At 42.5% G+C, this 58002-nt stretch overlaps 4 protein-coding genes across 5 annotated transcripts in view; all 4 read left to right on the plus strand.

Annotated features, from left to right (window-relative positions):
• Positions 1–12893, plus strand: part of arid3a (AT-rich interactive domain 3A) — a 47390-nt gene extending 34497 nt beyond the window's left edge. Inside the window, exons 6-11 of the mRNA XM_079505520.1 lie at positions 3195–3378; positions 3908–4161; positions 6075–6196; positions 7254–7422; positions 10536–10628; positions 11795–12893. Coding sequence (XP_079361646.1) covers positions 3195–3378; positions 3908–4161; positions 6075–6196; positions 7254–7422; positions 10536–10628; positions 11795–11931 — 959 coding nt within the window. The 3' untranslated portion in view covers positions 11932–12893. The remainder of the gene's footprint in view (positions 1–3194; positions 3379–3907; positions 4162–6074; positions 6197–7253; positions 7423–10535; positions 10629–11794) is intronic.
• Positions 12894–22734: 9841 nt separating this feature from the next.
• On the plus strand, positions 22735–34961 carry ctdspl3 (CTD (carboxy-terminal domain, RNA polymerase II, polypeptide A) small phosphatase like 3). Its single transcript, XM_079505075.1, has 11 exons — positions 22735–23134; positions 26747–26870; positions 28112–28255; positions 28814–28952; positions 29356–29467; positions 30228–30314; positions 30886–30948; positions 31411–31490; positions 32343–32469; positions 33421–33516; positions 34439–34961. The coding sequence occupies exons 1-11, from the start codon at positions 22979–22981 to the stop codon at positions 34502–34504; spliced, it is 1194 nt and encodes a 397-aa protein (XP_079361201.1). The 5' UTR covers positions 22735–22978; the 3' UTR covers positions 34505–34961.
• A 2475-nt stretch (positions 34962–37436) lies between these two features.
• On the plus strand, positions 37437–48009 carry LOC306926418 (uncharacterized protein). 2 transcript variants are annotated; one of them, XM_079505693.1, is made up of 5 exons: positions 37437–37560; positions 40314–40650; positions 42628–43230; positions 46341–46566; positions 47298–48009. In XM_079505693.1, the coding sequence occupies exons 2-5, from the start codon at positions 40344–40346 to the stop codon at positions 47533–47535; spliced, it is 1374 nt and encodes a 457-aa protein (XP_079361819.1). In that variant the 5' UTR covers positions 37437–37560; positions 40314–40343; the 3' UTR covers positions 47536–48009. The 2 variants fall into 2 exon arrangements, with proteins under 2 accessions (XP_079361819.1, XP_079361818.1); XM_079505692.1 differs by having other exon boundaries at positions 37437–37556.
• A 3149-nt stretch (positions 48010–51158) lies between these two features.
• Positions 51159–57644, plus strand: ndufs7 (NADH:ubiquinone oxidoreductase core subunit S7). The gene is made up of 8 exons (XM_079505143.1): positions 51159–51245; positions 53061–53097; positions 53230–53304; positions 53670–53790; positions 55376–55555; positions 55759–55805; positions 56557–56645; positions 57337–57644. The coding sequence occupies exons 1-8, from the start codon at positions 51230–51232 to the stop codon at positions 57432–57434; spliced, it is 663 nt and encodes a 220-aa protein (XP_079361269.1). The 5' UTR covers positions 51159–51229; the 3' UTR covers positions 57435–57644.
• Positions 57645–58002: the final 358 nt, after the last annotated feature.

Genomic DNA, 58002 nt, shown 5'->3' on the forward strand with positions numbered 1-58002 from the left:
TGATGGTAAATGAAAAAATAGAATGAACAAAAAAAAGAAAGACAAAGCAATGGATGGGCGGGTCTACTGGAATCATTCTCAGAATATGACAGCCCCCTCTGCAGGCCTGTTAGAGAACATTACTTAGACATGTTTTAACTTCTACAATAGGATAGTTAGTACATTGAGCCAAAGTGATACACAGTACAGTAGGAGAATACATGATGGATTGATTTTTCTTTATTGAAGTGTGTCATGCTTCCCAAGGATGCCCAGGCCATATGGACTTACAGGACACCTTTACATTTCATTTGACCGACAATTCACAAACAATGATGAAACCAATAACCAACTTGAACACTCAATACTGTAATTAATGGCAGATTACATCAATACAACCAAACTTAAAATACAACATTATCCCCGATTATAATATGACCCCATTTATTTTTATATATTTTTTTTTGTTGTGGCTTTCGCCTTTTTTTTTAAATATATATTTTATGGTGGGACAGACAGTAGGCTGACAGGAAATGGGGAGAGAGATGGGGGGAAGACATGCAGTAAAGGCTATTGGGATCGGGAGTCGAACCCGCGGCACACTGCCAGACTGGATTACCAGCCATTGTGCCTGGACCACTGAGCCATGGCCCAGGCCTATGAACCCATTTTTTATGATATTTCCATTGGGAAAAAACATAATCTTATATTAAGGCCAATAGGGTACTTCATAATTAAACAACCAACTTCTGGCCATCATCTTCCCAGACTAGCTCAGGTTCTTGTTTTTGCATTACATCAAATAAAGGAACTCTCAAATCGGCAATAATCAGTACAATAAAACTTACATTGCAATATATTAAAAACATGCAATTATGAGGAAAAACATTATCTATATAGCTGGCATTGGGGTTTCCTCTCGGATATAATGTATACCAGGGGTTTTCAACAGGTGGTCCGTGGACCACTGGTGGTGGTCCGTGAAGGTATCATTTCATCATTTCATTTCATTTCATTGCATGTGGTAGCAAATTGAAGACTTTGTATTATCTTCCACAGAACAGTGCACTAAACTTGTGGGCACTGTTCCGTGTTCCGTGGAAGTGTGTCAATGTTGTCACTTACTGGGAATTCTGAGGTTTAGAAATTCCACAGAAAAGGGAGTTAGAATGTCAGTGTACCAGCTTCCCTGATTGAGTCATCATTAATGGGAAATGTGCCCATATAATCATGTCATCAGTACTGCATATCAGTTCACCTGAGTTTAAAGGAATGTTGGATAAAGTAAGAGAATAGAATAAGGAATAAGGGTAACCATGGGATAGGATACTGTATATTACGGTTAAATAATGCTTGGGCTTAATATACTTTGTTGTTGCACGTAGTATTGTGCAGTGAATGAAATCAAGCCCTTAACAGTCATGATTTAATCTTTTTATTAGCTATTAATTCAAATATTTTCTTACATTTGAAATACTGTGTTATTTAAACATATTTTAATACATTTAACAAAGGCATTTTATTTATATTTAAAACATTTCCCCATGGCCCACTTGCAGGCCAATTATGCCATGGACCACTAGTAGTACGTAGACCATCGGTTGAGAAACATGTACTGTATAAGTGTTTACGAAAGCACTAATCTTAGCCCATATCCCATCCCAACACAACAGTGGTCCCCAGGTTGAGTCAGGGTGGAGGTCCCTGGTTCACAATCAGTTGAAAACCCCTGATGTACACAAATACACAAGACTGGGGTATTTATATAGATGTTAGCTGACTCACACTTATTGGCAAGTGTCTTAAATACCTGCCTTGTTTACACTGACAATAAAACTGTCTCAATTCAATTCAAAGGAGCTTTATTGGCATGAGAAAACACAAGTTTACATTGCCATAATCTGAGTTCCCAGAAGTTGTATTTTTCGCCACTAGGGCGGCCAAAGCAGTTGAAAATGGGGAAAGTATATACAGTTGGGGGGGGGGGTGTATACAGCACAAACAGAGCCAGCTATGTGTAAACAGAGCTATGTCACATATATATACATGCTGTCATTATACAGGGTATAAAGCTTTTTGAAACAAATAGCACCAATCTTTTGCAGTCACTTTGGGAAAAATAGCAGCATTTTCTATCAAAACAATTTCTGTTCTCAAACCGTTCAACAGACACATGTTCAATCCATCAAAACAGACATGGCATAACTTTCCTTCAGCAGAGCAAGTCTTTAATTAACTCTTTAATTTACTAAGGGCACATGGACCTGTAGCCCGACACATCCTTCAGTCAGCATCATACAATTCCGTTATGACAACCTGATGGTTTATCTGTCACCGCGGTTTCCACGATCTTCTGTTACCAACACACACACACACACACACACACACACACACACACACACACACACACACACACACCTCCAAGGATTTATGCTTTAATATTTGCTGAACCTTGGAGTCGAGTCGAGTTGACCGAATGTAATATTCCGATCACCAGAGGGAACATCATCCCTCACAGACACACAGATGTCTAACCACTTCTTCGGGTCCAATAACGCAATTATGTACATTGCTTCTCGGACGATATGATGCAGGCTTCACTATTACAGTTTCAGATGTTGATATTTCAAAGGGTGTCATGACGACTGAGTATAGGAGACATGACTGCATCCTTATCATCAGATTATAGTGTAGATACAGTAGGTGACTTGGTACTGACCTTATTCATAAATCTATATGTTCCTTGATGTTATCTAATCTTATCTGCCGGCACACTGCTAAAAATCGACTTTGGAGTCTCGTGTGTGATCAAATCATTTCTCTACCCTGCACATGGCACATGTTACTGCCAGCCATTACATTTTTAAAAGCAATTACATTTTTAAAATGTATAAAAGATTTTTAGAAAATAGCAGATCTACAAGCTCATGTGTCGCATCGCAATACGTGAGCTTGTAGATCTGCTAATTGCTAAAAAAATCTTTTATACATTTTAAAAATGTAAAAAAGACATTCTGCACTTTCTACTTGATACTACATTGATACTTTTACTTAAGCAAAGAATGTGAGGGTTTTTTTCCACCACCATGTGTCTACCGTTCTACAAATCTCCCAGTAATGAGTAATGACACATTCAAAATGGCTTTATTTCTGCCCCTTCTTTGCCAACCTTTTGACCTGTGTTGTTGTGTATGTGACCCCCTCCCATCACACAGGGACCCCAGTGAACCGCATCCCCATCATGGCCAAGCAGGTGCTGGATCTGTACATGTTGTACCAGCTGGTGACCGAGAAGGGAGGCCTGGTGGAGGTCATCAACAAGAAGCTGTGGCGAGAGATCACCAAGGGTCTGAACCTGCCCACCTCCATCACCAGCGCAGCCTTCACGCTCCGAACACAGTCAGTGCACACGTCACGCACGCACACGCACGCATACACACACACACACACACACACACACACACACACACACACACACACACACACACACACAACACACGCACGCACGCACGCACGCACGCACGCACGCACGCACGCACGCACGCACGCACGCACGCACGCACGCACGCACGCACGCACGCACGCACGCACGCACGCACGCACGCACGCACACACACACACACACACACACACACACACACACACACACACACACATACAGTACAGCACCACTCACTGCTGACGGGTCTGATATATACCCCGTCGATGATCTGTGTGTGTACACGCATACACACACACACACACACACACACACACACACACACACACACACACACACACACACACACACACACACACACACACACACACACACAGACACACACTGTGTAAGACAGAAATGGTGCAATCTCACGATGAGTATTATTGGGGACCGAGTGTTTGATACACAAACCAACCAACCGACTGAACTCGCGTCTCTCCCTCACAGATACATGAAGTACCTCTACCCGTACGAATGTGACAAGCGGGCGCTCAGCAACCCCAACGAGCTGCAGGCGGCCATCGACAGCAACAGGCGCGAGGGCCGGCGGCAGAGCTTCGGCAGCTCCCTGTTCACCTACTCGCCCAACGGCACGCCCACCATGCTCTCCTCGCCCAAGCTCCCCGGCATGCCCACGTTGCATCACGGCATGCCGGGCACCAACGGAGCCTCGCTCACCCCCCTCCACAAAATCAAAAAAGGTGAATTGTGGTGGTGTAAGTGCTACTTTTTTCATGTTAAAATGGCCCATTAAGACCTGAGGCCGATTCTACGAATGCCTTTCTAAATGGGTAGTTATCATCATCACACCTTCAAGATTGTTCTAAAACATTTAAGAAATAGCAGATGCACAAGCTAGCAGCGTGGCATGAAATGCCACGTTGTGAGCTTGTATATCCGCTATTGTTTTTATAGCCAACGCAAAAATCTAAAATGACAGATGCTTTCCCAGTTTGAATGTGTTTTAAATGGCTCTACATCCCCATAGTAATCACTAGTGTTTGTTCAGTAACAGGGCTCAACCTTGTCTCTCTAGCTCTTTAGTAAACAGACAATACATTTTCAGGTCAGGATGCCAATTGTATCCAATCAGGAAAGAGAACTCATACAGGTTAAGCAAGTGCAATTGGAAGTGATGAAACAAAGAAATCCTGGATCCTCTTGTGTGGCAGTGGTTCTCAAAGTGGGGTCCAGGGACACCCAGGGTTCCAAATGGACCCTTACAGGTCTGTAACTCTGAGAGTTATGGCGGTACTGGAAATTAAAACGTTTGAGAACCACTGCTCTTGGGTAAGAGTTTAGCCCAGTCTAAACAGAGAGACAGAGGCACCACGGACTTCTCCGTGTGAAAAAGTTGTTTGTTTGATTGGTCCGAATTGGCTACATGTCAATATTGTCAAGGTTTATAGACGGTTGCACAACACATGCAGACAGTTATACAACAATTACAGACGGTTACACAACCTTGACGGTTAGCGCTGAAGTTTTTCCACATTGATATCAGGTGTCTACACACGTCTGGGGGAGTATGGAAAATGATTTCGGCTATTTTTATTTATGTATTTTCTCAAAGTATTATGCGGGTGGGAACTCCATAACAAAGTCTGGAAGAATTTGGAAAACGTTGTTGTTGACTCCCAAATGTTTTGGCGGCCGTAGACGGTTGTGTGAAGAATAATGTTCAGCTATAGACCCGTATGGCCTAGCCCAGTGGTGCGCAAACTGTGGGTTGGGACCCCCAACCCACAGTTCGTAGGCGTTCCCTGGTCCTTCGTCCAGGTTCAGGGCAGTTCATGGGAGCGTCGCCATTAGGAAATTCAGAGCACTGCACAATGGCACAACGTTTATAAAAGTAGTGGGTCATTTATAAAAGTAGTGGGTCGTATTCAGAATGCAGAAGTGCTCATTCTATCTCAATGGGATAGTTCCAATGTTACTATAGCCCATAGCACCCCGCTTTGCGGCAACATCAAAGCGTGTCGCGACTCTTGCTTGGAACGATGCGAAGTTGGAAATGAATGCTCCACCCAGTTATTATGTCTGTCTCCCTTTTATTCCCATATATGGAGTTCTTTGTCAGGCATGCCCAAATATGGAGTCGCAGATGTCAGAACAGTCCAGAGCCTGGCCAGAGGCAAATTTGAAGTCAGTGGGGCGAACGGTTTCCGAGTTATGTGGATTACTGACGTACAGAGACGTGATGCATTTATAGATAGATAGATAGATAGATAGATAGATAGATAGATAGATAGATAGGTAGATAGGTAGATAGGTAGATAGATAGATGAAAATGGCAATGTTAGTTGATGAGTATCTACTCTGACTGTGATGTCAAAACCAGAGTCCTCTGAAATCGGAGCATGATTCCCAGAGCCTATTTCGTCTGGGGGAAAAAAGACGATCTACAAGCTCACAACGTGTCGCAATAAAGCGGCTAGTTTTTGGCTAAGAGATTTGAGGTAGAAGAGTAAGAAAAAGGAGCAGACTGAAAGTATACAGCCCTTGGGAATCCGGGTCAACAAAGCATATAGGCGGGTTAATTAAGGGCTTTAACTGAAGTGAAGCTGTTTTAACCTGTGGGCTCTTCTCTGTTCTGTGTGTGCCGTTCCACCAGAAGAGGACGGTGGTCATCACATCCTGCCAATGGGAATGGGGCGCCTGCCGGTCGGTGCCATGACGAGTCACTCTGTCGCTGCAGTACAGGCCGTCGCTGCACAGGCAGCCATGGCTGCACAGGTAACCTTTCTTTAGTTTATGTTTTTATTTTAAACATTATTTATTCCAATTTATTCCAGTGAGCTATAGTCCCCAGCTAAACCTTTATAGTATAATATTGACACTTAATAGTAACTCTGAGAGTGTACAACCATTTGGTTCCATTTGTTCTCACGCAATACAATGCATACAAAACTGGGGGGGCCTTGAAATTAACCCATTTAGGCTTGACGTCAAAATTAAAAAAATGTCTTCTAAATCCTGACAGGAATACCTCATGTTTCTGTATCAGTGGTGCTCAATATTTCATGTCAAGAACCCCAAAAAATGTATGTATTTGGCCGCCGACCTCCATCTCAAAATATGTTGTTCCAGGGACCCCCCGTACCAGAAGCAAAGATTTGAGTTTAAAACGTTCGCTCTGAAAGAATATATATTCAAAGACTTGCGCCACATTTTCACGATTTTTCAAAAATAGCAGACCTACAAGCTCGTAGCGCGGCACTCGGTGCCGCGCTATGAGCTTGTAGATCTGCTATTTTTAAATAGCTAAAGCATAACATAATGCTTAAAACACCCAAAATGGGTTAAAGGGCTTGAGAACCACTGATCTATTAAGTACTGAACATTAGTTATATTGTGTGCTGGCTGCAATGTAATATTTATGGACCAGACTATGGATCAGTGTTTGATGTTTGAAATGTCTCTGTATTGACACATTTTCTCTCAACATTCTCAACAAGGTTGTACGTCTATTCACTGAAATCAGACATATTTTCCTTCATACGGTTGAAAGAAAGAGCCCGTTCAATGTCAAAATATTGATTTTGTTCTTATAGCGTTCATTAAATATATATTGGATCTGCTCTCATCCATCCCCAATGACTGTGAAGCCTGAGGCTGACACTGCAATATGACTTCACTTAACACCTTAGTTGGTAACCTACAGCACTGTTTCCCAAACAACCCACAGGTTGCGGACACATTTTAAAACATTTTCAAAGAAACATTCCCAAAAAAGCGAAACTTTTCATGAATTAAAAACAAATTCAATTGTTTTTTCCTGACGTGGGTGCAGGTGGCAGCTCTGGAGCAGCTCCGAGATAAGCTGGAGTCTGGGGAGCCGCCGGAGAAGAGGATGGCTCTGCCTGCAGAGGAGCACCAGCGGTTACTGCAGAGAGCTCTACAGCACAACCTGCTGGCCATGACCGCTCAGATGCCCATGAACATACGCATCAGCAACCAAGGTAGTCACACGCACACACACACACGAACACATACACGCACGCACACACACAGGTATGCACGCACGCAGGAGAGGTGGAGGTGTTCATTAACTGTTAGCCTCTCTCTCATAGCCTCCTTCATTCAGCGTTCAACTAACTCAGCTCCTTCATTCTCATTTGCTAACAACCTTACACATACTCTCACGATCTAACTGGTTCACTTACAGTACAGTAGGTGGTCTATGTAAGCGGTTCACTGTTCAGCTTGGTCATCAGTCACACCGCCAAACCCAATGCAATGTCATTGCATTGGCTAATGGTTAACACCTAGAACGCCCGGGGGTATTTGTAACCATTAAATCAGGACGCTCAGTGATTAGTTTCTTCAGGGATCATTTCAAGGTGCACAAGGCGCCATCTTGGATGTAGTTGAAGTAACTAGATGTAGCCAAAACACCGCCGAGGGGAGCGACAACAACGGGAAGTATGATTACTTCTAAGTTCTAACACAACGGGACCGCGATGGGCCGTCGAAAACCTAATCTTTGGTTAGAATTGGACGGAATGATTTAGATCAAGAGTTATTCACATTTGAAGATTTTTTTCCTCTCATCCACTAAAATGGAGGGGGGACCACTTTGGATGACGTCCCAACCGGAAATGACATCGAATGTTGCCCAATCGACGCTCCCAGCCTGTGGTGTGTGCTCGGTTATGATACCTTTAATGTTCCGTCCTGTGATTAATCTCCGTCCTGGGGACGAGCGGGATTATTTGATAGGACGGAGACCTCCGTTTATGCCGCTCGTAGTGTTAATGCTGAGTTATACTGTCTCACTCTCCACTAAAACCCATTTAACCCATTTAGGCCTGACCTCAAAATTAAAAAACAATCTTCTAAATTTTCCAGTTTTCTGAAACAGGCGCTCATAGCCACCGAGTGCTCATAGCCACCGAGTGGCGCGCTACAGGCGCGCCACTCGGTGGCGCGCTATGAGCATGTAGATCTGCTATTTTTCAATAGCTAAATTATAACATAATGTTTTAAAACACCAAAAGGGGTTCCCGCCAAAAATGGGTTAAGAACATTAATTTTGTCAACATTTGTCAAGATTTTTCAAGAGTAGCTGATCTGTTTCAAGAGGCTTTTTGTCCGCCGCTGACATGCTGTTCACCTTGTAAGCTTGCTGTACAGAGACTGCTGCACTGCACACGGCTAGGCCATTGAAGTTAGCTGCACTACAGAGTATGATGTCATTGCTGAGTTCAAGGCTTGCGGTATAAAAACCCCCCTGATATAAATGTAAGTCATGAACTACTGTACAATGAAGCAGCCCTACAAAACCACCAACTACCGCTTAGCTCTACTAGAGAAATAAATGTACTATAAATACAGGCTGGATGCGTGAGTGTGAATATGTAAAGCTTTAAAAGATGCTGGGTCTCCTTCAGCTGCTGATGCTGACAAGAGGAAGTGTCACTATCCGTGTGGTCAGGACATCCTGTGTCGCACTGCCATCTCACGCAACACCAACAGATGTTGAATTGAATTACGCCAGCCTTTACCTGAGACACATCTCACTCACTCTTCCTCATACGTTGGCACGTGAGGAACTTAAGTCACTCAAGTAATAAAAAAAAAGAAATCGTACCGCACGTAGGAGGATTCAGGGAAATAACATATAGGTTTCTGTACAATCTTTGCCGGTGGCTTTGGCAGGTGTAGGGTTGTTGTTTTTGGGTTGTAGAGTGTTGAGCTGCAGTGTTTTAGACAGACAGACAGACAGACAGACAGACAGACAGACAGACAGACAGACAGACAGACAGACAGACAGACAGACAGACAGACAGACAGACAGACAGACAGACAGACAGACAGACAGACAGACAGACAGACAGACAGACAGACCTTAATTGATACCATGTGGGAAATTTTGTTTGTCTTATCATTATTACTGCAGTTATGAAACGGGTAGTACCAGACCCAGAGGGGATACAGTAGGGCGGTCCACAGATGATTAGCTTAATGTACAACATTGTTTTCTCACTCAACAGTAAACAAACCAACTTACAGTACAAGTGTATAGTATACAGGGTACCTGCACATTTATGACCATCTGCACTTGGATTGCCCAGATTTGTGTTTTTTATGAGATATAAACAGATTTGTCTTATGATCTGTTAAGGAGTGACTCCTCAGTCCTCACAGTAGATGTGCAGGGTGATTTAAAGATGTTTTTGTTATTGTTGGTTTATGTAACAGATGACATTTTAGGTTGACATTAAGATGTGTGGTAAACTCGTGGAGCTTCTACAGAAGTGTGCAGCCTAAGGTGGAACAAGTGTATATATATTTTTTAAAGAAGTGATCATGTTGTTAACACATTGCGACGATAACTGGAAGATTGTTTATTTTAAGGCAGGGCGATACTGCCGTGTGATGGAGCATAAATGAAGCATTTCCACATTCAAGGTTTCTGGTTCAATTGATGCATGGCCCCGCCACCAAAGTGCTCTTGAGCAAGACACAAAACCCCAGACTCCATGATGAAATACATACTGTACTTTATTCAGCCTGAGGGGAAATTAAGATGTTCTCATATAGAGACATCAATACAAAAAACGTAATAATAATTCAAAAACAACCCATCTAAAATAGACATCTAAGCATAGTCGACCGCACCACCGCCGCCATTGGAATGCATTGGGCCTCAATTTCCCAGAATCCTCTGCATGATTTTCCGATGACGTCATCAAAACGCGTCACCTATCACACTCTGTCCGATGGAAACCATGCAAGTCTTAAAACGTATTAAAAACGCAAATTAAACAATGAAAACGTAACTCGTTATTGGGAGGGAAGCTCTTCTACAATCAATTAACTCGTGTAACTCATGAATGGGAGGGAAAGTGTTAACAGTCTGTTGCTAAAGGACCTTTTCTGTGTGTGTGTGTGTGTGTGTGTGTGTGTGTGTGTGTGTGTGTGTGTGTGTGTGTGTGTGTGTGTGTGTGTGTGTGTGTGTGTGTGTGTGTGTGTGTGTGTGTGTGTGTGTGTGTGTGTGTGTGTGTGTGTGTGTGTGTGTGTGTGTGTGTGTGTGTGTGTGTGTGTGTGCGTGCGTGTGTGCGTGTCCTAGGAGACAGCAGACAGGACTCTGCGCTCAACCTGACCACCAACGGCATGAGCAGCATCAGCATGTCAGTGGAGCTGAATGGAGTGGTGTACACCGGTCAGTATATGTAACCTCCGCCCCAACATCACCTGACCCCATCCACCTCACTGGCTCCTCTCACTCCCTTACTTCAGATTCTAAAAATGTCTTCTACATCCTGACAGTTTTCTGAAAAAGCTGTTTCTATGTCAGTCGTTCTTCGATTTTTCAAAAATAGCAGACCTACAAGCTCGTAGCGCGCCACTCGGTAGCGCGCCATGAGCTTGTAGATCTAATGCTAACACCAAAAGGGGTTCCCGCCCAAAATGGGTTAATACTAATCTACACTTGACCTTGATTGCAATCAGGATTTATGTATATTTATTTATTCATGTATTTACGTGCTTAGACAGGCTTAGACTTCAATGTTCTCTGACAGGTCATTTGTTGCACAGCACAGTCAGTACATGTGGAGACAATTTAAAATCACATCAAGTCAACAAAATCAATAACGGGTAATCAAAAATGTATCTGTAGCAGCAAACATACATATCATCACAGACCAGGCAAACATTTAAGTTGCATGTCTACTGTTTACCAACAATTGTAAACAAAACAAACACAAACAAAACTTAATAGCACATATGGTACCCGTGTGTCCATGTAATGTATACCACATCCTTTGCCCCAAATGTCCCCACCTGTGTCTTGTTTAATTCTAATGATGCATTTCTTATTGCATTGGTTCATAAACGTTTTCATTTCGAGGACACCCATAACTCTCGTGTCGTGTAAAGGTCCCTACATACCGGGCGCGATTGTCGGATTTTTAGCGGCGTTTCTCCATCGGTTTTCCGAAAAACGCGTCCAGTGTGCAACCACCTTAAGGGTCCATTTGGAACACCCTCCATGAACCCTGAGAAGCCGGTCATTGTTGAGAAATAATACGCGATATCAGAGAGGTCTTTATCACACGCTTAGCTTCTTAATAAAGAAATTAATAAATGGACCCAAAAGTAACAACAAAAGGAAACATTTCATTGCTCACGGTAATGAAAGCATTCATGTTTACCATGTGGCACAAGCAGTCTTTGATTAGCCCGTTATTGAACTCACCAGGCATTATTCAAAAATAACACACCGCTGAATTCAGTGATTGACCAATCGGAACCAAGCATTGGACCAAGCCGTGTGATAATGGAAAGTTACCGAACTAACTTGAATTGTGTTGTGTCATTTAACAGGTGTCCTTTTTGCTCAGGCAGCACGGTCAGCCTCCTCAGGGGCCTCCGGTATCGGCAAGGGCCCCGGCCCTCGCAGCATGGGCCCCCAGCAACAGCAGCCCCCTCACACACCTACCTCAACCCACCCATCGTCTTAACAACTCCCACCCACCTTACACCCCTTTTTTATCACCACGCTAACTAAAGCCAAAAACCAACCTCATTTTCTACATGGTATATGCCAAAACACACACACACACACACACACACACACACACACACACACACACACACACACACACACACACACACTGTACAGACACACACACACACTGTACAGACACACACAAAGCTGAAAGACGTCAGACCACTTGAAGTACACTATCTCAGGTTTTTCTTCTCAGAAAGCTCCCCTCTTTTGTTCTTTAGCCAAAAGGAAAAATATTATATCGAATGGAGAGTCAGTATGTGAAAAATGAGATATATGCACAACCTGTGAATAATTTATTTCTACATAAATGTACAGAATATCCGAAGAACAAAAGAATTTAATAATAACAAGGAAGGGTAATGCACTGTTTACACACACACACACACACGCGCACACACACACACACACACACACACGCGCGCACACACACACACACACACACACACACACACACACACACACACACACACACACACACACACACACACACACACACACACACAGACAGCTACTGACTGACAGCCACGCTTCTCCTTCAGAGGACAGCTGTTTTGTTTTTATTATCAAAACTATCATTATTATCATTATTGTTATTCTCACTATTGTTGTTATTATCGTTATTGTAATCATTAACAATCCTCTCACTGCAAAAAATATATGAATTTATATATTTAGGATTTCTTTGGAAAAAAACGAAACAAAAAAAAACAAAAAGATGAAAATTATGAATATCCTTCTATTTTTAATCAGAGAAGCTTTAAAGGAATATTATGTTATTTTCTTCAGGGCATATATAACAAAACTACCGTTGTGACCTCAGCATGTTCCATAAAGACATTGTTCGTTTGCATGGTTCAGTAGCAGCACTCACTCTGAACCCAAAGACAGCGTGTCATGTATTCACATCCCCTTCTCTCCACATGGTTACATGGTGTGGTGTACAGTATGGTGTACAGTATGGTGTACAGTATGCTGTGTATCGTCTCTGTCGGGTGGAAACCTCACATGTCCAAAACTGTTTTAACCCATTTAGGCCTGACGTCGAAATTTAAAAAAAAAAGTTTTCTAAATCATGACAATTTTCGGAAAGATTTGAGGCACATTTTAACGATTTTTCAAAAATAGCAGACCTGCAAGTTCATAGCGCGCCACTCGGTGGCGCGCTATGAGCTTGTAGATCTGCTATTTTTCAATAGCTAAATTACAACATAATGTTTAAAACACCAAAAGGGGTTCCCGCCCAAAATGGGTTAATGGTCGGGATTCAAACTCAAAAGCATCAAAAGTAGCAGATCCACGAGCTGTCGCGGTTTCGAGCTGGTGGATCTGCTGCTTTTGATGCTTGTGTGTGACGCTGCAGGTGATCAGGCAGGGTGTTCATTTACCACAGCAACAAAACTAAACACAAAAAGTTAGATTATGGGAGATGAGAGGTTTTCTGCCCGCCAACGGCGATATATATATTAGGGTTGCAACTATGGATTATCTTCTTATCTTCCCAACACAGGGATACCAGATTGAAAGTGGTTAACTGTTGCACTTGCAGCTGTATTGGACAGCACATTGGACAGCACATTTATGCTACTCAATTACTTAAAGGAGCATTCAGTGATTTGGAAAACCCCCCGGTAACAAGATGTGTACATGCACACACTACAGTGGGGGGAAGTGCAACAGGCCAACAGCATGTGCACCAAGGCCCGCCGCCGCTCGATCATGGTTGGAGGAAGGCTCCTCTCATCCTGATTGGATGAAGGCTTTGCCACCCAAAGCCCAAACCGAAACTAGGGTTATTTGACCCCAGGGGCTCACTGGGGACAGGGAGGAAGTCCTTATATGGTCAGCACACTTTATAGTAGGGAGGATCATCCAAAAAAGAAGGGGAAAAAAGTGATATTTGAATTAAGTGAAATCACTGAATATACCTTTAAGTAATCAATGGTTTTTATTTTATTATAATCGATTCAATCAATGAATTAGATTAACTGTTGCACCCCTATATATATATATATATATATATATATATATATGTACTGTATATATATTTATATACACGTGACGTATGTATCCCACACTAGACTTCTGGAACACTCTAACTAGAGTAGTGCCTTTTCCAAAAGTGACTCTTTTCGCGAAAGATAAATCTTTCATTTTTCTCTCTGGCATTTCTATTTTATTTTATTTTTGTTTATTGTTTGGTCAGATTCTAGTGATGTGATTCTATTGTGTCATGACCTCTCTGTAGTGCTCTGCTGCTCTCGACATGCCTGTATGTGTAGCTCTTCAGGGATAAGAGCAGGAAGAATTTATTTAATGGAGCAGGAGCTCAATCGAAAAACAAAAAGCTATAATCTCCTATTGAAGTGGTTTTCAAACCTTTTAATTTCTAGGACTCCTATCTATATCTCTGAGAGTGTACTCTCAGAGTTACAGACCTGTAAAGGTCCATTTGGAATATTGGAGTCCAATATGTAAAGGAGTCCTGTGTCCCCCCCAAAAAAAGTAATAATCCTTAAAAAAGAGAAAGAGAGAGAGAGAGAGAGAGAGAGAGAGAGAGAGAGAAAAGAAGAAGGTAAAGAAAAAAATAAACCGTGAACAATCCCATCAGTTGGTTGTGCTTTTGGTCGAGAGACAATCAGGGCCGGGAGAGAAAGTAATCCGGGCTTCACAACAAACTAATGTTGATGACGTATGAACTAATGTACATGATCCATGTTCTCTGTGCTCCACGGTAAACCACGTACATTTATTATTATTTTCGTTTTCTCTGTCCGAGGAAAATGAGACGGCGTTTTGTGTTTGCATGACATCAGTGCTTCTTTCTGATCCAAGTGCTTCTTAATCAGAGCTGTGACGAGGACAGGGTCTCGTTAAGGACTGCTCTGGTCTGTCTGTCACTCAAGGATTTTACACAGAATGTCTTGTGGTTCTTTGGCTGTTTTTATTTAGATGTCGTTAAGTCAGGGGTTTTTGATATTGTACAGTCACGGCCGGGTAATCCATACCTGCGGCCTAGTTCTTAAGCCTGATTTATACTTTGTTGTATGCCAAAAATAGCCAATCGACAAGCTCATGCACAAGGTCGTAGGTCGGCTATTTTCAGTGTGCGATACGGTTGTATGACGGAGTGTAAATGAAGCGTCTCGCACTCAGTACAGCTAGGTTATTTTGTCCTTTTATTAAATGTCAGTTGTGCTGTAGACACTTTGTAATCCGATGTCGTCTACTTGTTTATCTCGGTTTTGGTCTAGAATAGATCAATTAATCAGCTTTTCAAACTATAACCGTTGTTACCTCTCTTGACTTTTGCCTGTTATAGATTGTTACAAGAAGAAAAGCCTTTTTCTCACTCTGTGTCTCCTACACAAAGCAACTCTCTTCCTACAGAAGCTAGGAAGTAATCATGCGTTGCAGTAGGTTTATGTTCTCTATGGTGTCAAGACTAGACTATCTCTCCACAATACATATTCTACATGTACGGGGACTGACCCCGACAAGGGGCAGCTGATGTGGATATTCACCTGTGGTGGCCACCCACTGATGTACATGCGGGTACATAGGCACGACGTGTGGCATGCTTGGCCGCTCCAGTTGACCTCGATCAGAAACGTATCTCCGAGCGGCTCTTGGCCGGAGAGGAGTGAGATAGTCTCTCCTTTCAGAGAACCTGGCTTACAATATAACCTTTCTATTATTCTGAGGCCTTAACGTTGCATGTTGTGGTAGGAAAGTGCACCATTTCTCCATTTAGCGTGCTTTTACTATTTTTAGCTGAGCGTAATGGCCATCATTCTGTAACACAGCCAATCATCACTTGGAGGCCTTGCTCTATCAGAACACCCAGTTCAGCGGGTGATGTATGCAGGAGGTGCTGCAGATAGAAGCCATCCTTTCCTGGACATGGCTCCACTCACCTTATGATCTGCTTCTCACTCACGCCAGTACAGTACCATTAACCTCTGCATGGTCACCATCCTCTAGACTTGGTATTGACTTGTGTATTATGTCCCAGAGAAATTATGCCATTTGAAATGACAGTCGAGAGACAGTCTCAGCCTCTTAAACCCTATATATTTTATTTTGTAGTAGCTATTATCGCCTATTATCACATGGCAGGAATAGGGAGGGACGCTATGGGTTCATGTGGTTAGGAGATATGGTCCAACCATGTGGTTGGACGTCTAACAGAAATCAATCAAATCACAGACAGGGGCGTCCTTCAATAAGGATGTCAGCTATGCAATTACAGCAGTCTTGTGCAGGGACCGACTCCTATAATTCAGTTTGTTTGGAGCAGTGATAAATTCCCCTCTCAGATTCTCTGGGCTATATACACTACTACCGTACAATGTGTGTGACGGCGTGGAGTCAGGCAGAAAGCAGTTAGACAAACCCCATGAATAAAACAGCTTGTGCCTTTGGGCTACGTCTCCTCTGCCCTGGGGATGTGACGTGAATGTCGTATTCTGATGTAAATGACAGTATCTATATTGAGCACTGTAATCTATTTACATTTGGGGCAGAAACCCCCCCGGACCCCCCCCCCCAACCCCCATTTCCGTTGTTCTTTCTCTCCATGCAATCGGAGGATACTGTTGTAGAGGATGCAGAAAGGTGGAGTGTTTTTTCTCTTTCTGTTTTTTTATTATTATTTTTAGATGTTTGATGGCACATAAACCTCTAGAGATGAATACTCCCCCTTTCTTCTTCCTCCCTTCCTCGCTTGCAAATCGTCGCTGTCAGGCAGAAGTGTTGTATCTCCAGATTTCATCTTTTTGATATTTTTCATAAATGAAGGCCCTATTTTATAATGTGTCGCGCTAATATATAGTGAGGAAAAAAGCAGATCTCCAAGCTCACAACGCGCCGTGTTAACAACATGTTGTGAGCTTGGAGATGCTTATTTCTTTTGCCTTTATTTTATAGGTGTGCGGAGAAAGCCGGGCACTCGCTGTCGAGCATTATAGCACATGTGGCTCTGCTAATATATAAATATTGAACCGATGAAAAGTATTAACAGGAGCTTTGTGACAAAATAAGAACTACATTGGATCCAACGAAACACAGATTATTTTTCCCCCATTTCCTTAAAAGTAACGGTTTTGTCCACCCGACAATGACGATATGTCCTAGTCCAGTCCAGGGAAATGGCCGACAATCAAACACAGAAATGCTGTGTGCGTGTGTGGTGTGTGAGAGAGAGAGATGTGTAGATGTATAGATAGGATTATGTGGGTGGGAGGTGAGGGTAGGTGGGTGGGTGGGGGTAGGAAAGAGAGAACTCAATCACCGCTGATCTAAAAAGGGTCAGTGCTGCTCTTCTAGATGACCCCACGCGTGACCTTAGAGTCCCCAGGGCAACATTCAAAAACCTGCTCTTTTGATGGGATCCATGTTTATTACATATCCATCGACACACAACGGCTCTCCTGAGATATTTGCTTTTGAGCAGTAAGGTACTGAATTGAACGCTCGGCTCCCACTATCTCTGTCTCTTTCTCTCTCCCACTATCTCTCTCTCTCTTTCTCTCTCCCACTATCTCTCTCTCTTTCTCTCCCACTCTCTCTCTCTCTCTCTCTTTCTTTCTTTCTTTCTTTCTTTCTTTCTTTCTTTCAGTCTCTCTGACTTTCTCTCTCTCTCTCTCTCTCTCTCTCTGCATTTTGAAGAAACAGTGGCGTGTACGTGAGTAGAGGTTTCAAGACAGTGGTTCTCAAACGTTTTAATTTCAATGACCCTCAGTTTGGTATGAATTAGTCCATGGACCCCCATAACTCAGAGAGTGTATAAATGGAACCAAATGTCCATTTGTAAACTCTGTTGGGTTACAGACCTATAAGGCTCCATTTGATTCCTAGCTACTTCCTAGCTATCAACGATTTAGTTGAGGACCGCCTGGAACCCCCTCACAAGGACCCCTGGGAGTCCCTGGACCCCACTTTGAGAACCACTGGTTTAAGATGTGTCGTGTGCATCAGAATCCTCAGGGAAGGTCGGGTAATGTTGTTGTTTTTCTACTTAAAATGGAAGTGACAATCAGGGGATGAATTACAACAACATTGTGTACCTCCAAAACCGTGCAGATCCCTTTGACTGGAATATGTCCCAATTTCTACCTCACAGATTGAAATATTTGGGCAAAATATATTGTCAACCCTTAGTACAGAGCACCATATACGAAGTAATACACAAGAAAGTAAAAATAATGTGGCTTGTTCATTGGTAGTGTGCTCTGGGCACAAGCAGATATGAGACAAAAACAGATTGTGAAGACTGCTGACAATCGGATATCAGCCGAAATGTGATTATAATAGAACCCTGTAATTGATTATTTTTTTGTTTTTTTGTTTTTTTTCCTTTTTGGTGGTAACCTCCCAACAACTGAAACAAGAGAAGTAGAGCTCCCAAACCGTGTTCATAGCTCCCCCTGGTGGAATGTTTTGTTACACCTCACAATCATAGAATTCAGTTGATTTTTTTTTTCCTATACCCATTTATGAAGTCCTTTTACAATCCCAATGCTTTGGGATCATATACAATCTCTACATATGTAATCTCAGACATATATGCAATATTTGACTTGTCCTGTCGTTCAACTCATGAAACTTGCCACTGTTTTGTCACGGTGTTGTACTTGCCATGTGAACACAACAAGGAAATACGATGATGGAAATTTAACGAGATGCCTTCTGCTGTGACAATTGTTTTAATTAACCTGTATGAAGATTTATTAAATATTATATTTCTGAAAATAGCTTTTTTTAGGGCTATGGAATTATATTGTGTTTATATTATTATTATTATTATTATTATAAACATTATGTTTATTTTTTATTTTAGTTTTTTGTTATTTCTTTTAAGGACATGCTGTACCACTTTTTGGACAATTGCTGTAGCAAGCCCGGGCACACAGAGACGACATTTATAACATCTATCCATTTAATATGATAATAATTATAATATTAATGATGATGTCTAACAACAACAATAATAATAATAATGTGATCCTTATTTTGGGGAAGCACTTGATGGACATGCCGTGTTTTGGGGGTGTGGTTTCAGGTGTTTTCCGTGTAACTTGGAAAATTCAGAGTTTAAATAAAGTCTTTTGTCTTCTACGACTTCTCAGGAAAATCGACTTCTACCTCCAGTTTGACGGATTTATCCCAGATAGGGCTAAAGTTACAGTTTTACCGCGTGTACGAGAGGTTGCACACTGTCTGCCTTTGTGTGTTACTGGTTTATTTTATCATGTAGCACTTCTGCAGCTTCAATCGGTTGGGTTATTACACTGTAGCACCAATCACAGCAATGAAAAACAATTCACCGTACTACTACTACTACTACTGCTACTGCTATCTCTGGATATTCAGGCACAAAAGTCTTCTATTTTTCAGTCTGTTCAGTAAATATGTGCTTTATTCCTGTTTTTTGAATGATGTTTTTATTTCAATGGATGGGATGTTTCCCAGGCACCATGGAAACAAGTGAAGTAGAGATGAGATGTGTTCTCTTCAGTGATCAATTTCTATCAAAAAGGGGCAACAGCCAGACACCAGGTTGGCATCAGGCTTATTATAATGTGACATCTATTGTTCTACTACATTAAAGGTTTCTTTTCTTTTAATTTGGATGGGATGAAGAGCTATTCTGGCCTATTTACTCTTATGTGTTTGTGTGAATACATTTATTTTGAATCTTAACTGAATAAAATATCACCTTTCGTAAATGTCAACTGAAATATGTGTGAGATTGTTTTTCTTAATGTTTTCCAATGTCATGCCACAGTGTATCAAGACACTCTTTTTTTAAAGTATCAATAATACCCTATTAGTAGAAATAGTGTTACAAGTACAAGTTCGGTATTAAATATTTACTTAAGTAGGCCAAAAGTACAAAAAGTATTGTTATTCAAATTGACTCAGTGGTTTTGTAATAATAATCAAAATCTACAAAGTAACAGTAACTAAAGTTTTCAAATAATTGTAGTGGAGTAAAACAATATTTGCTCTGAGATGTAGTGGAAAAAGTAATATTTTTGAAAATCGAAAAGTACTCCAGTAAAGTAAAAATCACACCCGTGTGAAGTGAGGGGCACTCTTATCATCATACATCATCATACACATCATACATCATCTCATTCCGGCCAATCACAATTTGCATCCTCACTCCTCACCTTCGTCATCAATGTTTGTGTTTACACACACCAAAATCTGGACATATAGGAGACCTCAAAATGGAACACTAGTAAGTAGTAACACTACTTGAGTAAATGTATTTAATACTTTCCACCACTGACTTGTGTCTATGTAGGTAGTGCGCCTCTTTCCTCTCCCAGCTGTGCCTTGGCTCCCACAGTGTCTACCAGTGTGCCTGGCTGAGGGTACACAGTGCCCTGCCAGCCTCATCCTTCTCTCCCCGACTGTGTCTGTGACACACGGGAGGCCTCCATAGAGTAAACGTTTTTGGCTCAGGTCACCCTTGTAAATAACTTGTTCATCCACGGCGCCCCTGAGAGATACATTGTTGCTTATAGCACCTTATTTATGTCATGTTAAATATGTAAATCTGTCCTCCTAGATGTATGTCACAAGGAACACTTAGTACTTTTTTTACTTTTGTGCATGTGTTTAACCATTTGAACCCCAGCATTCCTATTCTGGGGGGGGGGGGGGGGCATTCACCAAAAAATAGCAGATGTACAAGCTCACAACGTGACGCATTATGATAAGCTTGTAGATCAGCTATTTTTGGTGAAGACACTTGGTTAGGCCTACTGTAGACTCCAAGTATTTAGAGGCACCCCTGGACTTGCATCACGGCGCCCTAGGGTGTCACCGCCATAGAGGTCCACATGTCTGACGTGGTATTCCCATGTGGCAAATGATAAAAGTGCCATTTATTTTCGTAGCCTTCTTGTGTTGTAGATTGTTTGTAGACTCCATCCAGGGCCTTTTTTTCCTGCTGCGAGCACCCATGTCTCTGCCCATTACATACAGCAGCACAGACTCCACTATAACCTCTTGAGGTCATCTCCCATGTCAGATTTCCACTCTCGCATGCATCCCACAATTTTTATTAAAACTACTGATACTGTTTTGGGACACGTTTGGACCTAAATGAAATGCAGGCCAAATTATTTCTTTCATTTTTAGTTCCCTGCACAACATGGCTAACTTGGCTGGAATGACATTTGTGATGATTTGATTGGTTGAGCATGGAATGTGATGTATGATGATGTATGATGATAAGAGCACCCCTCACTTCACACAGGTGTGATTTTTATTATTATTAGGGGTCAAGCCCAAAGGGCGTAGAGTAGACCCCTTTTGCTCTTATGGCGCTCCATTCATTGTCAATGGCATTTAATGTCTGTGTTAGGAGAAAATAGCCAATTTGCTCATCTACATATTGCCTATTTAGAAACACGGTTTAAATGCTTAATCGTATCCATAAAAGTAGGCCTAAATGACAAGTCAAAAAACATATTTTTGCCAAAATAATAATTCTAGACATGAGAGAAGTGGGGGGATGGCTCTCACCGCGTGCCCCCTCTACACCCCTGGTTATAGTGTAGATTTATTTTCCTAACACAAACATGAAATGCTATTGACAAATTGACAATGAATGGAGAATTTACGTCATATGTGTCTGAGCAAAACGTCATTTTACGCCATGATGATGTACGATGATAAGAGCGCCCCTCACTTCACACAGGTGTGATTTTTATGTATTACTTAATTTATTTCAGTCATCAATGTTTATATAGCTTGTGTGTATATTGTGACAACCAGGTATAGTCTTGTGACCACTGGAGAGACGGGTGACAGCCGGAATGTAGACGGCACCCCGGCCGGGAGCAGTATGGGTTAGCGCCCCAGCCTGCATCCTCCGTGAGGAGGAAGCCCAAAAACCTTCGGTGAGGCCTTTAGGAGGGCCATTCGAGCCGCAAGTGGAGCCTGCAGTACTAAAGTTGGCCAGTGGTGGAGCCTGCAGAACCATTGCAGCTCAAGAATCCACCACTCCTGAATGAAGTGTCTGGTGCTGGGAGTCTGGTGCAACGCACATGTCCTAGCTGTACTCCTGGTGAGAGCAGGAGTGGACCTGGTGAGACGTAGGAGGGGCCCGGACAGGAGTCAAACCCACAGAGACTAGTCCCTCCACATGCCAGAATAGTACCTCTCAGTCCCGGCATAGTAGTTCACGCCCTGGTCTTTCCCTAGTGGGTCTGATCGAGGGTAGCTACTGGGACGTAAGTCGGGACTTGATCACCCCGGCTGGGTCACCCGAGTGAGGGGTATGATGTTCGCGAGACCCGAAACCACGATGACCTTGGGATACATCACTGGGGATACGTCCCAGTAGCATCCATGCAATGTATTTTCGTTCCGTATAGCTTTTTACGTTTTGGGCTTGACCCCGTCTTATAGATGCTTGCAGCTATATTTAGTAGTAGTAGTAGTAGTAGTAGTAGTAGTATAGCTGGCCTATTTCAAAAATACCGAAAATCAGCTATTCACTATTCACTATTTGGGTTTAGGGGACATTTCCTGAAGCCTAAACATTTTTAGAATTTGTTTTTTATTTTTAGTCACAACAGTATCCATAAACACAAATACGGTACTCAAAAAAGTACAGACAGACAGGTTGGCCTACTTATATCATGTAAAACGTTATTTATTTACTGCCCAGTGCTGCCCACCCGCTGGTGGTGGTCACTTCGCAGCACTGCAGCATCACTGACACACTTTCCGCTGCCACGTGAGTGACTGGTCACGTTGAGCCAGAGACTCACCCCACCTCCCCGGCAAGATTCAAAACCCATTCACACGCATTTAGCCCTGCCTCTGGGAGGAGACAGTCACACCACACACGGCCATTGTTTGTTGTATTAATCTACCTAGTACCTACTGGAAAATACTGGCGACTCGAGGACACACAGTCAGACGGATCAACACTTTTCCATCGTTTTTGCTAGCATATTGTTTTGTGAAAGATGAAGCTGAGGCGCCGCAAACAGCTCAACCTGAACCTGACCGTGTTGTCGCGGCGGCAGCTCCCCGAGTCCAACCCCCGCTCCCCCAGAACCCCGAGGAAAGCCCGGACCACGGCAACCATGGCCGAGTCACCGCTACTACCCGTTCATACCAAGGTAAAAGACAACAACACACATCCTGGTGTTGGATTCACGTGTGTTTTCAGACATTTAACCTATTAAAACAGCCAATATTTAGCCTACTTGTCTTTAGTAAAAACTTGGACCTTTCACGCTTTGCCAAAAACACCTGCCTTGTTGTATCAAGACTATCGTAGACCTATGTATTGAAATTTAATCGATTTTGACATTATTAAAAAAATACATAGTCTTGATCCAAGGCTACCAAAGAAAAGAGCAGATCTACAAACTCACAACGTCTCGCAGCCGGAGGCGTTGTGAGCTTGTAGATCCTCTATTTTCACATAGGCTATTTTCCGGCTAAACTAAAGTTCTCCTCAGAATAGGGACGCTTGGTTAATTTAAAACCATAAATAAAATCCTATCTGTAGTATCTCTGAGGACACCTGTCCTAATCTGTTAGTAGTGTTGTTGTTTAAATCCTCGGGAGTTCTGTAATCTGTATCGATTAAACAACGTTTGTGTTTGTTGTGTGTGTTCCTTCGTGTTAGCATGTCGTGCTAATGTTACCATGGCAAAGCTACATGCGCGTGCGCACTAGTAGTCTCTGGACAGTTATTTTGAGTTTTCGGTTTGTTTGTTTTAGTCTTGCAGTTGATGTCGCCTTTTTAAGTGAGAAACGTGTAATAATAATCTATGCATTCCCTGTTCGGGCCATTCTAAAAGAGCACATTTAATTTACATTACAGCTTGTAGCAGGCTCACAATGCATGCATAGCCCGTCTCCGGACCCCCCGGGTTGAGCTCCTTTGGACCCCCAAACGAGCTCAACCCGGGGGTCCGGAGACGGGCTAAATGCATGCATTGATCAGAAAGAGTTGTGAGATCTGCTCTTTTCGAGAGAAATGTATGACATTGACGCCAGATTGAAAGTAGTGACTTTTTTTAATCTTCTCATTTGTTTATCCTGTACATTAGTTTACTCTCCTGATTGGGTATCCTGGCCTGAAAAATGTAAAAAATAGTAACACTATTGGAACACAGCTATTTTAACACTTAATTTCACAGACAAAAACTGTCACTTTTTAAACTGTTGTGATTGACACTTTGATCAAGTTGATGTCCTGTCAGCCTGTCAGTCAGGCTTTTAGTCTATGGTAAATGGTAATGAGGTCTTTGTGTGTGCCTATTCACGTCTTTCTATGTTTGATTTGATTGTATGTAGGCTACATGGTTTCTGCAAATTCTTAAAAGGTATTACATTATTTTATGTGAAAATAGGGCTTTAAAAAGTTTTTATTTTATTTTTTGTTATTGATGGTCTTAACAATAACATCTTAAACCTACTCACTAACTACTCGTTCAAACCCATTAACGACAGCGATGTTATTTTTTGTGAAAGGAGAATTTTTACACCAAATCGCCTCAATGAAAATAACAAGCTTTGTGAGCTTGTACATACGCCCCCCTCCCCCAAGTTGTTCAGTTTCATTCTGAGAGTGAGTGGCATCTGAAAACGTGTCGAGTGTGAGTGTGCGTGCTGTGCAGCCGTGCACTGCAGCATCATCATCATGGATGCAGATTTAACTCCCAGTTAAACCAGACAAGGTCTTAGTTTAGCCTATAAGTCAAAGTGGGTCATGACCCACCGCCCATCCTCCCACCAGCACGTGTCTGATCGCCCTCCCCTGCTGTGTGTTAAGCTCTACTGCGCTCCACGTGCTCTGTGCATAGGCTCAGCACAACCTATTCCTTTACTACGCTCCACGTGCTCTGTGCATAGGCTCAGCACAACCTATTCCTTTCTCTGTTTCGTAGTTTTTCTCCTTTTTGTGATAAGTTTAGCTTTTTGGGTGTTTTGAACTGGGCTCACTTGTTCAAGACTATTATTGTAGTTTGTTTATACATCCTGACTGTGTACATGTTTTTTGTTTAATGATACTGGATAATGAGAGTACAATCCTTGGGTTTCAGCGATACCAGAACCAGAATAATTGATTGAATACTTTATTACCGGTAGTCAGAAATGTAAACCACACATGGTACAGTCAGGCATGGGGACTTGTTTCCATTATGGTCCTATGTATTCATCAATGCATCACATGTCAATCAATGTACACAATAATACATGTCATCAACAAATACAAAAAACTATCTACTACAAAGGAGGGAAAAATGGCAGCAGTGAATGGAACCTCGATCCTTTGTGTAGATAGATGTTACCAGATTTTTCAACGCCAGAGTTTCCAAAGCCAATCCATCTATGGTTGTAAAGTAAACTTATAGTACGTGTCCACTGTCCACCATGGATTTGTATTTTGTTTGACATGTGACTTTTTTTATGCCCCATGCCTGCTGGAGCAAGTGTCTGTCTTTTTGCAACAGCAATAGGGCAGTTTTAGACCTGGTCTGTCCAATCTATGTATTTATATTTGACAGAGCTATGTTTCATGCATCAGTCATTGGAATTTGGAAATGGTTTTATTGCCAGGTATGTGTGCACGACTGCACGTTTGAGGAATTTGTCTGTCAGATTGGTGCATTACAATGAATAACACAATTATTACACAACTATTGACTCAAAACATAAAGATAAGCAATTATATAAAGCTAAGCATCAATAGCTAGAAACTATTTACGGTAATGCTGCTATATATATACACACAGTAGTGTTCACTATAGCAACATTGATAGCAATCCAATGTACGTCTCTCCACTATACAATACGCTATATATATACTGTATACAGTATGCCTATGCGCTGTGGTATTATAAATAGAGTATACAATGTCCATAGCATGTGGTGTGGGTGTGGCATCTGATGATCTCTGTGTGCATTTCTAGCTCGTGTGGACATTTATTTTGGCCTCACAGACAGAAGACAATAATTGAGAGCCTGCTCAGGGACTACAGATGAAAATGAACTTCTGGCTAACTGGCCCATTTACATGGATTTGAAAAAAATGACGTGTTGATTAATGTGCATTGTCCCAGTTAAAAGGCACCGTAAGACACTGTCAATTTCGTCAACCGTGTAGATTCAACAGTCACAGAGATTTAAAAAAAATGCATCAGATCGGTCTGTAGCCTAATATGGATATCAAACTACGGGCCTATGAAATATTTATGTCATATGACATACGTTTTAGGTTTTCTTTACCCATAAATCAATGCCCGGCCATACTATATACGTCTTATACAGTCTCACACAAAAGTAGCAAAAATAGCTGATCTACAAGCTTATATTGGCTATTTTTGCTATTATTTAAAATATTGAACCAATGAAAAGTAACAAGAGCTTGTGTGACTAAATATCAAATCCAATCCACTTCATTTATAGAGCAGTGTTGAACCAAACTTACCAAAGTGCTGTACACTCATAAAAATAGTAAAATACTAGAGCAAAGAGCAAAAATAATACACATTCAATGATTCAGCAGGACAGTGAGGACACCATATAGACAAAAAAATAATTTAGAATGCCATCGTTGTACATATCCAAAGTTCCAAACACAGGTTAATCAATTTCCTGAAAAGTATCAGATTTGGACATGCAAGGGTTCCAGCCGACAGCAGAGTGTCACACTATTCTGCACATAATGTATATGGACGTTTTATTGACCAGTGTTTTCCCTCCCCTACATGCAGGATGAAGTGGAGCCGGACTCCGCCCACTCAGATGATGAAGATTTTGTTCCCATGGCAACCAGGCGGCCTATGGTCAGAGGTCGAGGGAGGAGGCGAGTCGTTGCCGCTGCCGACAGTGAGACGGGTACAGACAGACCACCACAGTACACCTCCCATTGGCTTGTTTTCATTTACTTGTTTTCTTGTGTTTTGGCCTCATGCCTAGCATTAATTTAGTTCATGGCTAGGGATGGAGCTTGTTAATTTTTATTGATAACGAGCACCTTATCGATCAGGCTTATCGAGCCGGGTTCTTGTCGAGCCCACTATTGAGCAGTGTAGTCAGTGGGCCTAGGACCTGTACTAGGGCCTTCAAATACAGTGTAGTCAGTGGGCCTAGGACCTGTACTAGGGCCTTCAAATACAGTGTAGTCAGTGGGCCTAGGACCTGTACTAGGGCCTTCAAATACAGTACTTTTCTAACAGACTGAAGGCAATTGACCTTTTTACTAATAAAATAATATTAAAGAAACTGTTTACTGGTTGATATGTGTACCGTCACATTAAAAGTGTTGGTTGGCAGATATCAATACACTTTTAGACAGACATGTTTTGCCAGCATGGATGATTACATTCATTTTCTGATCGCCTCTTGTCTTGATTGTTTAAACATGACGTCATGGGCCGCTATGCTCGATAACAGGCTTGATAAGCCCAAAGCTTATTGATAACGGGTACTCGATATGCTTGTTATCGGATTTTTTCGGGAATCGAAATTGCTTCTCGATTATCTGGTTATTAGTTCTAAATATCAGTTTTGACATAGTTTCGGTTAATTGCCCACTTGCCCAGTCCTGCGACAGGGAGCCCTTTCTCAGCCACAGGAGTGGACTTGGTATTGTTTGGGTGTCAGGGTGTCATCGTGACAAATGGAGACCTGACTCAGTGGAGACACCTAGCATAGTGGGAAATACCAAAGAAGTGGTTTCAGCACTTAGCGAGGTGTGTGTGATTAGCCGATTACCCAGATTTATATTTAGTTTGCCGACCCTGTACAACTTATATATCAATCAACTGTACAAGATGATGTAATCAAAAAACGTAAAGCTAGAAAGTGTGAGTGATATCTTTTTGTAAGTGTATATAGCTCTATATTAATTCCCATAGTAATCATTGCTATAGTGTTTGATCAGTAACAGGGCCCAGTGTCTTCCCATAATAAAATGTTTCTCTAGTTCTCAGTGGTTGTTGTTCCAAAGCATGGTAGCCTTTCTATATATAATGTATATCATAATTAAATAATTAATACTAAATAATAATAATAAAAAAAGTAGTATGGAACATAGTTATACAATGTAGTGTGTGTGTATGGGGGGGGTGTTTCAGACACACCCTTCAAGACACCGTTGCGGTCAGCCATGCGACGGCGGCGGGCGCTGGCAGAGATCGACCCGGGCTCTCCCGGCTGCAACGTCACGTCCAGAAGCATCTACACTCCCATCGTGCGCTTCCTGTCCCCCACCAAGGAGAGTGAGTACAACACACTGCTTGTCACTGGGATGGGATGTGATGTGATGGCTGTGTACATGGATTTTTGGATAATCCTCCCTACTATAGAGTGTAGAGGCCTCAGAGGGGCCTTCCTCCAATCATGATCGAGTGGGGGCGGGCCTTGGTGCACGTGCTCTTGGCCTGTTGTGTGTCCCCCCCACTGTAGAGCGTGTGCATGTGCACATCTTGTTACCGGGGTAGACCGGGGGGTTTTCCAAAACACCCAAATCACTGAATGCTCCTTTAAGATTAGAGCATTTGAATTGGATGCAGAAGCATCTTCCATAAAATCCTAGGCTAGTGGTCTGGAATATTTCATAAAAGCAAACGTTAAAGCCTCAATCTGTGATTTCTTCAGCTGGATGGCAGTATGTCAAACAGCAGCAACAATATTACTAAAACATCCTCATTTTATATATTGTGTTTAGGAACTAGTGTGGGGGGCTCCTTTCATACGGTTTCCCAAATGGCACACTAGGAAGATTTTTCAGGAGATTTTATTTAGCTTTAATCCATGTTTACCATGTGTGTGTTCAGATCAGTGCAGCCCGTGCAGGGTTCCCGGGTCTGGAGATGTGCTGATGAGTCCCACTCCGGAGCAGTGTGTGTTCGGCTACGGCTCCGGCTCCATGGGCCTGCTGTCGGGCGACGAGGACAACGATGAGGTGTTCAACCCGTAAGTGTCACCCGACCCTACGGAGTAGCTCAGTCGATAGAGTTCTCGTCTGTGTGGACCACAAGGTCATGGGCTAGATCCCGGGCACCATATGAGTAGCACGGCTTGGATGTGGCAGGTTGTGCAATCTGATATCGACGATAAGGCCCTCCGACCTACTTACTTACTTACTACGGAGAGTCAGAGGCATCTTTTTTTTTAAATTTCCCTCTCAAACAACTTGGCATAATTGATCAACAAAGTTGACGGTGTCATTCTTCCTAATGTCATTCTTCCTGACCTGCATTCTGTTGTGAACTTTAAAGGGATACTTCACTTGCATGAGGGGCTGTGATTTTTCCATTAATATTAGTTTATTTGAGACTTAAGTGAAATATAACAGTTTTTGTTTGTTTTGTTTCAGATGTACTTTCGTCAAGAACATTCCTTCCCGTTCTCAGCAGTCCACACCGGTTCCACGAGACATTCCACCCAAGACCAGGAGCATGCCAGACGCCACCATGGTCCTAGACCTGGTCAGTTTACTACTAGGCCGTCGGCACGCCCATAAAACGGATCTTCAACCATTTAAAACCCTAGTAGTGTCCCTATTCTCGGGCAAACATTTGGTTAAAATTGCCAAGCTACAATCTATTATAGCTTGTAGATTGTTGCAACACAACCCATTAACAGCTTGTAGATCGGCTATTTTTGGCAACGAGATTTGGTGGAGGCTAGTTTAGAGCCCTGAAGGTCACCGGTCAACTAATGGAGAACCGAAGTCTGACATCTGGCGCATCTTTCTCCCCCCCATTCTGAATTCCCATAGATGGGTTTAATATCACGGCATATACGGACTCTGTAGACTATCAAATATGAGTGACTGACTCATGTAAATGATACAGACTCACCTCCCTGGCAATAGTGCTGGGACAATGAATATATTTTCGGACCATAAATTCTTATATGAGATGATTCTAAGATGACCCAATGTTATTTTTCCATAGAGAAAAATGTCCGTGACTCAGGGGTTGAGTGAGTCATGTCAGGACTTATAGTATAGGCCCTATACTAATAGCTTAACTACTTAAACCCTATACTATAGGGTTTAAATTACTATATAGATTTAAATTAGGAATAAAACAGAATTTGTATGTACCACCCTGATGCCACATATTGTTTGGGAAACGGAGCAGTAATGTGGGTGGAGGGGTCCTTTCAGTATTTTAGAAATCACTGATTTATTGGGATTTGTGAGATTATTATTATTTTAACTCATACTGTGTGTCTTTGTAGGATGAAACGCTGATGTTCAGCTCTCTGAGTGTCATCCCAGACGCAGAGTACTCGTTTCAAACACCCTTCCAGGACCATCAGTACAAGGTTTGTCTTTACATGTCTCACAACATAGCGGGTGGTAAGGTGGCGCGATATATCGAAACTTGACCTTCATCAAGGTATCCTCATGCGCCATATACGTAGCATGAGAGGCAGCTTTTATCGCGGTAAATGGCATAATATGTATAGTTGACGATTGAGCAAACCCGTCGGATTGGAGAAGGATACATCCAAGTTGAGCGCAGCTGCTTCTCCCCGTCCCTCTCAGGCCAGACTCACGTGCAGCATGCGTCCGCCCCATACACACCTGTGTTTCCTGTTGATATCAAGTAGCCTACTTCCCAGTAGCTCCTCATGATACTACTTCACACAAAAACCAAAAGGACAATTTTATTTACCAGCCTGAATGGCAACAGGCCTGATATTATTATTATTGTGTTTAGGCTATGTGAAATAACGTTCAGAGGCATTATATTTCCAGCTTCATTTCGTTCAGTGATTCTCAACCGTTTTCATTTTAAGGACCCCCCACCCCCTCAGTTTCATATGCATTAGGCCACAGATCTACACCGTACAATTCCTCAGGGTTTCTTTAACTCTGTCTTTAACTCCACAGGTCTACATGACTTTACGACCAGGAGTTCAGGAGTTTCTGCAGTCCATGTCCAAAGTCTACGAGGTGCGTTTGATTCATCTTCTTTGGTGGAGTGTGGAGTGCAGTTTGTTTTCAATTAGCTGTTGTGTAGTAGTAGTAGTAGTAGTAATAGTGAAATGTAACTCGTATGATGTATTCCATGTTGTTGGCCTACGTTCAATTCAACGCATGTACACAAACGATGAAGTTCTGTACTTAAAATACACAGACCTCTTCGTCCTCTGTTACACACACACACACACACCCTCTCACTGTGACTGCATACTATGTGGTCACCTTTCCTTGAAGTTTATATTCTGCTTCAGGTGGCCTTTTTTATTTTTCATCACTTCCCCATCTCTCTGTTGGAGCGAGGTGTTTAGAGAAGCCCCATGTTTGTTTTGGTTGTCTTTTTACGTGTGTATGTTTGTGTGAGCAAACTCAGCGTGACTTTCATCTGGACAGCTTTTCCATATCAGTAACGTATGTGTGTGTGTTCTGTTGTAGCTATTTATTTATACATCTGCTAAGAAGTCGTACGCAGAGAAGATACTGGACGTCTTGGACCCGAAGAGAAACATATTCCGGTACGTTCCTCCAAAGATCTTGTCCTATTTGTCCCTTCTGTCTCCGTAAGTGGAGAGCCTATGACGTTATTGTCGGGCAGAAACAAGCATTATAAACATTTAACCAATATATAAAGTATTAACAAGCGCTTGGAAATTAAGAATAACTACATTGGAACCCGTTCTATGAAAAGTAACGGTTTTGGACATACAATGTTTCCACCCGACAAGTTTTACTGCCTCCCGTTGCCTAGCAAGCAACACATGGTGGTATGCTGCTGATGGCTGGACAAAATTGCATGTTTTCATTCAACTGTTTACACTCTGTCTGTACCTGTGTAAACTAGAAGAGAGTGCCCGCACAGTTTTGAAGCACAGTCACATTTTCTGTGTTGATGTGTGTCTTTAATGGTAATGTGTAACTGATATCATTGGTTAAAACAAAAATACTTTTGTTAAAAGGTTAAGTCATTGCTATAGAGCGTTTGTTCAGTAACATTATCTTCATTTGTCAGCTTTAATTTGGTGTTCCATTTTTGTTGGCTCACTTCTTTGTGTCTTCACTTCCATTTTTTCTAATTCGGAATAGCTGCCACCAAAGTAGCAGCTACTCTTTCTACTATACATGCATATAAAACAACACGGATAAAAGGATATAAGATATAGGATAATAAGATTGTTATCCTGACCTGAAAATGATTTTACAGTTTATTATACAGATGGGGAGAGCCCTGTTCCTAAACAAACGCTCTGTAGCACCGATTACTATCAGAATGTAGTGCTCTTTAACAGATACTATAACAAAGAATACTGTATATCTCCTACTGCAGCTGTTTAATCTTTTTTTTTCCCTTCCCTCTTTTCCCTGTATAGACATCGTCTGTACCAGCAGGACTGTGTGTGTGTTCTGGGTCACTACATCAAAGACCTGGAGGTTCTGGAGAGAGACCTGGCCAAGATGGTGGTCCTGGACAACTCCCCCCACACCTACCCATATCATGTACGTCTCTCTCACTCTTTCTCGGTCGATCAGTACAGTGGACTTCCAGTTTTAATTGTAATGCTTTTAATCCCTCTGCTTCGTGGTTCTGTATTGCAGTGTTTCCCAAACACTGGGTCAGGACCCATTTGTTGGTCATGGACACATTTTTATAGGTCCCTTTTATTTTTTGTTTCCTACATTTAGTTTATTAATTATTATTATTTCAAAACATTCCCAAAAAAGCTTCAAGGATTTTTGGATTGGATTTTGATGTTTGGCGTGAAGTGACCCATTGTGAGCTTGTAGATCTGCTATTTTCACTAGTTTGGGTCCCGGGGAGACATCAAATTTCACTTTTGTGTCACAGGATAAAAAGTGTGGGAACCACAACCACTGCTGTTGCACTTGCAGTAGGGCTGGGCAGCATGATTATTTCAAACTTTCATTGGAAATCTTTTCACAATTTATTTTGCATGTCACAATTATTAAGTGGTTATTAAAAAACAAACTTTGTTCATGTACAATATAAGAAAACAAGTCATTTTAGATTTTACCATTGGCTATTCAGACAAAAGAAAGTGAAGAAAAATGCTCATCTGCCTGCCAGTAGACTTGAGTGAGGTGCTGGAGTCACAATGAAGTATATATGAAAAAAGAAAGGGAGGCTCCTCACACTCAAATCTGTGCAAAATCTGATTTTCTCATTTTCAAGATGGCAAGCTTTTGGTCGTTAGACCTTAGACCATTGGCTATTCAAAAATAGCAGATCTATAAGCTCACAGAGCGTCACATCATGCCGCGCTGTGAACCTTTTGAAAAATTGAAAGATTGTGAAAGTCTTTGAAAATTGAATCATTTTGAATTGGGAAAAAGCGTGAGAACTACTGATCTTTAATGGGAGAATTGCCCAGATCTAGGTTGCATTTATGGGACACTGCATGTTAACAGTGTATTCCAATGGTTTTGTAGATGATGAACACCATCCCAGTGAAGAGCTGGTCTGGGGACCAGACAGACAGGGAGCTGCACAAACTCATCCCGTATCTGGAGAAGCTGTCTGGAGCAGTAAGTCACCGTCTGGCTGTGTATTTTAAGCTCCTTATGTGTTTTTTAATTTGTGGACCGTCGTTCGGAGGGAGTCTTTTTAGGCAGAGCAAAGGTTTTGGTGTGTTTGACTCAACCAGTAATTACCCCCCTACGCTGGCCTGGGCTTAAACCCCGCAACAGTCTCACTCTGCTTTCTAAACATCTGCCGTACCGAGGGAGGAACTCCAAAGCAGGGAGGAGAACCCAGATGAATACATGTACAGCTATGCTTACATAAACTAATGTGCTGTCTGTCGAGTGTGTTGATACGTCACACCTACTGTTTAGACTGGTGTGTAGGGGGGTGTGCTTCATTTATCCTCCAAAGAACTATGGTGGGGCTTGCTAAATAAGAACCACTCTACAAGCTAACAACACGTCTTATAAGTTATATGCCATCATGCAATGGGGTGTTGAATGGATGATCCACACTAAGAAGAACAGTAATAGTAAATAAGTTGAAAAGAAACGGAAGGCAGATATACAAGCTCACAGCGAGTCACTTTGTGCTGTGATGCGAGCTTGTACATCTGCTATTTTTGAAAAATCTTGAATAATTAAATTAACTCAAATCTTCTCTTCTGGGGTCCCTGGCACAAATATTTTCAGATGGGGTTCCGCACTCCGCAGCCAAATTCATTTTGGGGGGGGTCTTGGTCAGGAAAAGAAATACTGATTTAGAAGTCATTTGTATTTTGAAGAATCAGCCTTTGGTCTTATTGGGTTAAGCCCTAAACCCCGATATACTTAGTGGACTGGGGTCCCCCAGGGCTCTATACTAGGTCCGCTCGTACTTCCCACTACACCAAATCTATTCACCCCAGAATAGGGACGCTAGGGTTCAAATTGTCAAGTCACTTATTAACGCACTCTGCTCTCTTGCTGTCTCTCTGTGTTCTAGGAGGATTTTCGGGAAGTGTTGAAGAGAAGGAAGGATCACTTCCACAGGCTACTGTCTGAGGACTGACTGACTAACTCGCACAAACCCGTCGTCATTCATTCATTCGTTCACTGTTCTATTTGATGGACTCCAGCCTTCTTCACCTGCTTAATGAATGAGAGTGGTCTGGTATGCCAAACATGCAACTGGTCCTTCCTCTTAAAAAAAAAAGGACTACCACCTTTCTACACCACAATGAATTATCTCACAACTCTATGTAGTGTAGCAACAAACAAAGATGCATATTGTAAATATTTTCTTTTTTCTTTTTACGCATAGGTGGTAATTCCTTTAAAAGCCACCTCCTTTCTACGGCCATTTCTACACAACAATGAATTCTTTAACAACGCTATGTAGTGTAGAAACAAACTAATATTGTAAATATTTTTTCCCTTTTGCCTTTTTTATATGCAGTATATATATATATATTGAATGCTATCCTTAAGTTAAAGTGACATAATAATAAAGCGTTGGTCACATTAAACGAATTGGGTATTATTTGTGTGTGTGTGTGTGTGTGTGTGTGTGTGTGTGTGTGTGTGTGTGTGTGTGTGTGTGTGTGTGTGTGTGTGTGTGTGTGTGTGTGTGTGTGTGTGTGTGTGTGTGTGTGTGTGTGTGTGTGTGTGTGTGTGTGTGTGTGTGTGTGTGTGTGTGTGTGTGTGTGTGTGTGATAAAGCAGTGGTTCTAAAAGTGAGGTCACCCGGGGGTCCTTGGGAAAGGACCACATGGCATGGAAAAGTTAAAGAACTACTTGTCATAAAAAGTGTGCATTCTATAGTTTTTTTTTGTGTTGTGTACAGAGGAAGCCCCGTCCCGTCCCCCCGCCTCTCCCCTGAAACCCTATTCCACCTCAAATAGGTTCCTCCTGCGATATGTGGCCGTCCCACAAAGGCTGCTATTGTCAGAGGGCCTATTATTCTCCACCCCCTCTTTTTCTTTTTTCCCCTCTTTTTTTTCTCTGAAGTTCTCCAACGTGCCTTACAAATCACTCAGTCAAGAGCTGGCACCTGGGTGGGTGCGTTGATAGCCCGCCAGAAAGGAGAGAGAGAGTGGGGAAGGGCTGCAATATTCTTGGTGAGAACGGTCAAAATAGTTGATCTACAAGCTGTCAAAGCAGTGTTGTGAGCTTGTTGGTAGATTGGCTATTTTCGCTGACAAAAGTGCTTATATAAAACAGGCCTACGGTTAGGCTACAGTCAAGCTATGTCACAGCCATGTCTTTGCTGGGGCCAAAGGGTCTGTTCCACACAAACCAACACATGGTCTTTTTAACTGTGTATAATATATTTTTTTTTTCATGTGTCCATATTCTGGGGGGGGAAATGTGGAAAGCATTGTGGGCTTGTAGATCAGCTGTTCTACGCAGAGATTTAGTGTAGAGGGAAAACGGGAGGGAGGGGGGTCCTAGAATAGATCCCTGGCTGACTCAATGAAGTAGGCCTACGCACACACACACACACACACACACAGGGCTTTATGTGGTTTCAAGAAAACAAATGTGTGGTGGTTGCAGCTGCCGCTACATTATAGAAGTTGTAATTATAAAAGAGTTCTATACCTTCACGTGACTCAGACTGGGGCCTGTGTGTGTGTGTGTGTGTGTGTGTGTGTGTGTGTGTGGGGGGGGGGGACTGGGTGCCAATTGAAGAAGCAGATTTTCTTTATGGAAACAACTGGAGTCCCCCCCCCACCCCCCTTACTTCCCCCTCAGCTGTGTGTGTGCATATGTTGCCAGATTTTGCGAGAGAAATAAGCATAAGGTCTATGAAAACGAGCCCAAAACAATACAGGCAGACATGAACTCTTTAAACCTAGATCTACAAGCTCACAACGCCTCACCATGTGAACTATATATATATATATATATATATATATATATACATACCAGTGTATATATATATAATTTTTTTCCATCTTGGAATACTATTTGGACGATTTTTGAAACATTCAAACCGGCTCCCTGGGCACAAAATATTTCCGGATGCGGGTTGGGGACAAATGCATTAATTTGCAGGGTACTTCACATACATATTTTGGCACCACTGGTTTAATCAACATTTAGGAAGCAAGCCCAAATAAACAACTAGGCCTACACTTTAGAAATACATAAACAGAAGACATATTTGTATTCTGTATTCTGTTATTGTTTGTGCTTTTGTGTGTGTACATTTTCTTAATTCTTTTTTGAGTGGTGTAAACCACTCCTACAACTGGCTTTGTTGGTTTACGTGTCTGTCCGTACCAAAAAAAATGAGCATGGTTGCTATGGTCACCCAGTTCACACGGGTGTGATTTCCTCTGTTAGTTTACGTGTGTTCGTACCGAAAAATGAGCATGGTTGCTATGGTCACCCAGTTCACCCGGGTGTGATTTCATTACGTCAGACCACAGTTGATCAGTCTACGACCTTACACCACTCAGTTCACACGGGTGTGATTTTATTACATTACATGTTTATTTGTAGAGATAAGAAGCAAGCACTCAGTTGAGTAGTTCACAATAAGAATAGGGGGTATAGGCCTTCATGCCCCTGGTACACGTGCTGATAGGAATAGTCTATAGTAGTCTAGGCTGCCAGAAAGGAATGTCAGCATGCTTTTTATCCATTTTATGATTCTTTGTTTATTATAGGTTTATTACAGACGTTTCGGCCCGTAGGCCTTCCTCAGCGTGATGCTGTTTAAAACTCAAATAAAGTGTACTGTGACTGTTGTCATAAAAGAAAAAGAAAAACAGCAACTATTTACAAGCAACTTTACAGGCAAATCAAGCACAAAGTCGCTTAATAAGCAGACATGGCAACGTGTGTGTGCGTGCGTGCGCGCGTGCGTGCGTGGATTGATTTGCTCCATATGGTGTAGTTTGACATGGTACCCCAGTCAGTGGTGTGTGTGGGCGGAGGCTCGGAGTAGGAGCGTAGTATTTTGTCCGTCTTGAAATTTGATTCAGAAGTTGAGGATAGTGGAGGGAGACAAAAAGGGAACAGAGGGGGAGGGACAGCCTGAACAGCGACCCAACTGGACTAGTGTTTTTTTCCCCCTGCAACTCAAGTCAAATCCCCTGCAACGTAGGCTACAAAGTAAGTTATAATTATTCCAAGAAATATCTTTTGTTTTTAACTGTAGAGGATGAGGGGGGAAGTGGTGTATATGTTCCATGCTGCTGTATTTATTCTCTACGGTACTTTATCGCCATCCGCAGTCTGACAATAATTAACTGTTAATTTCTGACCTTTGAATGGCTACAGTCAGCGATATATCTGCAGCTTGCTTTGCATAAACCATTTCCTTTTCACTTGGGTTATTTTTATATTAAGAGTCTGTGCTGTGTTGTAGGCTATGGTTATTGAAATCATCTCAAACTTTGTTTTTTCTAACAAAGATAATTAAAGCTTGATTTAAAGCCAAGGCAGAGCGGGGTTTTTCTTAACGCGCGACCAGACAGAGTAGACGCATGTTGGACCGCGGCGCGACTACCGAAAATAGCCGATCTACAAGCTCACGGTACGTGCGTCTAGCGACGCGTCGTGGGCTTGTTGATCAGCTTATTTTCTGTGCGCGAAACCGTCGGACTACGGAGCACAAATTCGCCATTTATTTTGTTCTCCATCCACGCTGGATCAGCGCAGATTTATCTCCCTTTTACTTTACCTAATGGTCTCTAATTGAAAGACTATACATGGTATGAAGTGGTGTTTTGTTTGGATTATGGATCCTCGCAGTGACGTGTGTGTTTGGTTTAGAGACTTTAGCGTGCATCTGGCTCCTCAGATCATCAGGCCCCTGCATGGCTGCACCAGAAAGTCCTGCTTTTTGCTGCAAATTCAATCCCCAGATGTTTCAGAGATCCAAGTCTGGCACATGGAGGAGTAGGAGGGAGGGCTGGCCAGACTCTTTGAAATGCAAATAAAACTCAACGTGGTTAAAACTTAGTATATTCCTTATTCCTGTTATTTTGACTGATTTTTTTGGGGGCTATACGTTTATAGAGAACATTTAAAACGTTTTAAGACAATCATTTTAAAACGTTTCACTCATTTTAAGTTTGGGCAAAATATTAGCCTTGGATCAAGACTATGTATTTGTTTTTATCGAGTAGGCCTATATATGACTTACTTACTTTCATAGATATGCAAATGTAAAATCGATCAAATAGCCGCCCTAGATAGATGATGGTCTTGATCCAAGGCTATAGCAAATTTTGTGACATACTTTTCATGGATGTATAGTCTACCTATTTGGCCTACAAATACATATAGGCCTATGTAGTTCATATAATCATGTAATAGTAATATAATCATGAAATGTTCCTGTTATCATGCACTGGTAACAGAATAATCATAATTATGAAACAATAATTCTTTCCCCAATTGTTCGGAAACCTTGTTGGGAATCAAGATTCAAGATTTCCATAAATAAAAGGCATAGGTCTACTTCCCATAGCCTAATACAATAATATAAGTTGGCTCCTCAACATTGCAGCTGAGCAATAAGAAATAGCAACAAGAAAGCAGTAAATAATAATAATAAAAATAGTCAACAGCAGTAAAAAAAAAAAAAAAAAAAGTAGGCTACTAATCTATCCAACCTGTCCAACGGGTTTTAAAATATAATCCAACTCTGTTTAATAACACCACAGTCCACTTGCTGACTGTGTTAAATCCATTATCATGACCTATAACAAAGTGTTGAAGGTTTGGGCTGGATTGTAAAGATATTGAAAGGTGAAAGCTCCATTATGGGCTCCTTGAGTTTTACTTTATTGACTGATTTCAAATTCTAGTTTCTAAATTACTATTGTGATGGGCACAGGAAATATTATATTCTTTGCTATTCTCCCTCACGTGGTTCTCTTCTACTTTTAAGGTGCTGTAAGTGATTTATTTTTTATATTAGTGTTAAATAGCTATATATTCACCAGAAAATACATTTTCATGTGGGATACCAATTTCATCCAATCAGAACAGAAGAGAGAACTCATAGGATAGGATAAAAAAGTAAATTTGGAAGCGATGAAACAAACATGACCAGACACAATACATTGGAACAGTAGCACAAGACTTTCTTTGTGAAAATGTTTACTAGAGAGCTGTTACAGAACAAATACTATAGCAATGATTACTGCACAATTTAGAGCTTAACCCATTAGAGATTCTACAAATGCGTTCTAAATTGATATGCAGTATTGTTTTGTGCCAGGGAGACCCCCAGAAGTGAATATTTGTGTTAAAATCCAAATTATTCAAAACACAATTTTCAAAAATTATGACACAGATGCTTTCCCAGTTTTAATGGGTTAACTTCATCTGCTTATCCGGAGCCGAGTCAACAGTTCCAGCAGAGAGTTCCAGACTTCCCCTTACCGGGCCACATTAGCCACTTCATCCTGGGGGATCCCGAGGCGTTCCAAGGCCAGCGTAGTGATATAATCCCCCCCATCTGGTCCTTGGTCTGCCCCGAGGACCTCCCTAAGGAGACGCCCAGGAAGTGCCCGTACCAGATGCTCAAACCACCACTCTGTAGCTGGCTCCTTTCCACGTAGAGGAGCAGCGCTTCTACTCTCAGTCAGAATTTCTCACCCTATTCCCTAAAGGGAGATGCTAGCCACTCTCTTAAAAACTAGCCCCCTAGCGCATAAAACACCCAAAGCCATGGAGCTTAATCTTTTTAACAATAAAATATCACTTACAGCATCTTTCATATTTCAATTTCTTTACAAGAACGATTTAATTCTATGCTGTGTTATGTATTGTAAAGTAAAGACAAACTTCCCTTACTACTAGCCTGGTTATTTGGTCTTCACAGACATTATACCATGTATTACCATCTCCCCGCAGGTGTGTACGTGCGCGTGTGTGGGTGTGACTATGAGCTCCGCGGGACACCAGGTCGCTAGCCCTCCGCAGGACGGGAAAGAGATTGACAGTGTCAAGGAGTCCATCAGTGACATCATCAACCAGCTGCAGGACATCGACCCGGCGCGCCTGTCCTTCTCTCCCTTCCTGGACCTGGACACGCAGATCTCCCTGGCCACGGTGTCCGACAGTCCCGAGTCCTCCGTGGAGGAGCTGCACTCGCCCTCCTCCCCCCCGCACTCCGCCACGGGCTCCCAGCATTCCCTGGACGCCCCGCCAGTGGCGCCCCACCACACAGCAGGGGCCAACCTGCACAGGAGTGAGTTAACAGGAGGACAGCCGTTGTTGTTTACATCGTTGCAGGGCCCGACCGATGCCGGGTGTTTGGGTCCGATGCCGATCCTGACTTCTAACTGATATTTTGACTGATATTTAATGATAAACTAAATCAATTCTAATATATCTGAAAAACTTAGATTTTATTAAAGTTTTACAAAAGTAGAAAATTACAAAAAAGCAGCTCTACTCACAATCCGTCACATTTATGCAAATCTTTGAAAAAGTCAAATGATGATATATCGTTCAAACCGATATATAATATATATCGTACTGGCTCCACATTGTTGTTCCAAACGCTTAATTACCTTTATGGTGAAAGATATTATCTACGGTTCAAGTTGATTCATTTTTGTGCTTTAGTGCTTTTAGCAAAAACAGTGTAGACCCAAAAATCACATGGCATAACATAAATACACCCAATCCAAATCAGGACATGAATATACAGTAACATGACTGCACATATAAGTTAGAGTTGAGAAGAAGCATCTGGAACGATCTAAAATGCTAGAGAGTAGAAATGGCTTTCAAACGGTTCTTAACCACATGAAACCTAGCATTACCAGAATGACCAGCTGCATGTTTGGAATACCAGACCACTCTCATTCATTATGCAGGAGAAGAAGTCAGTGTTCATCAAACAGAGCCGTGAGTGAGTGAGTGAGTGAGTGAGGGAGGGAGGGCGTGAGTGAGGGAGGGAGGGAGGAAATACTGCGATGTAGAAACACTCAGGGCAGTATTATGCGTGTCTTAAGTACCAGGTCTTATTACTTAACTTAAGACCTGGAGGCGTGATCAATGCCATTTGGCCACTCAGAATAGCCAAATGGCATTGACCACGCCTCCAGGTCTTAAGTTAAGTCATAAGACCTGGTACTTAAGACACGCATAATACTGCCCTCAGTGTTCAAATGAAAGTCTGGTATTCAAAATGTACTTCTTGAGTAAAAGTATAAAATTATACCAAAAGTACTGTAATGTCCCCATTTCACTTTTCTTTTTAATGTTATGTATGACAATCTTTGAAAATAGCCTGTAAGTATATAGGGCTGGTAATTATAATCAAAATCCGCAAAGTAACTAACTAATGTTTCAAAATAATTCTAGTGGAGTAAAAGTACAATATTTTCATGGTGATGGGGTAGAAATAGTAAATACTGAACAAAGTAAGTATTACTTAAGTACAGTAGGCCTACTTGAGTAAATGTATTTAGTTACTTTCCACCACTGTGTATGAGTCAGCCAGTCCTCAAACAGTGCAGCCTGTGGAAATTATCCTTCCATCTCTTCAAAACGTCCCGAAAATCCTCCTAGAAAACACAGAGAGACGTGGAAATCAGAGGGTGTTTGTAGTGACTTAACCACATGAACCCAAAGTCCTGTCTCTAATCTGAGGCGAACATTCAGCAAAAATATACAGATCTAGAAGCCAGAGTTTGAAGATCGTCTATTTTTGGCGAAGACATTTGGTGTAGAGAAGGAAAAAGGAGGGTTAGTATAGACCCCTGGGGGACTCCGGTCAATGAAGGGTTTATGTGGTTAAATGGCCTAATAGTTCCATGAAGAGATGAACAACAGAGAGAGAATATGGGAGCAGAAAGGTGGATGCTTTGAATAATATAGTTTTGAGTGCACCGTTCGATTAATAATCAATTCCTATTTTGGGCACATCATTATAGGCGAAGAACCTTTTTTTAAACTAGTGAAATTAGCCAATCTACCAGCTCACAATGTATCACCATGCAACATCTTGGAGAGTTAGTGGATTGGTAATTTTCCCTCTTTTTGCATGATAATGTTATGCGACAATTAAAGTCGGGTTTAGTGGTCGCTTCGTCATCAGAAACAATATAAATAAAAAAACACGCTTCTCGATTACTCGATTAATAAAAACAATTATCAACAGAGCAAAAATCGATAGTTGGAGCCCTTTTCAATTGTGCTTGTTGTGTGCTTGCAGGCTGTGAACCATGCCCTCCACAGCAGCAGCAGCCCAGCGGCAGCCCCACAGAGGAGCCGGGATCCGACGGGGGGAAGGAGGGGGACCGGGGAGGGCTGGATGACGGAACTCCTCCCGCCGCAATCCCATCCAGCTTGGACGGCGCCGTGGAAAACCGCATCAGCAGCAGCACTCCTGATCGCAGCCTTACCCCTCGCCCGGCCCCCGACGCCGTCATTCCCAACGGCATGGACGCGGCAAGATGGAGCCCCAAGTCCACCGCCCTGGACGCCGACGAGGGCCGCCCGCTGATAGGCGGGCCAGCGGATGGCGTGGAGCTGACGGCGTGGGGCCCGGGCGTGCACGAGGGGGCGGGGACTTGTGAAGAGGACGCGGTGGAGGCCGCGGAGAGCCAGCGGCCACCGCGCCGCTGCTGTCGGTGTTGCAGCGGGGGGCGCGTTCCGGCCCTGTGCTCCGGCCTGGCCTCCCTCCTCTGCTCGGCGGGGATTCTCTATGCACTCTATTACCACGTTCCCATTCGACCGCCGGACTGTCCTGACCTGTCCAGTCGCCTGGTCTTCACTCTGTGCTGCTGCGCCGTGGCAGCGCTGCCCATCCTGCTGGGTAGGTCTGCAATCACCTCACAATCACTCTATTCAACACAGTTACAGGGCAAGAGAGTTAACATTCCCAGGTGGTTTGGAAATGTCATTCAAATGTCATTCCTAAAGAAAGATGTGTCTCATCCTGGACGCTTGGACACTGAAGCCCCGATTTATACTTTGGCTTACATTGGTGATGCTCGCCAGCAATAGCAGATCTACAAGCTACGCATCGCACTGCAATGCGCAACCCATACGATCTAATCACTTACAAATAACTAAAGGTCAGATTCGACAAAGAAATCATCTGAACAAAGCCTTACACAATACGTTCAGCTGTGTGCGGTGCACGAGATGCAGCCACGTATCAAACATTATTGAGTAGATTATCTCAATAGAATAATAAGTAACCAATTCATTGGTCACGTAGAGTAGTTGTACTAAAAGTTGACTCGATCCAAAGGTATAATGTAGAGCTTAATGCAAGGAATATTATGAATATTTCGATTATATAAATCCGTTTTCTGTTTTTTACGTAGAAGGTCCGTATACTGTGTACCTCACTTTTTGTCACAAATAACCTTGATTCCTTCCCTTCATATTAAAAAAAGGATAAAGATTAACAGGAGATTTCAGGTTGTCTAGCCTCCATGTCGTGGAATGTCTGAATGTCTCGTCTCCTCTTTAATTGCGTACTCTATCGACCTCAAGACAGCACGGAGAGAGTTGTACCGGTCCCGGCCCTTCTGGAGACAACCATCATTTCCTTCCTTTGATCTGGAGCTTTAAATGGAAACTACAATGAGAGGGAGGCTGGTTCTGTCGTGTCGCTGGGTTATGTCCTCATTGAGTATTTTAATCATCTCCCAACTAACCTGTAACCATAAGGATAGGGCGAGGAGAGTCAAAAACATCAAAAGCAAAGCCTACGGCGCGGGCGTGTCTAGAACCATGCCTGGAAAGTCAGTGGTGTAAAGTATCTAAGTACATTTACTCAATTACTGTACTTAAGTGCCTTTCTTTTTTTTTGCGGTCCCAACAGTGACTTTGTGTGTGTCAGTGTGTATGTCCGTCTGAGCATGACCTATGAACCCCTAGTGAGTAGTAAGGAGGGGTCTTTACAATCTTCCTGCATAAGTCAACAACTGTTGCCTTACGCACGCACCGCTCAGTTCACACAGGTGTGATTTCTTTTTACTACGGTTTTTTCCATTTTTCTACTCCACTACATCTCAGAGGCAAATATTGTACTTTTGCTCATTTGTACTCATTGCAACACATGGTGAGTTTGTAGATCTGCTATTTTCAAAGGATGTAAAAGTGTGAAACGGGACATTCTGGGCAGTATTATGCGTGTCTTAAGTACCAGGTCTTATGACTTAACTTACGGTAAGACCTGGAGGCGTGGTCAATGCTGTTTGGCCACTCAGAATAGCCAAATGGCATTGACCACGCCTCCAGGTCTTAAGTTAAGTAATAAGACCTGGTACTTAAGACACGCATACTACTGCCCTCTGTGTAATGAGTAATTTTACTTTTGGTACTTCAAGTATATTTTTATGCCAATACTTTTGCACTTTTACGCAAGTAAATTTTGAGAACCGGACTTTTACTCTTTTACTAGAGTGTTTCTACATTGCAGTATTGATACTTTTTTTCCACCAGCTGTGCAAACTCATCATTGGCAGGGCATAGCAGCCCAGTTACCAAAATGCACTCCACTCCAAGCCCTCTCACTAACCCTTCAAGACAGAAGAAACACATTGAATTGTATAGGCCAGGGATTTTGCCCTGGTTCTTATGGATTCCCCAGTCAGAAGCTGGCTGCTCCCCAGCAGAAAAAAGAAAGAAAGAAAAAACCCGAAAACAAATCGGCAAACCAGAAACAGCACTCAGCTGCAGATCCACAAAACAAAAACTATACGATAAAAACAATCACCCATCCCATTCCTCTCAAGTCTTTTAAAATGCCAAATAGAATGTACTTTTTTATGTGTTTCATCCTCTCTCTTATTTTATTCATAGTCATTAGTCATTAGTCACTGCAAATATTCACTGCCATGTGAGTATGAATAAAAAAAACACACTTAAACATTTCATCTGAAGGTGTAGCTACATTATACAATACAAATAAAACCCGGCAACATGCATGAGCAGGCCTTATTTGTGCACAGGCCCTATTATCACTGGCAGTTTTTATGCAAATTGGGACGTTAATAAACAAAGTATGCCGTCAGACAGGATCAAGTATAGCTGGGACTCTGAAGTTGGAGCTGTTTGTGGAAACGCTGCGTTTCAAGACGCTAACGTGATTTATTGCCCCCTCTTCTTCCCGTCCATTTGTCCTCCCAGTCCATGCAGCGAGCGATGCTGGCGGGCGCAGTGTGCCAGTTCTGCACTGCTTCTCTGGATCCGCTGGAACGTATCTTTGCCAATCACATTTGAACCACATTCCTAGGTGGTTTAAAATGTTGACTTTCTAAAGATGTGTCTCAGTCTGCAGTCTGCACACTCGGGACGCTGAAGCTGATTTATACTGTCTTACAACTGTGTTGCTCACCAGAAATAGCAGATATGCGTGTGTGGGCCCCCGAATAATTATTGGGCAAAAGATTTTATTGATAATATAACATACCGGTATTCTTTTCTTTTTTTTTAAAGATATTTTTTTGCGGCTTATGCCTTTTATTGGTTTTTTGAAGGGACAGACAGTAGGCTGACAGGAAACGGGAGAGAGATGGGGGAAGACATGCAGTAAAGGCCGTGTCGGGCTCGGGAGTCGAACCCGCGGCACACTGCGACTGGATTACCAGTCGGGTGCCCAGACGGTTACGCCACCGCCTGGGCCATACCGGTATTCTTTGCGACCTTGAAAAATGTGATACCACCAGTAAATAAGAACTTAAAGCATATACTATGTTGGTTCCAAATATCTAAGCCAGAACACAATCGATTAAATTATCATTAAGATAATCATGCTGCACGTGTGATGCGGCTCACCTTATCTGACCACTTAACACGGCGGTCGATGGGTGGACCGCACTTTCTAGATGTTCAGGTGACCCCCCACGATCCAGAAAAGGTTGAGAACCACTGACTTATTGCTTCCCTCTCTTCCTCCCCCCATTTCAGCGATGCTGGCGGGCACAGTGTGCCAGTTCTGCAGAACTTCTCTGGATCCGGTGGTGGAGCCGCTCCCGAGGAGGTGGGCCCTCCACAGGCTGTTTGTCACCTCGTCCTTGGAGCTGTTCGTCCTGTACGTGCTCAACCTGGTGGTTCTGGCCGCTCTGCTGCCTGAAGACCAGGCGGACAAGCTGAGGCTGGTCCCCATACTGGCCGCTATGTTCATCCTGGGAAGGTGAGATACACCATGACGACGAGGCCGGGGGAGAGAGAGGGCGCCGCTGTGCGCTTGACGCTTGTCATAGCAAACATCCTGTGCTGCGTTACAAACTATGTGTATGTGGTGGGTACGAGGCCGCACAACCAAGTGTAAATCCAGACAGAATTTACGCAACAGCTTCCATAGTAAGACTAAAACACAGGAGATAACAAGGAAGATCACTTATACTAGCTCCTTGGTTTGTAATTGAACTGTACTTACCACATGACATGCCCCTGAAAATGTATAATTTAAATTTAAAAATATATATTTTTGGCATCTGCCACTTGAATTAAGGTGACTTGATTGATTGACATCAAAAAGGGCCTGTCAGCACAACATTTCAAGTGTTGCGCACAAACATCAGTAGCATTATAAAGTTATATACAAAAAACTCTACCAATTCCATGTCAGCCCCTCTATTTCTCATTCCAAGTACGTTTGTCTAATAAGTGACGACAGTGCTGCTATTCCAAAGCCCCCTCTGGTACATTTTTTTTACTATTTCCAGCACTGGTATACCGTAATATTGTTTTTGGTGGGTAGATCTTGTTGAGCTGGTCATTTTGAAAGTAGCTCTCTCAAGACCCTTGCAAGGTCTGTAAGGGTCCATTTGGTTTCATTTGTACAATCAGAGTTTTGGGGGTCCTTGAAATAAATACAAATAGAAATCTAACGTTTGGTCTTATTTTTATTATGTTTTTCAGATTTGTCTACTGGTTCAGCCTCCACACGTGCAGCTCTTGGCGCGGGTTGGGCTCGGGCCTGACGCTGTTCCCTCTCCTGGCCGTGGTGGCTCTCAACCTGTACTGCATGTACTGCGCCGCCTTCAGACTGCCGCCGTTCGGCAGTGGCACACGGGACATCCTCTACAATCAGCAGGCCACGCCCTCTGCCTGGCCGGTGGCGACCATGTCACCCACGGACATCCTGGACACTCAGTGAAAGGGGAGATAGAGAGAGAGTGCTGCCTTTCAGTTCTTTCAATGGAGGGACAGATCTTTCCAGAAATAGCACCATTCCTGTGGTCTGAAAGCTCAGCGTATAGCTACGCAGGCTGCCGCTACGCTCCAGAAGCCTGTGACGGCTTAAGTTGTATTTTGCTCTTCATATACAGGACTCTTTTTTTGTTTCTTTTTTTATTATGTGGATTTGTGCTTATTATCTGAAATGCAACTCCCACTAGTTTGCGGAGGAAGCCTTTGAACAGCGTTCTCGTCTCAAAACGTTTGTCCTTTTAAGCTATGCCTATATTTAAAGTTTTGAACTCTCACGTACTTAAAAGCTCTGCTAAGTATATATGTGGATACACTTTGGTTTGATCTAAAAAAAAACAAAAAACACTAGTAAGCAACATTGCGTCCAGGAATTTTTTATTTTGAATGTTCAAAAGTTTGTAAATGATGAAGGAATAAAAAATAAAATTCTTAAATTGTTCCATCTTTTCCAGTCCTTTCTCTGTTCCTGGTACAGTTGTTTCTTTTCTTTTTCTTTTTTTTGGGGTTTGGTCTTAAAGAACTTTGTTCTGTTAGAAGACCTCAGCATGGTTCTGGAGTGGCAGAGCAGTAGTAATTGAGACTGGAATTGAGTCAGAATTCAAATCTAAAGCAGAGTTGTAGACTTTAAATTTGGAGTCGAGCAAGATTCAATTTTGTTTTTCTGTGGTCTCTAATTTTGAGTTCTTTGATGTTTGATGATTTTTGAATGGAAAGCACTTTGGGTCAACTTCTATCTAACTATAAATGCGCCACGTCTCTGTCTGCGTGCATGTGTGCGTGTGTGGGTGCGTAATGCACGTAACTCGAGAACCGCTTGACCCACCCACTTCACATTCGACACACGCGATCCACACCCCTGCAGGGAGTGCAGTGCCCGGTATAGAGTCGGTCAGACCCACAGTTCTCCAGAACCACCACAAAAGGCTCTGGTCAGGCTCTGCCAGTGGGCCTAATGAGGCCAACTCCTTTCACCTGGGCCAGGCTCTGCCAGTGGGCCTAATGAGGCCAACTCCTTTCACCTCTGCAATTTCCAGCCTCTGCCTCAGCCAATTGAGGCTCAACCAATCAGGCTCTGTCAGTGGGCCGAATTGATTGCCATGTACACTTTTCAGTTTGCAGTCTTCAGACAGGCACACAGGCACATACACAGATCTATGACAATAACGTATATAATTCCCAGCAAGCACGGTCAGGACCTGGACGAATTAGTGACGTCTTGATTGTGGCCAGATCAAGTCAAACCAAGACTAGTCAGATCTGGCCCAGAATATCACCTGATATCAACCAACATACATTCTGCCCACTAAGACGGACGTCCCTATCGATGAATCAGAGAGTGTCCGATCAAGGCCAGATCAACTTTCCATAAGTCATATCATAACTAGTCAGATCTGACCCAGAATAAGCTATATTATTTCGACTGGTGAAGACGTCCTGGAAATGACGTAAAGATCATCCCCATATGGGCTGTGATCTGGCCTAGTCCTGAACGTCACCGGAGTCACCGGAGGACGTCATCATAACGTCATCATGACGTAATTTGGCTTGCTGGGTTAGGTTCCCAAGTTGCATCGTTCATAGACAGTGTCACAGTTCCTTGGGGGCTGCCTGTCTGATGGTGGGTCTCAGTCCCAGGGCTATGGGCTTCTGGTGTTGCAGAGCCTGAACCCTAGCTGAACTTCACCCAGAATGACTCTTGACAGAATGTTTGACCCAGAATGATTGTTTTACTTGAGTAAAAGCAGCAATTCCACAATACTCTGATGCAAGTAAATATGCAATATGTTGTAATATTAATCAACATGTAGGCTACAAAGTAACTTGTAACTAAAGTTGTTCAATAACTGTAGTGGAGTAAGAAGTCCAATATTTGCCTCTGCGATGGAGTGGATTAGAAGTAGTAAAATGGAATTACTTACTTGGAAAGTACAACTACCTCAGACTTGTACTTTGAGTAAAAGTACTTTCCATAACTGGAAATGAGTGCAACAGTTGAATAAGCTTAGGTTCTTGGACTGCATTCGTCAACAGAACACATTCTTGACTGTGATCACCGCTGCTTCGGTGGTGCCAACGATACAGATTAATAGATATTGTCAAAACACTCATCACCATAAAAAAGCAAGTTGTCAGTTATTATCGCCTTATTAATTGACTTTACTTGACCTGGACAGTCGGCGTTAGTTAATGGTTTCCAGAGAACCCCGGAGCACATATGGAAAAGATTTAAAAGACAGTTCAAAAAATGAATGCACTTATATTAAATAGCGTCACAGATAACCCCCCAATCCCCCCCCCATCTCCGTCTCTGTCTCCCTTCACACGCACGCACGCACGCACGCACACACACACATTAAGTCAGAGAGACGAGAAAAACAAACAAACAAAAACTCCATCCATGCAAGCTGTATAAGCTATTCAGAACTTATAATAAGATCAAATTACTGGAAGGGGCCACTGTGGCTTTCTTTTACAGGGGCCTTCTGGTGACATTGCGCTCTCACAAGGGATCTGTTGGTGACATGGGTCAGGGTGACACATCGTCTCTGAGGTTGCAATGGTTTTCATTTGCTGGCCGCTGCACCATCCTGCCGGCATCCAGTGGTCCACAGCCAAAGCGAGGGGCTGTCTGACTACCACAAAGTAAATCAACACACACACACACACACACACACACACACACACACACACACACACACACACACACACACACACACACACACACACACACACACACACACACACACACACACACACACACACACACACTTTTTACTTCTGATTAACATTTCAGTCACTCAGACCTTCAGGCAATAATAATAGCCTAAAACAACCAATCAATTAATCAAAATATATTTTCTTTGCAAACATTCTGTTTTTCCACAGCACCAATACAATTTGTAGAAGACAAAAACCCAGTCCAAAAGTTGGTAGTGTCCCGTCAGTTTGGTTTAGTTCATTTGCAAAACCTCATAAAAAGGCACGGCACATTTGAAATGATTAAGGATGGAACGTTAAATTACACAGTCCTAAATGTAGGTCAACAAAGTTGAGTGTCTGGGTCGGGTGGGGCTGCACATCTAAAATAACCTCCCTAGAATACAACCATAGATAGACCATAGATAGAAAAAGAAGGGAAAAAAAATACAAAAATAAAGTTCAAGTTCACTGAGAGGATTTAATTTACTTGGGATGGTTGTATTTTGACTCCCTGCTATTCTATAGAGACAAGATTGTGCCAAAGGTCATGTCTCAACTCAACTGATGGCCAAGATTCAATTTATCCACTGACCAAGCAGGCAGGATCTATTAGCTCAATGGTTAAAATGTTACTCTCTCAGGAAACCGGGTCCAAATCTGGGGTAAAGTGAAGCTTTATAACCACTTTAAACCTATATACATGGGCTATTTGAAAATAGCTTGTATTTCGGCTAGCAACAAATCTTGAAATAATGTGAAAATGTTTGAATATTTCAACAACACAAATCTTGTATTGGGGCCGGTCCCACGGTCCCTGTCTGGCACAAAATAATTAATAAATCCCCCTGGCCAAGTTCAAGTTCACTTTTGAGCTGCAGCGCCCCCAAGAGGCCATCGCCCGTCACCGGAAACAGTCCTTGGATAACTCCAGAGTTTCAAAGATGGCGGCGTTGGTTGGTAAGTGATGTTTTGTTTTGACTAAATGCTAAGCTCTTTTCTCTGCTTCCACGGGGTTTTGTGAAGTCAACAGTTCAATATTTTCGTTAAACGCGTATAAACGTATGAAAGCTTGAACGCGTGACGTGTCTCGGTGCTCTCGTGTGTAATGTTTTTTGCATTGCGCACTGACCTTGCTCTGTCTGCGTTAGCATGTAGCTAAACAGACTGCAGCAGTTAGCGTCGCCGTCTTTCTAGTCTAATAGCCTCCAGCCGCAGCCAGGGGTAGTGGGGTACGATAAGAACATATTTGATATGTAATAACAAAAACACTACAGACTGGCATTATAATATATAACATTGACACGTTATACGTTTAATTATAACAAGTTGTTGGTCAGGGAGCTTGGACCCTTTCAACATCATGTTATTATATTACTTTTTTTTTTTTAAATAATAGGCTGCCAAATTTAGATTATTGTAATGCAGTCATTGCTGGGCTAACCAAAAATACTGTTTGTTAGGCTGTTGAGAGATGTTTGCCATTCGAAATGCTGCAGCCAAGGTGCTCACTGGGACAAGAAAAGCTGAACACATACAGAATCACATTGATTTATAAAAGCTGGTTGATTATGGTTTGGCTCATGTCAATACATCTCTGACCTGCTTGCTCACTGTCTATAAACCAATCAGACCTCTCAGATCAGGCACTGCTCTAGCCCCTCTTGGAACCCTACGTTAAAGTTTTCTGACATTTGGATGACTTTACACGTAGGGTCCCTCTCCAGTTTGTAAGCCCACAATAGGACGCAGCTGTACATAACCTCCGTTGCGGCCGTGCTGCGCTTTTTTGATGGGGGTTAGATGTTTCAAAAGAAGCATATAGGAGCTATAGGAGACAACGGAAACGTCAGAGAATTTTCCTTTGGCGCAGAAGCCATTAAGTATTTTACTTACTTTGTTTGACCGTTTTGGCAGCTCTACAATTCTCTCTTCCTTCCTTCCTTCCTTGACTTCCTTATTGACATCCATTGTACCGCCTCCAGCATCGACACTGGCTACAGTGGCGACAGAGCGATCAGAGGCAGGAACTAGGGACGCGCAGCTAGCCAACCTGGCGCTGGAGGCGGTACAATGGGATGTCAATAAGGAAGTCAAGGAAGGAAGGAAGAGAGAATTTCAGAGCTGCCAAAACGGTCAAACAAAGATTAAAAATACTTAACGGCTTCTGCGCCAAAGGAAAATTTAGGGGGACCCTACGTGTAAAGTCATCCAAATGTCAGAAAACTTTAACGTAGGGTGCCGAGAGGGGCTAGCACTGCTCACTCTCTCTAAACTAGACCCCATAGCTTGTCTTTCAGCTGGAAGTAATACATGCGATCATTAGTAAGCTGGAACAAACACAAAAAAATCAGTGTAATTTAAAATTTCCCCCAATATTGTTCGGCATTAGTTTAACACTGCACTTTGTATCTTATTTTTGTTGTCCATTTATGCAAATCAACTTACGTTAAGTTTTGATAACTCAGGACCTACGTTCTTATCGTACCTAGTTGTTCATACTAATGTTGACAAAATCACTGCTAGGTTGCGTGGACTACTTGTGAGTGACTGACTATTGTGCTACTTTATATACGACATCTATTGTGTATATAAACCTACCACATGACCAAATTCATTGAATTAAAATCTCAAGATGACTTGTTTCCAGTTGCATCTCCAATTTGGGACTGCAGCAATCAGAACAATTACTCGTAAAGGTTTTCTTATTGATCTTGATGATTGTGACCTTAGTACTACTACTACTTATACATGTTTGATCGTTCTCCTCTGCAGTACCTCGCCTGGCCTCGTTTGGCTGCTTCTCATCGAGGTAAGAAGTCCCTATCGCTGCAAGAATTAAATAAACAATTATATATGCAGCTTATGCATGACACTTACAAGAGTTCTGACTCCTCTTTTATGTTGCTCATTGTGGTCTACTCTGTTTATATCCACCATACAGGCCCATATCACTATATGCTATCCAACAGAGGTGTCTGCATCTCAATGCTATAAAAGGCGTGAATGCCTCCACAAGGTGAGATTAGAGCTGAGGTTGATGTGTGAGATGAAATACCTGTTATCTTTATTAATTCTTAGTATTACTATGGTATTCTTTTAAGTCAAACTAAAGTGCCTGAAAGTAGGCTAATCTTTAAACAGCAACTTCACCAACATTTTTGTTAACCTGAATCCCATCGGGAGGACATACAGCAACACTTCCCAACATTCCATGTCTCAAGAACTTGCTCTCCGGTGCCGTTGAGAGTACGCTTTTGAGACACACTTTGAATGGATGTTTAAGTCAAATTATCACATGCCCTCACAGTAGTATGACGATGTGATTAATTTAAAACGTTGGATTTCTAATTAAAGTATCACTCTGCTCTGAATGTTTTCCAGTGTTGTTCCATTCAGAGAGAAGAGCACGGCAGTGGCTGCAGCCAAACCAGCAGCCGTTAAGACCAGTAAAGGAGAGTATGTCATCACCAAGCTGGACGACCTGGTCAACTGGGCTCGCAGGGTCAGTACCTGTCACTGCATTGACAGTTGACACTGCAGTATAATATGTGTTATGTGCTGGTTGATATTTTCACAATGTGGCACTGCAGTTAACCTGACTCCGCCAGATGGGGCAGCAGAGAGTACACTGGGTTCCCCCCACCTGCTCCCATCTGGGAACTCTCAGGCAGACTTGATGCTCCGGCCACCAAACGGCCTGGCCAATCAGCGGCAGCTAGAGGCGGGATCAAGGCAGCACTGTGTCAGAGTAATGTAGTAAGAGAGTGGTGACACGCTTTGATCTCGCCGCAAAGCGGGTGCCTATGGGCGATGGTTCCAAACATTGATCCTATGGCTGGAACTATTCCATTGAGATAGAATGAGCACTTCCGCATTCCATTGTTACAATGAGAGTCAACGGGAGTGTCATTACTCTCTTTTATACTACTCTGCACTGTATGCCTTGATCCCGCCTCTAGCTGCCGCTGATTGGCCAGGCCGTTTGGTGGCCAGAGCATCAAATCTGCCTGAGAGTTCCCAGATGGCACTGCAGGAGACTAGCTGTCATATGTAGACTTGGTTGTCATATAATTGTACGCACCATACCCAGTCTTACAATTTAGGCATTTAGCAGATGCTCTTAATCCAGAGTGATTTACAGTAAGCAAGCACAACAAATGGTAATACATCAAATACATAGTCATCAAGAATCATGAGGAAGCTAAAATCCTAGCATCTAACAGTAGAAAGTATGTACAGTAAAGCTATGAGTATACACTATAGGGTGCTATGTCTACATAAATTGCTATCTAAATTACATTAGTTTAGCCACGCCTGTAAGGTCGTCGAGGCTAGTGCAAGTGCTACGGGCTATGATGGAGTCTGAAGAGGTGAGTTTTCAGACTACAGCGGAAGATTGGGACTGGGAGTGAGTTTACAATTCTGATTGCAATTGGAAGTTCATTCCATAGTTTTGGAGCCAGAAGGGAGAAGAGGACGTGTGGAGCGGTGTCCCGGCTGTTTTAGGGCAGATTCACACTATGGTCCCGGGTGCACACTCGGTACCACTTGGCAGATGTTGTGGTAGTGTGAATGCTGCGTACCGTTCCCAGGAGTGGATCACCCAACCGTTCCCGGGACTGCTTGAAGTGTACTCGTGATACGGATCGATGCAATGTGAAAGCATTGAATACAGTTGAAAGAAGTGTACTCGGGTGTGGAAGAATCAAGGCCAATGTGAATCATGGCCAGCGGGGACCAGGCAATTGTATTCGGGAACAGTTTGAATCAAACAGACTCAGTGATAATCTGCCCTTAGTGAATGTTCTGCCAGCCTCCCTGTGTTGGCTGATCTGAGCATGCGGGACGGGTTGTATGGTCCGATCAGACTTTGAAGATACCCTTCACTCAGTCAATTCTCTGCCAAAGTTCACATTAACATTTACATATCAGGAGTCCAGATATGTCTTATCCAATGAGAATAGCGTTAATGTCAAGAATGAGATGAGCAGAATAGCGTTAATGCTACCTAAGTGACGCATGAACACATGTTTGTCCATTTGACCAGAATGTCACTCATCTATGTTTTGTCTAAATGTGTCCCTCAGAGCTCGTTGTGGCCGATGACATTTGGCCTGGCGTGTTGTGCCGTAGAGATGATGCACATGGCGGCTCCCCGATACGACATGGATCGCTTCGGGGTGGTGTTCCGCGCCAGCCCTCGACAGTCTGACGTGATGATCGTGGCTGGAACCCTGACCAATAAGATGGCTCCCGCTCTCCGGAAGGTAGGAACAACAACAAAAACTCTATCGTTGAATCGCTTAATCTGTATTCATGGCACATTCATGTAGATACATGTAATTCAAGGTGCTTCACCTTGTAAAAATATATATATTTGACGAAATAAAAGTAGGGAGTGCAGCAAAAACACATGTATACATACTGTATATACACATCAATTCCCTCAAAATCACTGTTTTCCCTCCAGGTGTACGATCAGATGCCAGAACCCAGATACGTTATTTCCATGGGAAGGTAAGAAAAAAACATATATATAAACTATTTTTTTAAACAGTAAAAAATTCAGTACCAAAGGCAGAAATATTACGCAGATTCACTACTAGACAATAGACTTACAGGACAAAGCTCTGTTAAAAAAAATGACTCCAATAAAAGTCCATGATGATGTTTTTCAGGCTTTGTACTGTATATTTCATGTACTCAATAAAATGTGTTATTTATTTACTATCCTTAAATATTTTAACTGGAGGCATTGTTTTGACTCCACATCTCAACGTTTGCTTTCCTCTTGTAATACAATAGATTAGATCAAGCATTTAAAAATCCCTGTCCCATCTCCTGTCTTGTCTTAATCAAATGAGCAATGTTTGTGACATTGAAGTACATAATGGGTTAAGCTTTAGGTTAAAGTAAAATCTTCTTCAAATCATCTTTCAGATGTCAACTTTGAACATAAATGCATTTGTTAAAGACATTCATGTTTATCAGTATTGTAAAACCTGTGCTTACCAAATGTCTGCAGATGGAATGTCCAAATGTAGTTTTGTAATGCACATGTCATTGCACAAAAGAGATTAGGCCTCAGTAATAGAATGCTGTGCTTGTTTACCCATCAGATGCTCATGACTATTGATTAACGCCATTAACTATTTGTCAACTGGGTTGTGTTGTAAGAGGGAGCATCCTAAAACCAAATAATAGACATATGTTTACTTTACAAGGAGTTTGTCAAGAGCACAGTATAGTAATTCTGTTGTTGTTCTAGCTGTGCCAATGGAGGCGGATATTACCACTATTCCTACGCCGTGGTCCGAGGCTGTGATCGCATCGTTCCAGTGGACATCTATGTTCCAGGTAGGCCTTTCATCATTCTGCTCACATTCTCACAACCTCTGCACCACACATCCCAGCTTTATAGGTCACTGTAGTTTTTCAGTGTCATCACTAAATCGAGTTCCATGGAGTGCATGTCCTGGAAAAGGACAAATTCAGATCATTAACTCTCCATGTGGGAAAGTTAGTAATTTGAGGTGTATGTGTGAGATGATGTATTTTTTGGTGGAAATCCTCTTCAACTACTCCACAGTTAACCCATTGCGACCCGAGGCCGATTCTACAAAAGCCTTCCAAATCAGTGGATTTCAATCTTTTTCGTGATTCAGAATTCAATTATTTTTTAAATGTTTCAAAACTGAAATAGCAGATGTACAGCATGGCACAAAGTGACTTGCTTTGAGCTTGTAGATCTGCTATTTTTATATAGCCAATGCTAAAATGTAAAATGACAGATCCTTTCCTGGTTTTAATGGGTAAAGAATCTAGGGGCGAAGGTCTTCTGTACAATTACAGTTGCTATTTAGGCGTTTTTGCAGATGCTCTTCAGATCCAGACAGAGCGGACGAAAAAATCAGACTTAAGTGATTAATTCATAATGTGTGTTTTGTAAATTTGGATCCCAGGGAGACATCAAATGTATCTTTTGGGTCTTGAAATGTTTGGGAACCACTAACCTGGCTCATACCTCCCTCTCTCCCACCTCCACCAGGCTGCCCTCCTACAGCAGAGGCCCTCCTCTACGGCACACTACAGCTACAGAAGAAGATCAAACGTGAAAGGAAGATGCACATCTGGTATCGCAAGTGAAAAGCAATCCTGTATCATTGTATGTAAATGTTGTATTTATGGCTGCTGATGATGATGATGATGATGATGATGATGATGAATAAGGATGATGATGTCACTCAGTGAGCTGCTCAGCTGATTGGATGGCGGCATCATCGGGAGCCTTAGCTCTGGCTCTTTCTCCTTGTAGAGAAACAGTTTATTAAAATAAAGTCACTTAACACATTTAAAGTCATTGTTTAATTCATAATTGATTGATTTTAAACCTTTTATTACACACACACACACTCACACACACACACACACACACACACACACACACACACACACACACACACACAATGGGAGCTGCTTTGGTTGCATGTTGGTCACTGCTTTCTTCAAAGGGCACAATTACAGCAGTTTCCCAATCTCGATTTTCTTATCTGGTTCAGGGATTTAAACCATCAACCCTTCAGTCACAAGCCCACTTCTCTAGGCTCCTAGGTTTTCGTCTGCCAAATATATGCAGGTACAAGATGTGCACAGAAAAGAACACTAAAGCACGCACATTCACTAACTAAAAACCAGGAGCTGGGCCGAGGTCAGA

This window comes from Electrona antarctica (assembly GCF_951216825.1).
Source record: "Electrona antarctica genome assembly, chromosome: 7".
NCBI lineage: Eukaryota > Metazoa > Chordata > Actinopteri > Myctophiformes > Myctophidae > Electrona > Electrona antarctica.

Excerpts from the sequence above, each read along its gene's own strand:
- ctdspl3 (XM_079505075.1), top strand. The coding sequence starts at position 22,979 with ATGAAGCTGAGGCGCCGCAAACAGCTCAACCTGAACCTGACCGTGTTG. Across the intron at positions 26,871-28,111 it reads CGCTGCCGACAGTGAGACGG|ACACACCCTTCAAGACACCG; the intron begins GTACAGACAGAC and ends GGGGTGTTTCAG. Across the intron at positions 28,953-29,355 it reads AACGATGAGGTGTTCAACCC|ATGTACTTTCGTCAAGAACA; the intron begins GTAAGTGTCACC and ends GTTTTGTTTCAG.
- LOC306926418 (XM_079505693.1), top strand. The coding sequence starts at position 40,344 with ATGAGCTCCGCGGGACACCAGGTCGCTAGCCCTCCGCAGGACGGGAAA. Across the intron at positions 43,231-46,340 it reads AGCGCTGCCCATCCTGCTGG|CGATGCTGGCGGGCACAGTG; the intron begins GTAGGTCTGCAA and ends CCCCCATTTCAG. Across the intron at positions 46,567-47,297 it reads GCTATGTTCATCCTGGGAAG|ATTTGTCTACTGGTTCAGCC; the intron begins GTGAGATACACC and ends TATGTTTTTCAG.
- ndufs7 (XM_079505143.1), top strand. Across the intron at positions 53,098-53,229 it reads TTTGGCTGCTTCTCATCGAG|GCCCATATCACTATATGCTA; the intron begins GTAAGAAGTCCC and ends TCCACCATACAG. Across the intron at positions 53,791-55,375 it reads TGGTCAACTGGGCTCGCAGG|AGCTCGTTGTGGCCGATGAC; the intron begins GTCAGTACCTGT and ends TGTGTCCCTCAG.